At 46.3% G+C, this 71,817-nt stretch overlaps 1 protein-coding gene and 1 long non-coding RNA gene across 7 annotated transcripts; both read left to right on the top strand.

Moving 5' to 3' along the window:
• Positions 1-16,501: 16,501 nt before the first annotated feature.
• Positions 16,502-24,825, top strand: LOC127914461 (uncharacterized). Of its 2 annotated transcripts, none has more exons than XR_008088476.1 (3): positions 16,502-16,581; positions 17,657-17,758; positions 24,433-24,825. It is a non-coding gene; the product is annotated as an uncharacterized LOC127914461 (long non-coding RNA). The 2 variants fall into 2 exon arrangements; XR_008088475.1 differs by lacking the exon at positions 16,502-16,581 and adding an exon at positions 16,849-17,009.
• A 9,229-nt stretch (positions 24,826-34,054) lies between these two features.
• On the top strand, positions 34,055-70,020 carry LOC118364977 (axin-2-like). 5 transcript variants are annotated; one of them, XM_052490622.1, is made up of 10 exons: positions 34,055-34,114; positions 51,743-52,673; positions 55,568-55,708; positions 58,612-58,714; positions 62,038-62,178; positions 62,865-63,280; positions 63,616-64,035; positions 64,271-64,366; positions 65,657-65,824; positions 69,824-70,020. In XM_052490622.1, exons 2-10 carry the CDS (start codon positions 51,850-51,852, stop codon positions 69,948-69,950), a joined length of 2,436 nt encoding a protein of 811 aa, XP_052346582.1. In that variant the 5' UTR covers positions 34,055-34,114; positions 51,743-51,849; the 3' UTR covers positions 69,951-70,020. The 5 variants fall into 5 exon arrangements, with proteins under 5 accessions (XP_052346582.1, XP_052346580.1, XP_052346583.1 ...); XM_052490620.1 differs by lacking the exon at positions 34,055-34,114 and adding an exon at positions 49,685-50,256; XM_052490623.1 differs by lacking the exon at positions 34,055-34,114 and adding an exon at positions 50,598-50,819 and having other exon boundaries at positions 63,619-64,035.
• Positions 70,021-71,817: the final 1,797 nt, after the last annotated feature.

The raw sequence follows: 71,817 nt of genomic DNA, 5'->3' as shown, positions 1-71,817 counted from the left end.
CCAGTTTGTGTGTGTGTGTGTGTGTGTGTGTGTGTGTGTGTGTGTGTGTGTGTGTGTGTGTGTGTGTGTGTGTGTGTGTGTGTGTGTGTGTGTGTGTGTGTGTGTTCGTGTGTGTGCGTGTGCGTGTGTGTGTGTGTGAACTCCTGTACCACCAGATAAAGCCACTGTCTGTCTAAATCTCCTATTACTCAGTCCCTACACGTCTCCTAGTCTCTCTTTCCTCAAGAGGTAATTACAATCCAAGGAGAGACAGGGCTTATCGCAATACTGCTGCCCCCATCCTAGAATGTGTCTGGCAAGGGGCTGCTGAAGTCGTGGACCCCCCCCACCCATCTCTCTCCACTGTCCACTGTGTGTTACTCCAGCAGTTTTTTTGTTACTCTGTCTGTCTGTCTGTCTGTCTGTCTGTCTCTCTGTCTCAATCTTTTACACCAGTCACCCAACAGGTGAAATAATAACATTTAGAATAGTTCGGTTCACACAGTTCCAACCCATAATACGTCCCAAATGGCACCCTATTCCCTTTATAGTGCAGTAATGTTGACCACAGCCCAACTGTATGTTCCGGATGACTGAGATGGAACCCACACGTCAATGAAAAGGTGTTGATTTGGTCTTCGCCATGCCTCAATAAGCACTTGTGCGACAACACTGTCAGGCTCATTGAGGTGAACGTGTGGAGCTTTTAAGATGAGCACGAACCACACACTACCTCTCCTTCCTGTTCCTCTCCTCACACACACACACGCACACAACTCCCCCCACACACACACACACACACAACCCCCCCCCCCACACACACACACACACACAACCCCCCCACACACACACACACACAACCCCCCAAAAACACACACACACACACACACAGCCCCCACACACACACACACACAACCCCCCCCCTCACACACACACACACACACAACCCTCACATCCCAGTGTTCCATTAAAACCAGTTGTACCAGTGGTTTATGGTCAGAGCGGAGGGTAATGTAAGCTGACACCCTGATGCCTTGATTACTGAGACGTTGCTGCAATCTGCAAACCAGATGAGCCCCAGCCTCTCGCTCCTCTTCTCATCATCCTCACATTCTACTCCCACCAGACCTGTGGGTTCCGTCTATCAATCTCAACTGCTGCTGCAGAGAGAGAGAGAGGAAAGGGGGGACGAGTTTGAAGGAGGGAGCTGGTGCAGCCACTGCAGAGAGAAGGAAAGAGAGAGGGAGGGAGGAAGGGAGAGAGAGATGGGGAGGGGTGGTGGGGTATTAAAATTTTATAGTTGATATTTTTTAAACAGATATGGACACCCTCTGTGCTTGGCTGACAGCACTGGCACATGAACACACACACACGAGCACATGCACACACACACACGAGCACACACATGCACACACAGACACACACACACACCCTCCCTATGCTCTGCATGGCAATCGCCATGGTAACAGAATGCACAGAACAGAACACAATCGGGCCAGGGTCATTTTACGTTTCAAAGGGATGGAAAGAACAACAGGGATGACAAAGGGAGGAAGAGAGGAGAGGCAGGAAGAGAGAGAGAGAGAGAGAGAGAGAGAGAGAGAGAGAGAGAGAGAGAGGGAGGCTAAGCGTGAGCAGATTGAGGTGTGTGTCTGTCCAAGGTTGTTGCCTAGAACCGTCTGAATAGGGGGGGAGGAGGGAAAGAGAGGAGAGGGTAGGGCTTGACAGGCAGGACCTACACCATATCAGAATATATCAGAATGGGAAACGACCTTGGTTAGAGTGAAACAACTAAATCCGTATATGTATTTGTATACGTCTGTGTATAAAAATAGAAACATTCAAAGCAATCTACGGTCAGGGCCTAAACCCATAGGGGAGGGTCTGGGTGGGCATCTGTCCGCGGTGGTGGCTCTGGCACGGGACGTGGACCCCACTCCACCATGGTCTTGGCCCACTTAAGTGGCGCCTTAGGAGCGGCGACCTTCGCCGCCGACCTCGGACTGGGGACCCTTGCAGCGGGCCCCGAATAGACGGGAGACTCCGGCAGCGCCTGACAGGCAGGAGACTCCGGCAGCACCGGAGCAAAGGGCGACTCTGGCAGCTCCTGACTGACGGGCGGCTCTGGCAGCTCCTGACAGACGGGCGGCTCTGGCAGCTCCTGACAGACGGGCGGCTCTGGCAGCTCCTGACAGACGGGCGGCTCTGGCAGCTCCTGACAGACGGGCGGCTCTGGCAGCTCCTGACAGATGGGTGGCTCTGGCAGCTCCGGACAGGAAGGAGACTCTGGAAGCGCCAGACAGGAGGGAGAACCTGGAGGGAGGAGACGGAGAGACAGCCTGGTGCGTGCGGCTGCCACAGGAGGCCTGGTGCGTGGAGGAGGCACCGGATGGACCCGACCGTGGAGGCGCACCGAGCCTGCACAACCTGTCCTGGCTGGATACTCCCTGTAGCCCGGCAAGTGCGGCGAGTGGAACAGACCGCACTTGGCTGTGCTGGTGAACTGGGGACACCGTGCGTAGGGCTGGTGCCATATAACCAGGGCCGAGGAGACGCACTGGGGACACCGTGCACCTCACCGCATAACACGGTGCCTGCCCGGTCAACCTCTCCAAGCATGGGGAGTTGGCTCAGGTCTCCTACCTGACTTAGCCACACTCCCTGTGTGCCCCCCCCCAAGACATTTTTGGGGCTCCCTCTCGTGCCTGTTGCGCTGCCGTGCTAACTCCTCATATCGCTGCCGCTCGGCTTTAGCTGCCTCCAGCTCTTCCCTGGGGCGGCAATATTCCCCAGCTGTCCATTCCTCCAGATAGCTCCTCTCCTCCTTCTCACGCTGCTTGGTCCTCCTTTGGTGGGTGATTCCTTAACACTTTTCCTCCTCTTTCAGAGGAGGAGTAGGAAATATATCGGACCAATGCGCAGCGTGGTAAGTGTCCATGTTGTTTATTATAACCGGAACACTGAAACAAAAAGAAAAGTAGACCAAAACGCAACAGTTCTGTCAGGTTCTGTCAGGTACTCACACAAAACAGAAAACAATCACCCACAACTCAAAATGGGCAAACAGCCTACCTAAGTATAGCTCTCAATCAGAGACAACGATTAGACAGCTGCTTCTGATTGAGAACCATACCAGGCCAAACACATAGAAAACGAAAACCTAGACCTACAACATAGATTACCCACCCACATCACACCCTGACCAAACTAAAAATAGAAACATACAAAGCAATCTACGGTCAGGGCGTGACAGGTTTTGAGTTTGCAAGAAAGGCGTTAAATGAAAGATATTAAAACTTGAATAATGAGCGCTCAAACACACACACACACACACACACACACACACACACACACACACACACACACACACACACACACACACACACACACACACACACACACACACACACACACACACACACACACACACACACACACACACACACACACACACACACACACACACGTGTGCAAGCAAGCAGACACACACACACAGCCGACACTGAGCCCCTCTGCCAACAACAAGCCATAAAGTCCACATCTGGCCCACTTCTCACCACCACTTTATAGGACATGCCAGTATCTCAGGCTGTATCTTACTGTAACCTGTCTTTGGATGTGGGATGTAATCCATCAACAAAGTGAATGTAGTGCACCTTCATCAGTGTTTTTACTACATACCAGTATAGAAATAAATCCAGATGCTGACTGTGAATAAATAGAGTACGCTACTCTAAATAAATGCACGCACGCACGCACGCACGCACGCACGCACACACACACACACACACACACACACACACACACACACACACACACACACACACACACACACACACACACACACACACACACACACACACACACACACAAACACACACTTTTGCTTTACTATCCTTGTGAGGACATATTTTCCCCACAAGGATAGTGAAACTAACCCCCCCCTCATGACTCTTCATGTCATCTACAAGACCCTGCTAGGTAAAGTCCCCCCTTATCTCAGCTCGCTGGTCACCATAGCATCTCCCACCTGTAGCACACGCTCCAGCAGGTATATCTCTCTAGTCACCCCCAAAACCAATTCTTTCTTTGGCCTCCTCTCCTTCCAGTTCTCTGCTGCCAATGACTGGAACGAACTACAACAAACTCTGAAACTGGAAACACTTATCTCCCTCACTAGCTTTAAGCACCAACTGTCAGAGCATCTTACAGATTACTGCACCTGTACATAGCCCACCTATAATTTAGCCCAAACAACTACCTCTTTCCCAACTGTATTTAATTTATTTATTTATTTTGCTCCTTTGCACCCCATTATTTTATTTCTACTTTGCACATTCTTCCATTGCAAAACTGCCATTCCAGTGTTTTACTTGCTCTATTGTATTTACTTTGCCACCATGGCCTTTTTTGCCTTTACCTCCCTTCTCACCTAATTTGCTCACATCGTATATAGACTTGTTTATACTGTATTATTGACTGTATGTTTGTTTTACTCCATGTGTAACTCTGTGTCGTTGTATGTGTCGAACTGCTTTGCTTTATCTTGGCCAGGTCGCAATTGTAAATAAGAACTTGTTCTCAACTTGCCTACCTGGTTAAATAAAGGTGAAATAAATAAATAAATAAAAAACTAGGAAGACTAGGTTCAGCTGAGTTTGGACCAGACCAAATAGAGAAGGGGGGAGAAATCTAGAAACTTGCTCATAGCTAGCTTTGCACCATTTAAGCTGTGACAGAAAACCCCGTTGTTTTCGGAGAATGGTTGGAGCCAGAGAAGATAGGCCTGGGTAATAGGAGAAATGCAAGGCTGTTGTTCTGTCTGAGGTTCACTTTCTCCATACCGATATGCCTGAGAGATGATTGGATGATTTGTCTGTTTTGCTGCCAGGTTATCCCCCTTTCTTCTCCTCCTCCACCTCCTCCCCCTTTTTCCTCTCTCCTCACCCTGGTAACTTGTTAATTTCTGTCAGCTGTTTTTCTGTCATTTAGAGATACACCAAATCACATTATTTTTTTGTCATGGATTATGGAGAGGCAATACATTTCAGCGAAGAGAAAAAAAAATATCAAAGATGTTTCACAATCACCTACTAGTGGTGAAGGAGGGTGTGTGTGTGTGGGGGGTGCTCACGCTTGTGTGAACATGCATGTGAATGTTTATGTGGTACATGTGTGAGCGTGTGTCACTCATTTTAATGATGAAGACCGTGTATTAATTAAGGGAGAAAGAGGTCTATGCTGGCGGATAGAAAACGGCTGATATGCCCAGAGTCTTGGGCATGCCAGAGATGGTCAGACTGTCAGATATGATGTCTTCTACACCTATCAACTTCAGAGTTTCTCACTTCAAAAGAAACGTAATTGATTCGGCAAGACCCTTGGCCAGGTCCCAGGATTCACGACACCCAGTAAATGCTTCTGGAGGTCATCAAATAGACTGACCTGCAGGGGGTCCCAGCTTCTTAAGACATGGGGGGGGGGGGATACACACTCTCTTACATCCTCAGAGAGGAAGAGAGGGGGAGAAAAGGGGGATGGAAAACCGAGAAGATGGAGTTCCCCCCACAAATATGCTGTTGAAGGCATTTTTTCAGTTTGTTGCCTTTCCGAGCTTCGGAAGCTCCATGATACACACAGATACACATACACACATGCATCCCCCCTTCCCCATCCTCCACAAACACACACCAAAAAGACCGTCCACCCTCTGCTGAGGGATGTAGCACGGATCCATGCTCGACAGTGTTACAGTAGCAAAAGCCCCTCAAAAACCAGTCACCAGAAGCCGGAGGTGGCTATGATGAAGAGTGTGTGGCGGAGGATTTGAAGCTGTCACTTTGTGATTACCTCAACATACACAGGCTTGGATAGGGAGGGAGACGGAAGGGGAGGGGGGGCCAGAGTGACTGAAGCCAGCTAAGAGGAAAGCTGTGGTAGAAAATTGGAAGTGACAGACCAAATAACACCGCGTGGGACGTAAAATCACTTCTTTTTTTCCCCTCTTCCTCCGTCTTTAAAAGAAATAAATCATGCGTTCCTGTTACTTCAAGGCTTTTCTCGGCGACGGAGGGAGAAGAGCTGAGCTCTATCTCTGAAACGAGAGAATATCCCTCGCTTTCATCTCGGGAAAGAATCTCTCACATCCCTTACCTTTGATGGGCTAGTCTTTGGTGTGTGTTCTTATCCTTTTACAGGAGGTGTGTGTGTGTGTGTGTGTGTGTGTGTGTGTGTGTGTGTGTGTGTGTGTGTGTGTGTGTGTGTGTGTGTGTGTGTGTGTGTGTGTGTGTGTGTGTGTGTGTGTGTGTGTGTGTGTGTGTGTGTGTGTGTGTGCATTAGGTCCTAGACGTGACACACTGTGACATTGACACGCCGTGATATCACTTCCTCGTCGAGGAGGACGGGGCTCGGAGAGTGTTGACGGTGCTGTAATGGATCGTCTGTAGCCAGACAAACTCTGCACAATGAGGAACTGGGCCTTGAATGCGCATTGACTTAGCAAGTCTCTCGTAATGGACCTTCTGTAGCCACACAAACTCCGTAGCCAGAAATGTATCTTCTGTCGCCAGGTTTAAAAAAAGCACGGTGGACGAGAGAAACAAAGCCCTTGGAGGCCCGAGACTCGCTCAGCCGACCGGCATTCGAGGGCCTCGTTGCTCTTCCTCGTTTGTCCCCGCCCTACGTGTTTTTCAAGAAGGAAGTGAGGGATTCGTGAGGACGCTCTAGCCTAACGGCGATGCCCACTTAGATTCATTGTGTAGGCGATTACATCACCATCCTGTGCTTAAGCTCTTGGCAGTGTTGTGAAGGTCCTGGGACAATGCTCCTGTAGGACATGAAAGCGTGTTGCGTGAATGGAACATCAATCCCAAAGAAACGGCCTGTTTCCTCGTCTGTGGCCATATTTCAAATTCAGGAACAATATGGCCCTGAGTGATCTGAGATGTGTTACTCAGAGCCCCATTATTTTCTATGTGTGTGCGGTGTTGTGTGAGTGTGTGTGCGTGTGCGTGTGTCGATTTACATGCGTGTGAGTGTGTGTGTGTGCTTTTATGCTACACTAACCTGCCCGCAGCTCTGTACCTCCAACGTGTTTTATATTCTCCTCCTCTCTCTCTCTCTCTCTCTCTCTCTCTCTCTCTCTCTCTCTCTCTCTCTCTCTCTCTCTCTCTCTCTCTCTCTCTCTCTCTACCAGTGCACCTCTACCGCTGCGTGCCTGGCCAGAATCTAGCTATAGATTGATTGTTAATTAAGGTTTGTAAGCGATGCATGGTACTGCTTCCAAATACTACCCCAGTGTTCTTTCACATTCACCAGTGTCCATGTTCCATTCCATTGATATTAGTGATGGTAGTGTCTGATAGCGCCCCGGTCTGCCTGCACAACTGAATGCATGTGGCTGGTGCAGGTATTCAGGTATCATGTGCATTCACATGCACACATACACACCTGAATCAATGATCAAAGATCAATGTACAAATACTCAAACAGAGCTGTACACAGCCACACGTACACACACACACACACACACACACACACACACACACACACACACACACACACACACACACACACACACACACACACACACACACACACACACACACACACACACACACACACACACGCACATTAAAACACAAATGCAGACGTATACAAACAGTACTGTTTTCGAGTGTATATACTCTTCACTCAACATCTCATCTAGCACCTCCCATGGCAAATTGGATTTTTAAACGGCTTCCTTTTGATCATTCCCCACTCCCTAATTGACTGACGTTTTTTTTTTCTCTCCCCTCTCTCCCTCACTAGAGAAGCTAATGAAACAGAGAAATGGTCTCTATAGCAACTCTAGCAGGGAATGCATAAAAGGACGAATGACAAGTGTTTAAAGGGCTTGAGGGGTTTTAAATGTTCAGTTTTGCTTTCTCTCGCTCATCGGCTGAGAAGGTCTCCGGAGAAACACAAATCAACAACAGCCACGGAAAAGAAAAAGGAGAGAGAGAGAGAGAGAGAGAGAGAGAGAGAGAGAGAGAGAGAGAGAGAGAGAGAGAGAGAGAGAGAGAGAGAGAGAGAGAGAGAGAGAGACATCCTTGGTGATCAATGTCTGAGCTATTGTCAGTTATTTTTCCTCACAAGGACGAGAGGGGAGAGAAGAGGAGACGAGTATGATGCATTGCAGTTGTGCACAATGCTTAGGCCTGTGCAAAAGGGCCATTTGCAGAAATGACAAATGCACTAGTCTTGTCTGTGAGGATATTGTGTCCTAGTGTAACCTACCGTACCTAGATATCTGTGATATGGAGTATTTTAGCTAACAGAATCTTGCTTCAGAGCTTTGCCTTAGGCCCCGTAATAGGAACTAGTGCTTGTCTATGAGTGTCTCTGTTGACATACAGTGGGGGAGAACAAGTATTTGATACACTGACGATTTTGCAGGTTTTCCTACTTACAAAGCATGTAGAGGTCTGTAATTTTTATCATAGGTACACTTCAACTGTGAGAGACGGAATCTAAAACAAAAATCCAGAAAATCACACTGTATGATTTTTAAGTAATTCATTTGCATTTTATTGCATGACATAAGTATTTGATCACCTACCAACCAGTAAGAATTCCGGCTCTCACAGACTTGTTCGTTTTTCTTTAAGAAACCCGCCTGTTCTCCACTCATTACCTGTATTAACTGCACCTGTTTGAACTCGTTCCCTGTATAAAAGACACCTATCCACACACTCAATCAAACAGACTCCAACCTCTCCACAATGGCCAAGACCAAAGAGCTGTGTAAGGACATCAGGGATAAAATTGTAGACCTGCACAAGGCTGGGATGGGCTACAGGACAATAGGCAAGCAGCTTGGTGAGAAGGCAACAACTGTTGGCGCAATTATTAGAAATTGGAAGTTCAAGATGACGGTCAATCACCCTCAGTCTGGGGCTCCATGCAAGATCTCACCTCGTAGGGCATCAATGATCATGAGGAAGGTGAGGGATCAGTCCAGAGTCAATGACCAGCACCTGGTCAATGATCTGAAGAAGCTGGGACCACAGTCTCAAAGAAAACCATTAGTAACACACTACGCCGTCATTTCTGCAAAGGGGACAGGACGACTGCACCGTATTGAGGGGAGGATGGATGGGGCCATGTATCGCAAGATCTTGGCCAACAACCTCATTCCCTCAGTAAGAGCATTGAAGATGGGTCGTGGCTGGGTCTTCCAGCATGACAACGACCCGAAACACACAGCCAGGGCAACTAAGGAGTGGCTCCGTAAGAAGCATCTCAAGGTCCTGAAGGGCCTAGCCAGTCTCCAGACCTGAACCCAATGGAAAATCTTTGGAGGGAGCTGAAAGTCCGCATTGCCCAGCGACAGCCCCGAAACCTGAAGGATCTGGAGAAGGTCTGTATGGAGGAGTGGGCCAAAATCCCTGCTGCAGTGTGTGCAAACACTGGTCAAGAACTACAGGAAACGTATGATCTTTGTAATTGCAAACAAAGGTTTCTGTACCAAATATTAAGTTCTGCTTTTCTGATGCATCAAATACTTACGTCATGCAATAATTGCAAATGAATTACTTAAAAATGTGATTACAATGTGATTTTCTGGATTTTTGCTTTAGATTCCGTCTCTCACAGTTGAAGTGCACCTGTGATAAAAATGACAGACCTCTACATGCTTTGTAAGTAGGAAAACCTGCCAAATCGGCAGTGTATCAAACACTTGTTCTCCCCACCGTATGTACTCATGTAGGTGTCATCATAGTACGCTTTGACGTACTGCAACAACCTGAAATGTCAACTCACAGGTGAGCATGTGTGAAAACTAACGGACCGATGTGGTCTCATGAACAGTGTCTTCTGCATTGACATACTTGAATATAATGAGTTTGTTTGCATCAGCTTCCCATACGAAACGTGCAGTACATTAATGGCTATCAGGAGCGTTGCTAAAACCAAGGCGACGGCTGCTGAATTCGTACCATTTACCACGTGGTATTTATATGTTCTTCATAGGTTGACAAATCTGTTTGGCTCACGGCAAACATTCGAATCCTCCCCACTGTTGTCGTGGCAATGTCCCTCACAATCTAGTGCAGTTGACACGCTTCAAGTCACAGTGGTTGTCTCAGTGCTGACTTGTTTGTTTTGTGTATATTGAATATGGATCAGAGGAGTGTGAGTGTGTACAGTATATATTCCCTCGTGCTTTTATTGACTGCAGAGAGAGAGAGAGAGAGAGAGAGAGAGAGAGAGAGAGAGAGAGAGAGAGAGAGAGAGAGAGAGAGAGAGAGAGAGAGAGAGAGAGAGAGAGAGAGAGAGAGAGAGAGAGAGAGAGAGAGAGAGAGAGAGAGAGAGAGAGGAGACATGAGACATTGGAGAACGAACTTGGTATAAACGGAGTCGTTTAAAAAGTGCTGACAAAACTCCAACACATAACTTGCACATCAATGTCCGTAATGACCCGTAATGACCTCCAGCAGGTCAGCCTCCCCATAGCCTCTATCACCAGAATCCTCCAACTAACACCAAGTCAAACTATCAAACCCTTTTTTATCTGTCTTCCCTCTGCTTTTCTCTTTACACAGAGCAGAACCTTGATGTTTTTCCAATAATTGGCAGCAAGAGATAGCTTTTTTTCTCTCTCTCTCCCCCTCTCTCTCTCTCTCTCTCTCTCTCTCTCTCTCTCTCTCTCTCTCTCTCTCTCTCTTCTCTTTCTCTGTTTTCTTCTCTTTCTCTTCCTTTGGAGAGATGAATAGTTGGCCGGGGATCAAAGGCGGATCCTTGCGCCAGTCCAGCCACCACAAAGGGGCGTCGGGGGGTGTGGCATGGGGCCAGGTGCTGTACAGCTACATGGACAGGACAGACACACAGGACAGCCAGACAGGATAGTCAGATAGACAGACAGACAGAAAGACAGACAGACAGACACTGGTGTGTATGGGGCAAGGGGTGGGCCCCACACAAAGGTCAATGGCAAAAAAGTGGCTGAGTCCGGTTTCACATTACTTATACTCTCTCTCTCTCTCTCTCTCTCTCTCTCTCTCTCTCTCTCTCTCTCTCTCTCTCTCTCTCTCTCTCTCTCTCTCTGTCTCTGTCTCTCTCTTTCTCTCCCTCTCTCTTTCTCTCTCTCTCTTTCTCCCTCTCTCTCTTTCTCTCTGTCTCTCTATCTCCCTTCAACTTTCTATCACTCTCTCTCTCTCTCTCTCTCTCTCTCTCAATCTGTCTTCTGTTTGTGCTCTAGCAGGTTGAAGGTGCATACTGAAGCATAGACTGGGCTGAGGCCCACGCAGCTATGGGTCAACATCTCTTCCCCATGGAGAAACCCTGTTTAAATGTTTGAGAACTTGACTAGAGTTCAGTGGAACAACAGCCCTTGTGTATATATATATATATATGCTGTAGCCCCAGTCAGATGTGTGTCAGGCTAGAACAAATAAATTGAGGTTGTGGAGACAAAAAAAGCGAGGTAGGTAAAACAAATGAACAAGCCCTCGTAGCCCAAACATATCCAAGACCCCTGTTAGTTTCAAACCCTTTGCATTTGACACGTTTGCGGAAATGTGGTAAGAAGAGGATGGGCAGGGGGCAGAGTAACTCTTACTTCCATAGCCTTGATCTGAGGCTACTATTCTAGCATCTACAACATCACTGACTGTCACGGCTTCAATAAGTAGTGAGTGCAGGAGTCAGGCGCAGAGAGCAGGGTAGTTCAAAAAGATGCGGATCTTTTAATATTCCAACAAAACCAGAGAGACGTTCACGCCACACACACACACAAGGGCGCGTAAAGTCCCAGTCCAAACAAACAGGACGAAACTGATCGGAAAAAAAGAAGCCACAAGAATAATCAAACACCACAAACAGAAAAACAAACCCGCACAAAAGCCGGCGGGCCTACTGGGTTTAAATATCCCACAACCAAACCTAAACACCAAAACAGGTGCAACAAATCAGACACAACTAAATGAAACAGAAAAGGGGATCGGAGGCAGCTAGTAGGCCGGCGATGACAACCGCCGAGCGCCGCCCGAACAGGAAGAGGCACCATCTTCGGCGGGATTCGTGACACTGACAGAATGTACACGTATTATCTAGTCTTCCAGAATGTACACGTATTATCTAGTCTTCCAGAATGTACACGTATTATATAGTCTTCCAGAATGTACACGTATTATATAGTCTTACAGAATGTACACGTATTATCTAGTCTTCCAGAATGTACACGTATTATATAGTCTTACAGAATGTACACGTATTATCTAGTCTTCCAGAATGTACACGTATTATCTAGTCTTCCAGAATGTACACGTATTATATAGTCTTACAGAATGTACACGTATCATCTAGTCTTCCAGAATGTACACGTATTATATAGTCTTCCAGAATGTACACGTATTATCTAGTCTTCCAGAATGTACACGTATTATCTAGTCTTCCAGAATGTACACGTATTATCTAGTCTTCCAGAATGTACACGTATTATCTAGTCTTACAGAATGTACACGTATTATCTAGTCTTACAGAATGTACACGTATTATATAGTCTTACAGAATGTACACGTATTATATAGTCTTCCAGAATGTACACGTATTATATAGTCTTCCAGAATGTACACGTATTATATAGTCTTCCAAAATGTACACGTATTATATAGTCTTCCAGAATGTACACGTATTATATAGTCTTCCAGAATGTACACGTATTATATAGTCTTACAGAATGTACACGTATTATCTAGTCTTCCAGAATGTACACGTATTATCTAGTCTTCCAGAATGTACACGTATTATATAGTCTTCCAGAATGTACACGTATTATATAGTCTTACAGAATGTACACGTATTATATAGTCTTCCAGAATGTACACGTATTATATATTCTTCCAGAATGTACACATATTATATAGTCTTCCAGAATGTACACGTATTATATAGTCTTCCAGAATGTACACGTATTATATAGTCTTCCAGAATGTACACGTATTATATAGTCTTCCAGAATGTACACGTATTATATAGTCTTACAGAATGTACACGTATTATCTAGTCTTCCAGAATGTACACGTATTATCTAGTCTTCCAGAATGTACACGTATTATATAGTCTTCCAGAATGTACACGTATTATATAGTCTTCCAGAATGTACACGTATAATGTACATGTATAATACATGTTGGCCAACATTTGATGAAAATAGTCTTAATTATGCCAGCTTTAAAACATAGTAATTCCCATTTTAAGGCCTTAAAGGCGCAGTGCACTCAAAAACGCGATTGCCCTGTGTTTTATATATATTTCCATACTATGAGGTTGGAAATAATACTGTGAAATTGTGAAGATCCATTTTAGTGTCATGAGCTGTTTGAAAAGGCCGCCTAAAATGTCAGCCTGTTTTGGTGGGATGGTGTTTTGGCCTACCATTGTGACATCACCAGTCGATACATTTGTTCATAGACAAATAAGAAAGATAGTTCCAAACCTCTCTGCCAATAACAGCTCGTTTTCTCCTCCTCACTCAAACTACTCCCAGACAGTCCTAGCTAAATTATTGCTTGAGAAATTGCTCTTTGCTAAGAGGCAATTTAAAAAAAATGTAAAACAATCAAAATAAAATAAAATAAAATTGTATTGGTCTCACACATGTGATTAGTTGTTGAGGGTGTAGCGAAATGCTTATGCTTCGAGCTCAGACATTGCAGTAATATCTAACAAGTAACATCTAACAAATTACACAACATATACCCAATCACACAAATCTACGTAGGAATGAATTAGGACTATATACATAAATGGACGAGCGATGTCAGAGCGGAACGGACTAAGATACCTTAGAATAGTATAGAATACAGTATATACATATAAGATGAGTAATGCCAGACATGTAAACATTAAGTGACTAAGATACCGTAGAATAGTATAGAATACAGTGTATACATATGAGATGAGTAACGCCACATATGTAAACATTATTAAAGTGACTAGTGTTCCATTCCTTAAAGTGGCCAGTGATTTATAGTCTATGCCTATAAGCAGCAGCCTCTAATGTGCTAGTGGTGGCTGTTTAACAGTCTGATGGCCTTGAGATAGAGGTTGTTTTTCAGTCTCTCGGTCCCCGCTTTTATGCACCTGTACTGACCTCGCCTTCTGGATGATAGCGAGGTGAACCGGCAGTGGCTCTGGTGGTTAATGTTCTTGATGATCTATTTGGCCATCCTGTGACATAGGGTGCTCTAGGTGTCCTGGAGGGCAGGTAGTTTTCCCCGGGAAATGCGTTGGGCAGACCGCACCACCCTCTGGAGAGACTTGCAGTTGGGGGCGGTGCAGTTGTCGTACCAGGCGGTGATACAGCCCGACAAGACGCTTTCAAATGTGCATCTGTAAAAGTTTGTGAGGGTTTTAGGTGACAAGCCTCATTTCGTTAGCCTCCTCACCTCACAGTAATTGTTACCCAGAAATGATTTGATATTGGGATAAAAACAGCTGCATTGGACCTTAAGTACAGACATAGTGTACAGAATATTTTGAAAACATTATGCTCTTTCCATGACATAGACTGACCAGGTGAATAGATGTGAAAGCTATGATCCCTTATTGATGACACGTGTAAATGAAGGGGAGGAGACAGGTTAAATACGTATTTTTAAGCCTTGATCAAATTGAGATATGGATTGTGTACGTGTGCCATTCAGAAAGTGAATGGGCAAGACAAAAGATGTAAGTGCCTTTTAAACGGGGTACGGTAGCAGGTGCCAGGCGCAGAAGTTTGTTTCCAGTGTGTACTGTATCAAAAATGGTCCCCGACCCAAAGAACATCCAGCCAGGGTATTGGAGTCAACATGGGCCAGCATCCCTGTGGAACGCTTTCAACACCTTATAGAGTCAATGCCCCAATGAATTGAAGCTGTTGTGGGGGGGAGGGGGGCGGGTGTTCTTACTGTTTTGTACACTCAGTGTATTTTCTTGTTCAAGACCGTGGTTCCTATTTCAACACAAGCACAACTTTTTACATTCCTCCATTGCTCAAAACACTTGGCATGTGACTCTCTCACCTGTAACACATTTGGTGTATTTGAAGTACGTTCAGAGCATATCTGGCCCTGTCTGATGACGAGTCCCCTGGTCCTCGTTGCTCCTCGTGCCATCTGTGGGAAAGACTTCCTTTATCCTCTTTCTCAAGGTGTTTCATAAACGTGAGAACTGTGAAGGCATTCATCCACCGCTGTGTTCGCGTTGCTCGCTCGGATATTTCTCCACGTCTTTCTTCGTATTTCCTTGTACTTGTGTGTGTTATTCTTGTATTGTTAGGTATTACTGCACTGTCGGAGCAAGCATTTCACTGCACCTGCGATAACATCTGCAAAATATGTGTACCCGACCAATAAAATGTGATTTGATTTGTCCACTGATCTGATTCCTCGGTACATTTGTTTTCTATGTGTACTCCTGTTCTGCATCGTAAACCCCCCACCCCGCTAAACATCAAGTCAGAATGTCTGAAATCGTTTAAATGTTTTCCTCTTCAGACTGTGGACTAAGCATCCATTTTAGGAGGAGAAAGAAAGGACGCCAGCTGTGTTTTTTTTCTCTCCACATCTTGCATGCGGTCATGCGTGAATCCTCGGCTCCAGCCATATGTTTAACATTATATGTACTCTATGTCAGAGCTGAGAGCAGTCGGCAGAGTTATGCTCCTTCTTCCCCGCTGATGGTGAATCACACTGGGCTTGATCCACGCCCTCTCCTTATGGCTTGTTGTCGCTCATTCCCCATTAAATGCTGAGCTGGCACTCATTGCATAGTGTATGCACAGCCAAGATAATAGCATGGAATAGGTATGCTGATCCAAAGTAAACTTGACGATATAGCCTTGGTTTTGGTGTCGTCACTTTCATTCTGAAGCGATACATGAGTCAGTATTATTGGCTGTAGTTGTTTTTATTGTGAAGCACTTGAATATTACAATGATGCACCTGCAGGTTAGCATCCAGTAGCAATGCTAATCCAAAGGTAAACTGTGCCAGCTAGCATTAAAAGGCCATGCTTAAAACTATGCATTCAGGTAGGTGTTATGGCATGCTGTACACAAAGTTTTGGATAGCATGCTAACTATGCTAATCCAATTAACTACACTAACAAACAGGTGTGGCATTCCATTTTAGCAGCAATCTATCTGTATGCTAACGTTGTGCGAGCACAAATGTGGCCTGTTGGCTTAGTGAACGCCTAGTGCGTTACCACTATAAAGTTGCAATGATTTAACAGTCTCATGATCTGAACCTATTTCTTTGATAAAACATTATCTTATGAGGTTACATCATAGACAGAATGGCTAACATCAAAAGGTGCAAAAAACCTATTGACCAGGTGCCAAATCTTATTTTTCTTTTACTCAAATGGAAGATAAGAAAATGAGTCAAAGCCCTTGGGCCTTTGCCTATATAGTTTGTGGCTCGATTTCCTCTCTCTCTCTCTCTCTCTTTTTATAGCTCTCTCCTCCCCCTCTGAATGGTTTAAGTTTTAAGAGGTATATTTGGTGAGGAAGTTAATTTTGACATAGTGTTAGCAGTTGGTGCATAGGTGAAACTCACTCCTGCTGGGGTAAGGCAAATATATTCAACTAAATAAAAGGAAGTTACAGACTTAATGTTGCCACTATGGAAAAAGTGTTAAGTTAAAACTCAGCTAATGGCTCAATCATAATAATATCGCTAATTAGCAATGAAAAATGCTAACACTATTAACACGAGGGGGTCTGAGTTGTAAGAAAATCATTCTAAGAGAAGTCTCATGTTGTTGCGTCATAATAATGGGCATTATTTTCACTTTTATGTGGTTCTCCTACAGAGAAAATAAGCCTGATCGTTGCCTTGGTGGTTGCTCCAACTGTTGACTCCCACCTCCCACACAACATATTATTCCCAGCAACACTGTTCACTCCAAAGTGTACACACAATAAATAATGATATGCCCAAAGCAGTTAGCAGTTAGCCGGCTCTCAGTTTCCTGGCTGGAGTTGAAAAGAAATGGTAATTTTTGACTTGAGGAGGATTTCAAAGGAATGGCGTCCACTTTTCATCTTCGCACATACCACGAGCTAGCTCTCTCGTCGACACATTCATGCTGGGTTTTGTACATTTTTCTATGATTTTTCTCTCCCTTCTCTGTTATAGCCCTAAAGACGCTAGATGTAAAGATGGAGGTATCTTCCTCTTTAGATGTTTGTTCTGATGGTCACTTTTTACATAAACATCTTCCCCCCGTGTGGGACCGATAGATTGATGTGTCGTTGTTACTGATGTGTCATTGTTTCCGCCAGGCATTTGAATAGATAATATTATGCATTTGCTTTGAATCTCTTCATGGGGTCAAAGTTCGTCTTGAGTGCAGTTTGCGGGAACAAAAATATTGTATTCTCTCTCCCTGCTATTGTTGTGTCAAGCTTTTCAACGAGTCAAACGGATATTTTATTAAAAATTTGTCAAAAGAAACATTGACTGACACATTTGATCCTCCCTTTTTGCTCCTGGAGTGTTTCAGTTTGTGTTTCAACAAGTTTTACGATTACAAGATCTCCAACTGCCTGACGTTCTTTACAAACGTTCCCCACCTAACTGCTGCTCATTGTAGTTCTGTATTGAAAACGTTATCATCCTAATTGTGTCTTTTGTCTTAGAGCTACCATGCTGTCCTGCAGTGACGATGTGGTGAACCTCAAGTCCCTTCACTACTATAGCAGGGGACAGAGGAAGATGGACGTTCAAACAACACAGACAAGGTGTGGACACAACACAACCAGTCAGTCAGTCACAATAGCAGTCTGGGAGAATAACGCAGGACTAATAACCTTTAGGGTATCTGACTGTTCCCCAGTCAGCCTATTTTTCACATACCGTGCCTATAGGCTTTAGCTCAGCAGGCTAACACAGTCTTCTGGCACACAGGACACCTGGGTTCGAACCCAGTCAGTAAACAATAGCAGTCTAGGTAATAATGCGGGTGTAAAAACAGGTTACCCAGTCAGCCTATAGGTCTGCCTATTCCATTCCATTGGACAAGCAGCCATGCTGTTGTGTCACCTTAACAAAGGTTGGGTGGAAAAAGTCCTGGCTGTAGTCTAGTGTCTTCATTATCTCTGGGTGACCCGTCACATAAACGCTCGGTGGGTTAATTGCAGTTGTTTTAAAAGTGAGCAAGGAAGGAAGCTGCATTCGAGGAGAGGGAGAGAGAAGACCTTAGGGACTTCTGTAGAAACCCATGTGAGAGAGTGATATTCATGCAAAATGTGTTGCACTTTCAAAACTTACTTAAAAGCCTTTTACTGTTGTAGTTATTCCCCCCTTCTCCCCCCTTGGAAATAATAATACACAAACTGAAGTGAAAACGGTTCAAAAATCCCCCCTTAAATACTGTATCAAATAAATACTGTGTTTTATAGAAGTGGATGTGAATCACTCTTACTTCTATGTCTTTCACGTGATCCTCTTAAAGGGGAATGATACCAACGCTGCGTTACATTTTTTTTATTCCAGCCTTTGTTGTGTGTAAAATACTGTTACCGCACAGTTCACTCCATGTGACCGCAATACTTACCTTGGTTCAAAGTTCACCTCTAAATTATGAAGTTAGTCTCTGATGTCTGTTTTCACCCTTTGCTGCTTTTTTAGCCCCCACCTATCTCCACTGTAGAAGTGGTTTTAGCTGGATGGGAGGGGGGTAAAGGAGGGAGGGAGGGAGGGAGAGGGGAAGACTATAACCTTCATGCTTTTTGCATAGCGGGTCATGCTTTGTTTAAATTTCCCAGATCAAAGAGCTCAATGCAAATTCCTCCAGCTCCAAACCACCATTTGATGTTCTGGGAGCCAAATTATTGTGGTGATTACCGTTAGCCGTACACAACGGTTAGCGCCGGGCCAAACAATCTCCTTGTTGTGTCTTGCAATTAGCGCTGTGACTTTTTAGGCCTAGCTAGCGTCTGAAGTACATCCACAATAAGACTGGCTGTTGGGGTTGATAAAGTGATTTGGCTTTGCAGTTCCTTTCATCCTAGCAAAGTCGGGATGTTGCAGGGCTCTTGCGGGTACCACATGCATATTCACACCTCCTCCTTATTCTTCTTCTGGTGACAACAGCACCACTGTGTTCTATAGTCTGAAGCTAGCGCTACGTGCTCTCAGTGTCTTAGAAATAGTATTACAGAACTAGAAAAGGCACATTTCTTTAAAGAAAATGTGTGTGCTGATTTCTAAACTGAACAAAAATATAAACGCAACATACAACCATTTCAAAGATTTTACTGAGTTACAGTTCGTATAAGGAAATCAGTCAGTCTAAATAAATTCATTAGGCCTTAATCCATGGATTTCACAAGACTGATAAGACTGGGAATACAGATATGCATCTGTTGGCCACAGATACCTTAATAAAAACGCATCTCCTTCGCATTGGATTGATCGGACTGTTGATTGTGGCCTGTGGAATGTTGTCCTACTTCTCTTCAATGGCTGTGCGAAGTCGCTGGATATTGGCAGGAACTTGAACACGCTGTCGTACACGTCGATCCAGAGCTTCCCAAACATGCTCAATGGGTGACATGTCTGGTGAGCATGCAGGCCGTGGAAGAACTGAGACATTTTCAGCTTCCAGGAATTGTGGACAGATCCTTGTGACATGGGGCCGTGCATTGTCATGCTGAAACATGGTGATGGCGGTGGATGAATGGCGCGAGTTCGCACACACGACGCCATACACGTGGTCTGCGATTGTGAGGCCGGTTGGATGTCCTGCTAAAACGATGTTGTAGGTGGCTTATGGTAGATAAACTAACCTTGCATTCTCTGGCAACAGCTGGTGGACATTCCTGCAGTCAGCATGCCAATTGCACGCTCCTTCAACACATCTGTGGCGTTGTGTTGTGTAAAAAAAACTGCATGTTTTAGAGTGACCTTTTATTGTCCCCAACACAAGGTGCACCTGTGTAATGATCATGCTGTTTAATCAGCTTCATTATATGCCACACCTGTTAGGTGGATAGATTATCTTGGCAAAAGAGAAAAGCTCACGAACAGGCATGTAAACAAATTTGTGCACAACATTTGAGAGAAATAAGCTTTTTGTGCATATGGGAAATCTTTTATTCAGCTCATGAAACATGGGACCATGACTTTACATGTTGCATTTATATTTTTGTTCAGTATGATCTGTTTAAAATACTCAACCTTATTTGGGGAACCTGTGGACATGTATACAATTGGTGCTCAACCACATGTTATATCCTAAGGCTTTATAGACACCTTTTGACATTATACATGATACATACAGGTACATACCTTTCACATACAGTATACCATTACACACAAAAGCAGTAATCCACCTGACATGTATTAACTCATACAGTCTCTAGCCACAAGATACCACAAGCTGGTAGAAAGCTACAGTAAAATATACATTGATATTTACACACAATATATTTTGGTACTGTTTCATGAGCACAGAGGTCATAAGTAGGGGCGGCCCTAGCCTTTTGGGAGCCTAAGCAAAAAATAAATGGTGGGGCTCCCCCACCTCAAGAGCAAAACATTTCTGTGTCCCTCCCCCCTCTTGAAGGCAGAGAGAAACACGTTTTAGAGTTCATTTCCTGCAATTCTACACATTTTGCCATGACTTATGCCATGGTAATATGATATCTGAGTTAGAATGACTATCAAAATCAATAGGGGCCTCCTGGAGGTCAAAGCCCCTGGGTATGTGCCCTTCATGCCTGGTCGATAATTCAATCATGATTACTGCAATTCTAGATAGCTGGCTAGACTAACAAACAAAGAAATGTTCGCTGACATGGGCTCATTGACCGACTGTCAGTGGCTGACATAACAAGAGAAAAACTGCGGTGCACCACCACATTTTGAAATTGCACCTTGTGTATTCTACAATTATAACTCTCAACAGTCAGTTGAGACCCCAACTGAGTTCCCAGTCGGCCTCTTATGTCCCTTTATGCCCAAGGCCGGGCCCTGATCTTAAGTCCTTCTGTAGCTCAGTTGGTAGAGCATGGCGCTTGTAACGCCAGGGTAGTGGGTTCGATCCCCGGGACCACCCATACGTAGAATGTATGCACACATGACTGTAAGTCGCTTTGGATAAAAGCGTCTGCTAAATGGCATATTATTATTATTATTATTATTATTATTATTATAAGTCACGGAGAGCCACAAAGACCGTATGTATGTATGTATGCCTTTGTGTTCAAACCTATTCAAACCAACACATCAGATCTGAATACACAAAGTCAATAATCAGTGCGTACTTCGCATTCTGACACGTTCGCCTACTCATCATCCGTTTGTGAAGTTTTTTTGGCGCCGACATTATTTTTGTTTGGGGTTATTGAAGGCAGCCGGTTGAAAGGATAACTTTGCCTGTGGGAAGGACGGGCACAGAGGATCAAGTTCAGCTGTATTTTTGATAACACTTTCCATTCCAGAGGCACTCGCCCAGCTCTGATGCCTCACTCTTTGATTGTCTCTTTAATGTTCGAAGCCTCTGATGCCTCCGACAGCGGAGCCGTTCAGGGGTGGAGGTGAATGAATGGCCAAGGATTTACAGCAACCGGAATGTGGATGGATTTCTTCCAAGGTGACAGACACATTGGAGGATGTTGGTTTTCAAGGCCTTGTATATGTAACAATGTTGGTCAGAAGAAAAGAAAAAAAACCGTCTGTATTCTGAATGTGTCACGTACAATTAGCACTGCGACATAGATATATGACATAGCTAATTGTACGTGACACATTCAGAAATACAGACGTTTTTTTTCTGAGTAGGGAGAACAAGTATTTGATACACTGCCGATTTTGCAGGTTTTCCTACTTACAAAGCATGTAGAGGTCTGTCATTTTTATCACAGGTGCACTTCAACTGTGAGAGACGGAATCTAAAACAAAAATCCATAAAATCACATTGTATGATTTTTAAGTAATTAATTAGCATTTTATTGCATGACATAAGTATTTGATACATCAGAAAAGCAGAACTTAATATTTGGTACAGAAACCTTTGTTTGCAATTACAGAGATCATACGTTTCCTGTAGGTCTTGACCAGGTTGCACACAATGCAGCAGGGATTTTGGCCCACTCCTCCATACAGACCTTCTCCAGATCCTTCAGGTTTCGGGGCTGTCGCTGGGCAATACGGACTTTCAGCTCCCTCCAAAGATTTTCTATTGGGTTCAGGTCTGGAGACTGGCTAGGCCCTTCCAGGACCTTGAGATGCTTCTTACGGAGCCACTCCTTAGTTGCCCTGGCTGTGTGTTTCGAGTCGTTGTCATGCTGGAAGACCCAGCTTTTGTTGGCCAAGATCTTGCGATACATGGCCCCATCCATCCTCCCCTCAATACGGTGCAGTCGTCCTGTCCCCTTTGCAGAAAAGCATCCCCAAAGAATGATGTGGCTGGCTTGAGCAGGGGGACCTTGCGTGCGCTGCAGGATTTTGATCCATGACGGTGTAGTGTGTTACTAATGGTTTTCTTTGAGACTGTGGTCCCAGCTCTCTTCAGGTCATTGACCAAGTGCTGCCGTGTAGTTCTGGGCTGATCCCTCACCTTCCTCATGATCATTGATGCCCCACGAGGTGAGATCTTGCATGGAGCCCCAGACTGAGGGTGATTGACCGTCATCTTGAACTTCTTCCATTTTCTAATAATTGCACCAAAAGTTGTTGCCTTCTCACCAAGCTGCTTGCCTATTGTCCTGTAGCCCATCCCAGCCTTGTGCAGGTCTACAATTTTATAGATAGAAATCCTGATCGAAATTCTGATTCCCATGTGCTTTTTGAGCCTGCTGTCGTAGTGTAGCGGCCTACACTTAATACAAGACAGCAAACTCAAGTTTTGAAACCTGGCTATTTTATTTCCGCCATTTTGAGTCTTCTCTGTTTCTCTGTGAGCGAGGCGTATTTGTGGCGACCTCAACAAAGAAGCGCCGGATTAGCGACAGAGAAAGGGCCTTGGAAACGCTCCTTTTTTTGTGTATTTCCGAGCAGAAATGTAACAGTATTAGATCGACTTTAATTACACAGGCTCGCGGATGGGCCTCTTTTCTCTCAGCGGTGAAAACGCTTAGCGTTTGTTGTCGTTTCAAGGCTCTCAAAAGGATGTGTTGGCATGTGCAGGGCCCTGGCAGAGGAGGCAGAAGGGGGAGCATTGAACTGTTATTGTTTGAAAAGCGTGTAAGCGGCCTTCACAACGGCACAGCCACATCCACGAAACGGGCAAGAAGAAAAACAGAGAAAACCCTCTTGACAGACGGCTTAACAGGCAAAACCGAATTTTGTCTTTTGCCGGCAAGACGTCAGATGCCTTGCCAATGAGAGGGAGCGAAAGCACACCACAAAATCTCTCTCCCGCGTCTTTCTCGCCCTCTCTCCTCTCCTCCGCTTGAAGTCGGTTTGGTGAATGCAAACATCAAAGGACGAAACGCTCCGAATGTACATTGTTGTTCCCAGTAACCACATGAAAAAGGGGAGAGGAGTGAGGAGACTGGGATCCCCCCTCTTCCCAACAGAAATAGGCAGCAACGGAGGATTGGGTTTGAAATGGGGAAAGATTGACTCTTTTATCTCTTCATTTCAAACGTCTTCCTCTTCTTTCTAACCACCTTCTTGATCTTAACGCCTGACCAGCTCTGATACAAGGCAGAGGCCTCCTGTATATTGTGTGTTAATCCTCCACAAACAGAGGAGCTGATGTGGGCAGAAAAAGCCACAGGGCTTATTAGGAAGAGGCTGATGATTAGCTTCAACTAGTCATGCTCCCGACTCATTGTCATTAAACAAGCTCTGCGATGGGATTTGAACTTAGGGGAACACTTCTAGCCCTCTACGGCTCTACAGGCCGCAGACGTTCCACCCGTGTTGTAAAAAGGGCGCCGCTGCTAACCTGACACAACAGCCCCAACTTGTGCTTCTACTTAACAGAGGGCTTTAGCAGAGCTCGCCTTATCTTTACACAAGGACCACCCAGGAGTGACAAATCACTTCTCACCTTCAGTCGTTGTGTGTGTGTGTGTGTGTGTGTGTGTGTGTGTGTGTGTGTGTGTGTGTGTGTGTGTGTGTGTGTGTGTGTGTGTGTGTGTGTGTGTGTGTGTGTGTGTGTGTGTGTGTGTGTGTGTGTGTGTGTACGCGTGTGTGGCCTAGGGTATGTGCAAGCTCATGTATGTGCGTGCCTAAACAACGGCAAGTGCGTATGACTGTGTGTCCCTAAGTAACTGCAAGCTTATGGAGTACGTGTGTGTCTGCATGTGTTTTATTTGTGTCACTGTCTACCTCCCACCATCTGGGACCTGTTTGGAGAGATTCTCTGTAAAACCCACAGTCACGCTGAGGAAGGATTACCACTGTGAAAGCAGCACCTGGAAGAAACTCTGCTCTCCTCTCTTCTCCTTGGCTCCTTCAGATGCTGAAAGAGGTTCTGGTTTCTCTGCTGGAGGCACAGGATTTGTGGCTGACCTACATGGGAGTCCTGGAGCGCTGTATCCTTCCATAAAAGCAACAAGCCAACATCTACCTAGCCAGCTTTTTTCCCCCTCTACCACCAAGATAGATTCAAGTGTGGAATAAACTATTGTTGTGTTGTACTGTACATTTCTTGAGCATTGAGTGACTTTTGAGATCGCTAGTGTTGTAATCCTACACAAGGCCCAGTTGTTTTCTTGACCACCTGACCTGACCAGGAAAAACACTGGGCCCTACAGATGTAGGATCTTAATTTGAGCCAGTTTGCTACAGCAGGACAATAATCCTGCAGCAACAGGAAATGTGAATTATTATGTGGATTCTAATTAATGGACATTTTGTCACGTTCTGACCTTTATTTTCTGTGTTTTGGAATGGTCAGGGCGTCAAGTCTGAAATGTTTGTGGAATGGTTCTCAATCAACTGTCAGTTGTCTCTGAAGCCTTAGGTGGCCTTTTCACTGTGTGTTTGTGGGTGACCTCCAATGCACAGATACTGTAATTTGAAGTTTTGAAATGCAACAGTATTGGTCCTCTGATCAAATTAAGATCCTCGGACATCTGGTAAAGGACAGCGACGACAGCAGCAGCAGCAGCAACAACAGCGGCCAGCATCACAGGAGGAATGGACATGGGAGATGTATTGGACGGCAAGGGTTGCTACACCTGGGAGGAGATCCTGGCGGGAAAGGATCGCCTTCCATGGGAACAGGTGGAGGCAGCTAGGAAAGCCACGGAGGCAGCGAAAGCTGAGCGGCGGCAATATGAGGAGCCAGCACGGCAGTGCCCTGAGGCAGCCCCAAATTTTTTTTCCGAGGTGTGGTCAGCCAGGTCAGATAGCCAGGAAAAACTACTGGTCAGGCCCTAATCATAGAGTATTTCCAAATGTGATTGTCCCAAGAAAGGGCGTATGGTGCCTGCTCAGCGGGTCTGGTACTGGCAGTCTTGGAGGTTATCCTGCGCCGGCTCCGTGCCTGGTCTGGGCGCTGGGAGGGTGCAGTGCGTCCTCTGCCTGCGCTCCGCCTGGCCTGGGGTGGCCTGTGGGGCTGGGCCTCCATGGGAGGGTGGTGGATAGGGTGAACACAGTGTGGCCTCGAGTAGTTGTCCAGCATCCAGCGCTGTGTGCTGTAAGAAGGTGCCTGAGTTATGCAGAGTTCCTCCCTGCACTCCAGCTCCACCACCAGGCTGTCTCTCTGTCTCCTCTCTGCAGGTGCTCCCGCCTGTCCGGCGCCGGCCGGAGCCTCCCGCCTGTCCGGCGCCGCTGCCGGAGCCTCCCGCCTGTCCGGCGCCGCTGCCGGAGCCTCCCGCCTGTCCGGCGCCGCTGCAAGCCTCCCGGCGGCGCCGCTATCGGAGCCTCCCGCCTGTCCGGCGCCGCTGCCGGAGCCTCCCGCCTCTGCTCCATGTCTGAAACATGTCCCGCCTGTCCGGCGCTGCTGCCGGAGCCTCCCGCCTGTCCGGCGCTCGGAGCGTCCCGCCTGTCCGGCGCCGCTGCTGATGTCCCTCCATGTGCCCCTCAGCCCAGAGGCGCCAGACATGCCCCTGTCCCTTTGTCCAGGGCCCCTGTCCTCTGTCCAGAGCCCCTGTCCCTCTGTCCAGAGCTTCTGCCCCTCTGTCCCGAGCTGCCCCTCTGTGAGAAAGCCACGGAGGCGGACAAAGACATGCATGTCACGTTCTGACCTTTATTTTCTGTGTTTTGTGTTTAGTTGGTATGGTCAGGGCGTGAGTTGGGTGTGTAGTCTATGTTTGTTTATCATTAGTTGTGAGAATCATACTTAGGTGGCCTGGGTTTCACTGTGTGTTTGTGGGTGATTGTTTCCTGTCTCTGTGTATGCACACTGTCTGCCTCTCCTCTTCACTCAGGGGAAATCATGTACCACAATGCACTACAAGTTTGAAATGCAACAGGGTGATCAAATTAAGATCCTACATCTGTAGTTATAGGTCATAACTCGATGCCCTGAGCTTTTCCCTGGTCAGGTCATATAGCCAGGAAAAACTCCAGGCCCTAATCATAGAGTATTTCCAAATGTGATTGTCCCAAGAAATCCTGCTCTACTGGATGGAGGAACCCTGGTTGGGGAGCTGTGTTCGTGTTGCCTGGCCTGGCCTGGGGTGTTGCCTCTGGGGCTGTGGCCTCTCCATGGTGGGTGGTGGATAGGGTGAACACAGTGTGGCCTAGCATCCAGCTGTGCCAAAAGGTGCCAGAGTTCCTGACCAACCCCTACGGCTGGCTTATCGGACGTCACCATGTCTCGGTTCACTATCTCTGATCCATGTCCACTGTCTCCACACTGTATCCACTTTATCATGTTCCATGTACCAGCACACTCCACTATATTGTACCACTATCTCCACACTGTCCCACTATCACGTACCACTGTCTCCACACTGTATCCACTATCATGTTCCACAGCCTCCACTATATTGTACCACTGTCTCCACACTGTCCCACTATCACGTACCACTGTCTCCAGACTGTATCCACTATCATGTCCCACTGTCTCCACACTGTCTCCACTATAATTTACCAGGGCCCTTAACCCTTCCACCACTTCCCCTCTGCCATCTCCCTCTACAATGTTCCCCTCCTCCCCCAGCCCTGCCCTGCTCCTATTGACCTCTGTGGTGCCTGGTGTTGTCGGGGGGGTGACGACATCATCTGTTACAATGAGTCCACTGCCTCCTCCAGTTCTACTGTTCGAGTCAATGTCACTGTGTACTGTTCGAGTCAATGTCACTGTGTACTGTTAGAGTCAATGTCACTGTGTACTGTTAGAGTCAATGGGCAGTGGTGTTCTCTGCTCCCTGACATTGGTATGGCACGCTACTACTGTCATAATGAAAGAGAGAGGAGCATTGTGTGGCTGAAGTCATTATAGTCCCAGTTCTTCTGAAGGGAAGCTTGACTGCTGATACTGTTAGCTCTCTGGATACTGTGTAGGAGGAAGGTGTGTTTTTGAGGCTTATATTAGATAGAATGTACAGAGTTCTAACTTCAAATGTACTGTTTTAATTGCATAATGTCTGTGCATTACAGAACAAATGTGTGTGTGTATTTTTTGTTTTACTGTCCTTGAGGGACCAGAAGTCCCCCAAGGACTAGTAAAACTAGGACAAGTGGGGACATTTTGCCAGTCCCCATAACGAAAAAGGCTTAGAATTAGGGTTAGGGGTTACTTTTAGGGTTAGGCTTAGAGTTTTGTGGTTAGGGTTAGGGTTAGGGTTAGGGTTAGGGTTAGGCTTAGAGGTTTGTGGTTAGGGTTAGGGTTAGGAAAATTGTTTTTGAATGGGAATCAATTGTTCGGTCCCCACATGGATAGTAAACCAAACGTGTGTGTGTGTGTGTGTGTGTGCGTGTGTGTGTGTGTGCGTGTGCGTGTGCGTGCAGGTGACTGCCCTTCTGTGTGGAGGTAGAGAGTTAAAAGTCAGTGTGTTTATGGAATTCAGTCTTTCCTGCGGGCCTATTTTTATGGCGCTGCCTTGTTTGTGTTGTCTTAATTAGTACGGGCCACGATTAGATCTTCACAGTAGCGAGAACAACCTCACGTAATTACGGCTTTACTCGTAGAGCAAAATAACCTTTGAAGATGGTAGACATAACAGATGAATCCTTGAAAAAGGGCAGGTGCCCTTAAATCTACGCAATCTAGGTCTATTTGCCTCTGCTGCTGCTCTTCAGGCTGATTCAGTTGAATACTCATATGGAACATGTTGTGCTATTTATCACAGACTACTTTGTGTCAAAGTTTAACAATGACTCTCTCCTCCTCACCAGTGTCATGATCAAAGATGCGATCAAGAGCCTCACATACAGTATATTGTTTGGTCATTGTGCTGCCGCACAATGAATTGTGAGCAAGGCCTCAAAAAAGCTTTATATAAGAGAGCTGCAAGAAAAGTTCTATATTATTGAAACAATGCTGCGATTGTTTGTGAGAATGCCGACAGGTGTGGTTCCCGTGGGGAAAGGTTCCCGTGGGGTTGCCATGGAAGCAAAGAAGGTGTTTGTGTGTGTGTGTGTGTGTGTGTGTGTGTGTGTGTGCTCAAACACACATGCATGTGGGGGTCTGGGTGAGGAAGTGTGTCAATTTGATGAGTGGGCATGTTTCTGAACTCAATTTTAATTGTAGTCTCACCCATTAATTTCTAATGACCGGTCATTTTTGACCGGGAACACCACAGGTGTACAAAAGTTAAATAAAACACCCAAAATTTAATGAAAATCATCCAAATTGTCACGCCTTGGTCTTAGTATTTTGTGTTTTCTTTAATTATTTGTTCAGGCCAGGGTGTGACATGGGGTTATTGTATTGTCGTATTGGGGTTTTTGTAGGCATTGGGATTGTGGTTGATTAGGGGTGTGTCTAGTATAGGCTTGGCTGCCTGAGGCGGTTCTCAATCAGAGTCAGGTGATTCTTGTTGTCTCTGATGGGGAACCGTATTTAGGTAGCCTGGGTTTCACTGTGTATTTCGTGGGTGATTGTTCCTGTCTCTGTGTAGTTTCACCAGATAGGCTGTAATTAGGTTTTCACGTTCCGTTTGTTGTTTTGCTTTTGTATTAAGTTATTTCATGTATCGCTCTTCATTCATTAAAGACATGAGTAACCACCACGCTGCATTTCGGTCCGACTCTCTTTCGACAAACGAAGAACGCCGTTACACAAATGTATTTTGTGTGTTCAGATGCCCTGTGTGGACAAAGTCATGGAACCTTATGACAATCAGATTAAATTAACTACATTTTTCAGAGAGGAAACCCAGACGACGCTGGGGAAATTGTGCGCCACCCTATGGGACGCCCAATCACAAGTGGATGTGATGTAGCCTGGATTCGAACCAGGTACTGCGGTGACACCTCTTGCACTTAGACTGCTGCCCAACTCGGGAGCCCACATCCTTGGAGACAATTCCTCAGGGATTTACCATCGGTGTCACACACACTTATTGAAGAGAAAATAATTCCCCCTCCCTTGTCAGGAAAGACTCCCGCTACTTTCATTCCATATGGAGAATTGTCCTAATTTCCCTTCCTTTACCTCAAATCGAACACTTTAGAAGTCAAACCTGCCTTTTTCCGTTGCGTTTACCTCATGTGATTTGAGCCCTTTTGTGCTCTTCTGTGGCGACGTAAACGTTGTGAGCGATGTGACTTCTTCATATCCAGGGGAGAGGTGTCTGGCGAGGTTTTGTTACGTTCCCCTGTTTCTGAGAGTGGGCATATTCTTCCCCGCGGGTCCATTAGCATACATCAAGCCCCTGTCGTCAAACCGCAAAGTTAATTTGAATCTTCGTTTCAGGGGGAACGGTGTCTTTCAACAGGAAGCTGTCAGACACGTCAACCGCACGGCACACGGTAGAGGAGGAGGAGAAGTTAAATCGAAGTACTCTCTCAAAGGCTATATTTAGATGACATGTCACTTTCTCTTTTCAAGAGAAGAAGCTCTTTCGAAGTCGTCAATACCGAGGGCTTTATCAGGAACCTAAAAAAAACGTAGAACAATTGGAAAAGATGAAGTGATCTTCCGTTTTATTTTGCTTGAAAGACAGAAAAGTGAGATTGTTCCTAAGTAGACAGGAACGTTTAAGGGCCTCGCGTTTTGAGCCGCCCATCAGTCAAGGAGAAACGAGCAGCACCTCCCGTTGGCGTCTGATCGTTAGGTGTCCTCAAAGTGTCTCAAAGTCTCTTTGTTATCGCTGAGCGCGTCGATTAAAGAGACGAATATCATTTATTCATCCTCGCCATTGAGGGAAAGAAAAAAGGATTCAAGAGTTTGTGTTTCGTTTCCGGCAAATTCAGAGGCACCTTGATGAAGTCAGCTTTCTTTGTCAAGCTGTGTGGTGAGACGAGGCTGAAAGCTGTGGCCCATTTGAAAATGTACATTTTGGGGGGCACTTTGAACTGTTTTTGGTAAGATAAGCGGTATTTAAACTTTTTTGTGGAACTTTGAATTGTAGGGCAGCAATACTGAGGAGAAAATACTACTAAAACACTGCTCCACTGTTTGTAGAGCAGGTGAAGCACGCTAATACGTAACAATAGAACAAGAGAAATGACCTTGTAAGACTCTTATGTGTAAGTGTGTATGTAGATAAATGTAAAAAATGGATTTCAGTGACGTGGACGTTGTGGAAGAGTCAGCGTACACTGGATGGGTCTGGTTATCCTTTCAGTGTGGGACAAAAACATATTCATTTAAACTCCCCTTGAAGTCTGATTCTTTAGCATCCTTGACAGTCTCAGTCCCATATGTTCCGACCGTTTACATTTCAAGATTACAATCCTGTTGTAAGGTTTCTTTTGGTGGTTGAAAAGTTATTTTCAAGCCGGGAAGTTTTGCCGTCTTCACTTTTCAACTGGCAAGATGAATATCGGTGGGACAAAGCAGAGAAGGGAAGGCTTTTGACTAGACTTCTAAGAGCCAGGAGCGAGTCCTCTCTTTCTTTTGCAGTTCCCCATAACTGGCTGCCTCGCCTAGCTGCTGAAGAGACACTATATCAAATGCAAAGTGAGAAGTCAAAGTCTTTCAAGTTACATCAGTAGATCCTTGTGGAAATGCTCCTCTGCTATGCTTAGGTTTTTCAGAGCTTTTTTCCATTTAAAAAGAGGAGATTGGTTCATTTTCTCCATGTTTTTGGATGGTGGCTTATGAGCAGTTATGAGCAGGAAATGTTATAATAAGCCTGTATGATCCGTTATAAGCAGAAATTAAGTAAGTTATAAGCAGGAGGTGTTATAATTAGTGGTTATGACCAGCTATAAGCAGAAAGAAAGTAAGTTATGAACAGAAAGTGTTATAACAATCAGTTATGATAAGTTATGAACAGGAAGTGTTATAACAATCAGTTATGATAAGTTATGAACAGGAAGTGTTATAACAATCAGTTATGATAAGTTATGAACAGGAAGTGTTATAACAATCAGTTATGATAAGTTATGAACAGGAAGTGTTATAACGATCAGTTATGATAAGTTATGAACAGGAAGTGTTATAACAATCAGTTATGATAAGTTATGAACAGGAAGTGTTATAACAATCAGTTATGATAAGTTATGAACAGGAAGTGTTATAACAATCAGTTATGATAAGTTATGAACAGGAAGTGTTATAACAATCAGTTATGATAAGTTATGAACAGGAAGTGTTATAACAATCAGTTATGATAAGTTATGAACAGGAAGTGTTATAACAATCAGTTATGATAAGTTATGAACAGGAAGTGTATGTTGTTTTTACTGTACTGCCATTAATGGACAGCACTCTTGTTTTAAAGAGGGATAAAGGCCTCTGTCTGTATCGTATTCACTAAAGTATAACCAAAGGACATTCACCTAAAAAACTCCCTTGAATTAAGTGCAGTGCCTGTCATCGGATAGCTAGGTGCCAACAGAGAAATGGCAGATGTTGTAATAAGGAGATAACACGATTTAGCAACAAACCAAAAAACTTCAAGAGAAAAACCACGATTAAGTGGATCTTTCTTGGGTGTGGTCACATTTTTGGGTTTGAAGTAGTTTGGTCAATGATAAGAAGCAAACCGTTCTTTCATAGAGACGCTAACTCGATTTGCCCCTGACACTTTCAAGTATCTCAGATCAGTTTAAAGACCGCCCAACCACATCAAGACTGCCTTTATGTCCCCTCAAATGCAGTAATGGTTTCTGTTGAGAACTTGATGTCGGAACATTCTGTGTCAGATATTTTAAGTCTAAACAGTCTGTGTTTTGTGTTCACCAAGGTCGGGTGGCCAGTGGTTAACACTCTCAATAGCACTTTCCTGGGTTAGAATCTGGAAACAGCATGTAACTAGACCTCACTGCAAATAATCACCCGGGGCTCTTTCGATGTTCTTAGCCCCGTTTGTTTACACATTGTAAATCGTGAACAGAAATGCTTGAACAGTGTGCGGCATGTATATTTCAAGGTTTGAACATTATATGGCATCTGAATTCCTGCCACATGACCGCAGGCTTTTGGTGCTTTTTCCTCTGAAGTCTTACTTAGATTCCTGAGGACAAAAAAAAAAAAGAGGAGGGATGTGTTCCGAGGTTTTGCAAAGAATGCATCACCGACTGTTTCCCAAGGGGAATTTCCTCAGAGCGCAATATATAGGCTCAGACATTGGCTTCTACACAAACTGTTCTGTCCACATAACTTTCTGACCCTTTTGAGAAAGTTTATGAATCCGTTTTGGCACCGTGCAGCCAAACAGGCACACCGGTTCCCAACACTGGTATTCACCCCGGAATTCTCTCCCTTTGATCTGATGTAGGTTTCTAGTTTCGTAACGTCTTCCTCTACTTCCTGTGTACCGTCCGATAGGCTAAAAGCCTCTTCAATAGGTGCAGCCCCGGTGATGTCATTATAGGTGACACCACCACCACCACACCTGAGAGTATACTTGGCCATTACATAATCTGTGTGTGTGTGTGTGTGTGTGTGTGTGTGTGTGTGTGTGTGTGTGTGTGTGTGTGTGTGTGTGCGCCCGTGCGTGCGTATGTGTCCCTCAGTGTCCTCCCCTGGTCTGCAGTATCACAGGGGGGGAACAAAAGAATCAAAAGCGTCCCATCACTCCATGCCCCCGGATAGTGTTACATGGTGTGTCGTGCCAAAACACAAGGGCATAGAACAGGAAGTGTATGAGAATCAAAGGACACCGAGGAGGGTAACAAACAAGGGGACTACCTTTGTACATTCTGACAGGAAGGTAGTGTGTAAGACAGGGGAGATTTGGGACTGGAAATATTCTAACCTGAAAAAAACAAAAAATGCCAATCCCCCCAAAAACTTGGCATTTCGTCAATGACCTTCTTCCACTCCACATCAACACACACAAAACAAGTGACATCCTCTCTGTCGAGAGGCCAGGAAGATTTATATTGGGGAGAAAAGCAAGTAGGGTGACATTTGAACCTTGGAGGAGGATGGAGGCTTTGAAAGGAAATATGATAAGGTATGCCTGTGGAATGTCTTTGAGAGTTGGCGCCTGGATCTGTTACTCATTTTGCATCCCAAACAGCACACTATTCCCTATATAGTGCATTACTTTTGACCAGGGCCCATAGGGTTATGGTCAAAAGTAGTGCACTATGTAGGGAATAGGGTGCCATTTGGGACACATCCCTCCGGGTTCCTAAATGTAGTTGTTGAACTCTGACTGCACTGGGCTGTGCATCCTTGATAATTAAGTGTTTGGTTGAAGCATTTAAACAAAATATTTATGAAAACCTCAAAGTATGTCACACATTATCGGGTTTTTGTGACACTGACACATGACTAATTGGTTCAAAGAGTGGAACTGCAAACTTGCAGGGCCAGTAGAGCCAATTCACAGTAAAAGTCCAGTTCACAGTAAAAACAATGTCTCTTTCCCTGTCTATGTCTTCAGTCTTTAGATCATGTCAACATCTAAAAGATTTTAGGCACTTAATACTGACCTTTACATTTTTGGAGTGAGTGAAGACATTTTGTGGCTGTAAACATAGAGTGTATCGTACTACCCAGATATTACTATACTATGTACATATTGAGTAATACAATTACTAACTTCTGCATCTGGTTGCAGGTGGACTGTATCTAGAGGAGACTTTTGGAGAAGAGACTGCGGACCAACATACTGCCAGTGGTGAGTACCTGTTTACAAGTGATGCATCAAATCATCACAGATACAATTGGTGATAATGGCTAAAAAAGGCCAGTGACCAAGTCCCCATAGGACACCAATCCTGACATCTAACACACATTTTCAAACACTGGCTCTTGCACTGGATTACATGGACACACACACACACACTCAACACACACGTCAACACACACGCTCTAGAGTCCGAAGCCAGGCCAATCACTTCCCAGAAAGACACAATACAAAGAGAGGGGTGACCTTACATGACCACACACACACACACACACAGTCTTGTATAACTAACCTTGTGGGGACACACAATTCAGACCAGATCCTATTTTCTCTAACCCTAACCCTAAACCTAATCCTAGCTCCTAACCCTAACCCTAAAAGCAACCCTAGCTCCTAACCCTAACCCTAAAAGCAACCCTAGCTCCTAACCCTAACCCTAAAAGCAACCCTAGCTCCTGACCCTAACCCTAAAAGCAACCCTAGCTCCTAACCCTAAGCCTAATTCTATCCCTAACACTCATTCTAACATGCTGACCACACCACTCATGTCGTGTGTGCTCGAGTTGCAAAATAAAATAAATGTACACATACATGTTATTCAATCATTGCATCCACACCGCTCGTGTGTGTCAATGAGTGTCCGCGTAGCCAGGCGCTAAAATAGAACTTGGTTCTATTTGTGATGCTTGACACGCTGCAAGTCCTGCCTCTCCCATTTCCTCATTGGTTTGTAGGAGCATATACCCACGTGGGTGATTGAAAGATGAACTGAGGTCCACACTCCAGGGGAGTGGAGGGATGGAGGGATATCTTCAACCACCAACTTACCATCCTGAGACAAGGCTGAGTATAGCCCACAAAGATCTCCGCTACGGCACAAGCGAATGGGGGGCGCCAACCCAGACAGGAAGATCACATCAGTGACTCAACCCACTCAAGTGAAGCACCCCTCCTAGGGACGGCATGGAAGAGCACCAGTAAGCCAGTGACTCAGCCCCTGTAATAGGGTTAGAGGCAGAGAATCCCAGTGAAGAGAGGGGGACCGGCCAGGCAGAGACAGCAATGGCGGTCCTTTGCTCCAGAGCCTTTCCTTTAGAGATGAAAGTACTTTGGTGTGAAACGTGCAAATCGATCCCAGAACAACAGCAAAGGACCTTGTGAAGATGCTGGAGGAAACAGATACAAAGTATCTATATCCACAGTAAAACGAGTCCTATATCGACATAACGTGAAAGGCTGCTCAGCAAGGAAGAAGCCACTGCTCCAAAACCGCCATAAAAAAGCTAGACTACGGTTTGCAACTGCACATGGGGACAAAGATCGTACTTTTTGGAGAAATGTCCTCTGGTCTGATGAAACAAAAATATAACTGTTTTGCCACAATGACCATCGTTATGTTTGGTGGAAAAAGGGGGATGCTTGCAAGCCGAAGAACACCATCCCAACCGTGAAGCAGCATCTTGTTGTGGGGGTGCTTTGCTGCAGGAGGGCCTGGTGCATTTCACAAAATAGATGGCATCATGAGGTAGGAAAATTATGTGGATATATTGAAGCAACATCTCAAGACATCAGTCAGGAAGTTAAAGCTTGGTCGTAAATGGGTCTTCCAAATGGACAATGACCCCAAGCATACTTCCAAAGTTGTGGCAAAATGGCTTAAGGACAACACAGTCAAGGTATTGGAGTGGCCATCACAAAGCCCTGACCTCAATCCTATAGAAGATTTGTGGGCAGAACTGAAAAAGCGTGTGCAAGCGAGGAGGCCTACAAACCTGACTCAGTTACACCAGCTCTGTCAGGAGGAATTGGCCAAAATTCACCCAACATATTGTGGGAAGCTGGTGGAAGGCTACCCGAAACATTTGACCCAAGTTAAACAATTTAAAATGACAATGCTACCAAATACTAATTGAATGTATGTAAACTTCTCACCCACTGGGAATGTGATGAAAGAAATAAAAGATGAAATAAATCATTCTCTCTACTATTATTCTGACATTTCACATTCTTAAAATAAAGTGGTGATCCTAACTGACCTAAGTAAGACAGGTCATTTTTTACTAGGATTAAATGTCAGGAATTGTGAAAAACTGAGTTTAAATGTATTTGGCTAAAGTGTATGTAAACTTCCGACTTCAACTGTACATGTTTAATGCTTTTATACCGGTTCCCAAATGAATATAGTTGGTTCAGAGTTCGTTTTGATATTTCAACCTGCGTATCCTGATTGCATCTGGTGTGGGTGGACAAAATCAACAGGCGGTAGATCACACACCCGCGGAAGCACGAGCATGAGCAGCCTGGTGAGCATGTAAACCCCCTACATAGTATAAAGGGGGTGAACAAATTACAGTATTGACTTATTTGAACCCAGAGTGAGTATTTTCAACATTATGAGTTAATGAGCTCTAGTGTCTGAATTAAATCGGAGTGTACAATTATGCAGTCATTGCAGTGTAAATTCAACTAAATTCAGTGGAATTTTAACACCATTTTGAGTCAAATTAACTCTGAAAAGGTGACACTACCTGTATAGTAACTTTAACACTATGTAGACTGGGGCCAAATGTTATCTGAAAGTGTTGAATAAAACTCAATAGGAGTTAAATTAACACTTTTATTTTCACTGTGTAGAAATAGTATATGACCTTGTGGGTACGAACAAATTGTCCCCAGTTGTTCAGATTTATGTTTGTTTACTATTCTTAAGTCCACACTAGTATAGTTAAACGTCAGCAGTCTTCACACACACACGCACGCACACGCACGCACGCACGCACACACACACACACACACACACACACACACACACACACACACACACACACACACTGGTTCCACAACACTACAGCTGCCGCGGGGCGCTAAAGTGAGTTGGCCCATTGTGATTGAAGGTCCAGCTGGTGGCCACCCTTTTGATCTTCTCCCTTTCATGAGAAAGACAAACAGCATCTCGTCGTCACTCACGCTGGCTGATTGATACATACACACACACACACACTAATGGACGTCCTTTCTCACTGTAATCACTCAGCTAATGACCCGATTGAACTCTGAATGGAGCCTGACGAGGATGGTGAGAACAGAAGGCGGAGTCAGAGGGAGAAAGGGCCCAGCGACGGATCAGAAGGGAGAATTTAGGGGGGACGGGATAGGGGGAGGGAGATCAGGAGGAATGACCATGAACTTGGTTGGGAAAATGTTAGCCTGGATTTAAAACAAAGGATTCCGTTTCACATTTTCTTTTGTTTCACTGTTTGAAATAAGTATTTATCTTGCCATGGTTGCACAGGGTAGAGGTTAGCCTGAGTCTTGGGCCCAAATCAGTGTATCCTCGTGGTCCATTCCATCAACAAAGTGTTTCCCTTTATCACAACCAAAGAGTAGTTCTACCGACTGGCCAATAGCTCTACCTATAGCCCATCATGATTTATGAGGTAATCGCCACCCTGGTGTTTGAAATAGAGACTCAAAACTATTGGCTTTAAAAAAAAAAGTAATTGTGGGTAGTTTTCCCCTTTAGGCGAACAAGATAGGAAGACTGACAACAATGCTAGTGGAACAAGAGGGAGAGGAATGCTCAGCCGGATCCGAGCTTCCTGGGTATCCGCCTCCCTGGAGGCCATTGTGGGGCCTCTTGTTCCCTTGTGCCTCGTGCATTTCCAATGCATTTGTATGCATTTGGGCTTGAGTTTGTCCGGGATGTTAGAAATAAGGTCTCTGAAAGGGTTATCCCACTGTCCCCATAGGACAACCCTTTTAGGTTCCATGTAGAACCCTCTGTGGAAAAGGTTCTATATGGAACCCAAACTTGTTCTACCTGGAACCAAAGGGGTTCTACCTGGAACCAAAAAAAGGGTTCTTCAAAGGGTTCTCCTATGTGGACAGCCAAAGAGCCCTTTTAGGTTCTAGATAGCACCCTTTTTTTAAGAGTGTATGTATTTTTTAACCTTATATTACTGTCGTGTAAAATTGGGGGCAGGTGTGCGCGCGTGTGTGTGTGTGTGTGTGTGTGTGTGTGTATGTATGCATGTGTGTGTGTGTATATATCCGTATATGTTAGTGTGTGTGTGCGTGCGTGCGCCCGTGCGTATGTATGTGTGTGTGTGCGCGAGCGTGTTTCAGAGAAAGATTCGTAGAAAGAGGTCTCTGTTACTGTAATCCCCCCAGTAGCAGAGAGCTGTTAGCCCCATAAACCACAACGTTTGTATGAAATACCAGCGGGAGCAGAAAGGTCAGAGGAGGAAATTAGCAGCTGTCTTTTCCTCTCCTTTCATGTTAGCCGCGGGGCTAATCGCCACCGAGCCATCAGCTCATTTCCACTTGAAAACAAACTCAGCAATGATACCGGGGAGGAGCTGTTTGCTCACATTTAATGGCACCGGATTTGATTCTGAAGGGAGGGGAGGGAACGATCCCCATGTTCTCACTCTCCTGTTCTGTCGCTCCCTCGTTCTCTGTCTTTATTTCCCCCTCTCTCTCTTTCTGTCTCTCTCCTTGTTCTCTCTCTCTTTCTGTCTCTCTCCTTGTTCTCTCTCTCTTTCTGTCTCTCTCCTTGTTCTCTCTCTCTTTCCGTCTCTCTCCTTGTTCTCTCTCTCTTTCTGTCTCTCTCCTTGTTCTCTCTCTCTTTCTGTCTCTCTCCTTGTTCTCTCTCTCTTTCTGTCTCTCTCCTTGTTCTCTCTCTCTTTCTGTCTCTCTCCTTGTTCTCTCTCTCTTTCCGTCTCTCTCCTTGTTCTCTCTCTCTTTCTGTCTCTCTCCTTGTTCTCTCTCTCTTTCTGTCTCTCTCCTTGTTCTCTCTCTCTTTCCGTCTCTCTCCTTGTTCTCTCTCTCTTTCTGTCTCTCTCCTTGTTCTCTCTCTCTTTCTGTCTCTCTCCTTGTTCTCTCTCTCTTTCCGTCTCTCTCCTTGTTCTCTCTCTCTTTCTGTCTCTCTCCTTGTTCTCTCTCTTTCCGTCTCTCTCCTTGTTCTCTCTCTCTTTCTGTCTCTCTCCTTGTTCTCTCTCTCTTTCTGTCTCTCTCCTTGTTCTCTCTCTCTTTCTGTCTCTCTCCTTGTTCTCTCTCTCTTTCTGTCTCTCTCCTTGTTCTCTCTCTCTTTCTGTCTCCTTGTTCTCTCTCTCTGTCTCTCTCCTTGTTCTCTCTCTCTTTCAGTCTCTCTCCTTGTTCTCTCTCTCTTTCTGTCTCTCTCCTTGTTCTCTCTCTCTTTCTGTCTCTCTCCTTGTTCTCTCTCTCTTTCCGTCTCTCTCCTTGTTCTCTCTCTCTTTCTGTCTCTCTCCTTGTTCTCTCTCTCTTTCCGTCTCTCTCCTTGTTCTCTCTCTCTTTTCGTCTCTCTCCTTGTTCTCTCTCTCTTTCCGTCTCTCTCCTTGTTCTCTCTCTCTTTCTGTCTCTCCTTGTTCTCTCTCTCTTTCTGTATCTCTCCTTGTTCTCTCTCTCTCTTTCTGTATCTCTCATTGTTCTCTCTCTCTCTTTCTGTATCTCTCCTTGTTCTCTCTCTCCTTCATTCTATCTTTTCCTTTGTTCTCTCTCTATCACCCCATCGCAGGTGCGGGAGGGTAAACATGGGAGCATGCTCCTTTCAAACTGCTCTGTTGACACATCCCAATTCCGTTGGGGACTAACTGTGATTAGTTGTGCTTTGCCTTGGAGGTCTACCAAGTTGAAAGAGGCCACTAGAACGAGTACGGCATGAGTGTTATTGCAACCCGGCCTTTTGAACGCTGTTGACCTCAACAATCAGGAAGCATAATGTACATTTGTTTCTCCATTTTATTCTCTGTTCCTCTGCCACCACAGAGATGGTGTACTATCGTCAGACTTCTGTACCAAAAATCCTTATTTGCCAAGAGAGATACGGTAGCCACAATAGAGCATGGATCTAATCATCATGAGGTTTACAGTCCTCGTCAAAAGCGAAATGTGTTTTTTCCCCCCCCCCACATCTAATAGCACGATACGAAAGGAATTTGAATGTTTTCCCAGCATGCTTTTCTTTACCCTCTCTCTCTCTCTCTCTCTCTCTCTCTCTCTCTCTCTCTCTCTCTCTCTCTGTGGGAATGTTTTCCCTATCTCCTGTCCTACAAGCACAGAAAGAAGCACCGCACCAATGCCTTTGTTGATATTCCTTGCCTATCTGTGCGCACTGTTTTTGACCCCCCCCCCCTATTCACACCTGTGGAAAAGGCTGACACAAAGCAGGGAAGGCAGCAACATCCCACAACATTGGTCTCAGAAGCAAAGCAAAGCTCCCATATTCTCTCTTGTCTTGGACTTTTACCTCAGAAGAAGAGATACTGACGAGATGATAAATCATTTGCAGCTGGCCCTGGTCGAGGTCACAGAAGCCTGCTCTGGCTCTCTCTTCTGTGTCTGTAGCTCCCACAATTCCACTGGATCCACCGAACGTGTATCTACTGTTTAGAAAACACGATAACCTTGTGGGGACAGAATTATTTATATACAGTACGCAGTATAGCAGATGTTTAAATGGAAATCAACTTTGAAAAAAAAAAACTAAATTAAACCGAAGTATTAGGGCAATAGGGTAAGTTAAGGGTATGCTTTAAGTTTGGAGTAAGTTCAAGTTGAGGCTAAGTATATCCTATTACCAAGTTAAGAACGGAATAGGGCGTATGTGTATAAAAAAAATGGTCACTGAGATATTTAATAGGTTTACGATTAATACACAGTGTTGTGTTTGACTTTGTCGGAGGAGTCACCAACCCAGTGTAGACATTTGATAGGTGTATGACTATTACACGCTGGTGTACTTGACTTTAATTACTTTTCCGGGACATTCGACACTGCGTATAGACACTGTAAATTCGGTGGTCTGGTTAAGGTTTGATGTGGTTACTTCCCGGGTAACTTCCCAGCGCAGGACGGCCAACTGTAAACATTGTACTTCTACAGGTGTCGGGGTGTGAGTGTGATTACGTCACCTCATTGTTTTAGCTCCCTCTGTTTTTACTCTTGGACCCGAAAAACCTGGATCTAAATACAATTTGAAATCTTTCAAATACATTGTGCGTTTGCTCGTCCGCCTGGAGTGGCAGGATGGGTGGGGTTTGCACTTTTGAGACTATTCTATCGGTTACTTTGTACCAGGCACGCTCAGTCCAGCACAGATCAAGTATCTGAAATGATTTCCAATAGTATTTGAACCCAGGTCTGTGGAGAACCAATGCTTGTGCAGTGGAGTTAAGAATGTACCGTAGCTTGAAATGTAGCCGATGGCGCTGTCCAACTGGATCCTTTTGTATGGCTCAACCTTTGGTACCTTGTCACAGGAGGGCGGTCACGTGTGTTGCGAAGAAGACTGGTAACTGGTTCGAGCCCGGTATGGGGACAGGGGCAGTGGAGGAAGCTAAACTGTTAGCAGCACACTGACGTCCGTTTCACTCGTCACGGCGCCAACCGTCATTGGACACTCATTTGATCAATAGGGGCAATTTATTTGCCTGATCGCCTCATTGACTTCCTGTCAGGACTTAGCCTCAGAACCACAAGACGTGGTTAAACATGGTACTTTGTCACGTTAGCAGAGCGGGCAGAACCCAAATGCTGTTTCTGCTCTTTATGTCCAATCCACTTTTCGTTTCCCTTTCAAGCGGGTCACTTTTCCGTCTCATTTGTCCGATTGTTATAGAAAATTAGTCACTGATTGGTTTGTTTGCGCATAAGTTAACCATGTAGCACCTTTCCACGCTACGTGACCAGCAACCTAACAAGTACTGTTCTAGAGCTGAGGCCTGTGGGCAGCAGCATCCATACCGGGACTGCATGCTTATTAATACAACAGGGGTGATATTGCTGTAATAGATGGACAGTGGATTTGCAGACACCCTTTTTCACACAATATGCCCTCTTTAGTATATCAGGATTAAAGGACACACTTTTTTAAGTTCCTGCTCTAAAAGACACCTCTATGTTTTCGAAGGGACACATGAAGGACACACAGGTGAGACTGCATGGACAGAGAGAAGAAAGAGAATGAGAGAGATGGAGAGATAAAGAGCTAGAGGAGAGAGGGAGAGGAAAGAGACCGAGAACGAAACGAATGCCTATGATGACCCCGTACCAGACCAGCCTCCCTTGGCGCTCCCGCTCCGCCACATCAGAGAGTTTTGGCTATTCAAAGTAGATCAGCATCGGGCCAATAATCTCAGTGATCTTTCCAGGGGCATCTGCTGAATGCTGAAAAGGATGGACCTTTCTCCAGTTCAATTCCATCACCCCCACCAGGAGAGAGGAGGAGGATAAAATGGATGCCATATTGTAGGCACACACACAAAGGTTTCCTTGGCCAAACGGATTAGGCTGAACATCAGACATTGTTTCTATACATTATTAAACTTTTAAGCCACTGCAGAACAGGATTAAAACCCCCAAAAAGAGAGTGGGAGAGAAAGCAATTATTTATCTTTGGTGCCAAAAACCCACCCACATGTCCTACCCACGTATGTACCTGCACAAGGACAACCAGTTTTAATACAACCATCATCAGGTTTCTTTCTGTCATGCCAGACATTGTTTACACGTCCACATGTCGCCCACTCTCAACTTATTTGGAAATTAAAGTTTGTTTTCTCAAATTGGCCCTTGTGAAAGAGAATCCTCTTAACAAACCTTAAGGAGGGTATGAATGGCGGGCTTCTCTAAAAGTTAAGGGTGTTATGCACCATGTCCAACTTCAAAGACCGTCTTAACGCCACACTCTAATTGTATCTTCGTCGAGTTAGCTGCCTTGACCGCCATCTGATTCTGCTGACAACTTCTCTCCTTCGCTCTTCGATCTCTTCCCCCTCCTTCCTTCTCTCTTTTCGTTTATCTGTCATCATGGATGGAAACTCGTGTCTGTTTTTTTTTCTTCTTCATTCACTCTCCCTCACTTTACCCCAAAAGACTGCCACCAAGAGTCCTTTATCTCTCTTATTCTACATCCTTCAGTATCTCCCTCCTTCCGTCTTTGTCATTATGGTTAACCAACCCCCTCTTCTTTTTTTCTCTCTCTTTCACTGTCCTTCACCTTTACTTCTTCCTTCCATCTATTCCTCTTTCTCACTTTCCACCTATCCATCAGGATGCCTGTCTGTCTGTCTGTCTGTCTGTCTGTCTGTCTGTCTGTCTGTCTGTCTGTCTGTCTGTCTGTCTGTCAACTCGGGCACGAGCCATAACATATTTATCTTCCATAGGTGTTGACATCACCCCCCCCCCCCCCCAAAAAAAAAACAGTTTAGGTGTTTCTTTCTCTTTTTCACTCTTGTGGCCCGATATAAACAGACGTTCACGCTCTTCTACATATGGGCTTTCATTTTCCATTGTCCTCCAGATATTACTCCTCGGTCAGGCTCGAGATAAAGGGATAATCACTTCAAAGGGAGCCAGCAGAGAGTAACCCCCCCCCAGCTGAAGTGGACAATGAGCTAATTGAGAAGGGAACCGATCACAGAGCCTGTTCAAAGGGAAGCCTGGGCCACGCCCCCTTCTGATACACTTCATTTTATTAGTGTTTACGGGGAGGCTTCAGCCACAGTTATCACTCCTCCAACTGCCACACTCTTTAAACTAGCAGTATCGGGGTTATTTATAATGATACCCCCCCCTCTCTGTTTTCGTCTGTTCTTTTGGGGCAAGGGTGTATGGGGTGCGGGAATAAGAAGGATGACATGAATTTATTGTTGTGCAATTTGTTGTTGCAACTGTTCATGAACATGCAATGTCGGTTAACACGTGGCAAGAAGTTTTCACATTTTATTGCAGCTCGAAGAAACATATAGTCTACAGCTTGACTTGTACCACCTGTAACCTTAGAGTATGCCTGAATAGTAAACAGTGGTGGAAAGAGTGTTCAATTGGCATATTTGATTCAAAGTAAAGATACCTTTCCCGAAAATGACTCACGTAAAAGTGAGTCACCCAGTAAAATACCACTTGAGTAAAAGTCTAAAAGTATTTGTTTTTAAATTGACTTCAGTTTCGATGGTAAATGTAATTGCTCAAATATACTTAAATATCAAAAGTACAAGTAAAAGTGTAAATAATTTCTTATTCCTAATATTAAGCCAACCAGGCGGCACAATTCTCTTGTTTTGACTTATTTATGGATAGCCAGAGGCACACTCCAACACTCAGACATCATTTACAAACAAAGCATGAGTGTTAAGTCTGTGAGATCAGAGGCAGTAGGGATGACCAGGGATGTTCTCTTGATACGTGTGTGAATTGGACCATTTTCCTGTCCTGCTAAGCATTCAAAATGTAACGAGTACTTTTGGGTGTCCGGGAAAATGGAGTAAAAGTTGTCAAAAATATGAATAGTAAAGTAAAGTACAGATACTCAACTACTTAAGTAGTACTTTAAAGTATGTTTTACTTAACCTCTTAGTTAAGTACTTTCACCAGTGCTTAGTAAACCTCTGTTGGTTGTTAGCTACTGTTTTCCATACAGACAGTATGAGCTCTTTCTGTAGGCCTAAATACTCATTTCCTATTTTGAGTACCACCTGTATTTACACCGGTGAAGAACTTTCCTTATGTTGTTCAATTCAACACCTAATTAGAGGCATTATTTCCAGTCTGTGGTGGTGCAGCAGTTGCTTTTAATTTGACACCGTAGCACGGGGCCTCAATTAGCCCCTGGGTCACTCTGTTTTATTGGGGCTTAATAGCAAGACGGTGGTGGTCTCATCCCGTATTGTGCTTTTAAAGCATTGGGGTCTTCCTGTGAAGTGGTTAGGGCCCCTACAAAGGGGTCAGGGTAGGGTCAACATTAAAAAAAAGGGCCACTGCCCCTTTCACAGCACCCTCCTTGGCTGCCACAGTTAGATAGTAGTGTGGGGCTGTGGGCACTGAGTGGTCAACTGGTGCGGTCACATGGTCCTACAATGCAGTATGTCGAGTCCTATTAGTGTTCAATCATTCCAATATTTTGGTTCACACATGCTTAAGTTAATAAATTGTTATTTTTGAAACAATGGCCCCATTGAGAAGTATTGAGAGAAGAAACAGACTAAAGAATGATACTCGTAAAATGTGCTTGAGCATCTTGGTTTTTCAGTTCTAGCAAGTTCTGTCTGTAGGGCCAACTACAGTCAGGTCCAACATTATTGGCACCCTTCATGAAGATGAGAAAAAAGATTTGATAAAATAAAGAATAGAAATACTGAGCTACGTTGCTACATTTGCTACACCCGCAATAACATTTGCTAAGTATATGTACTGTATGTGACCAACTAAATTTGATTTGATTTGATATTGTATGCAAAAAACAATGGGAAATCATATTATTATATACTAACATAATTACAAAGAGAAATAGATCTAAAAAAGACCCCTTGACTTTTCCACATTTTGTTAAGTAACAGCCTTATTCTAAAATTGATCAAATTATTATTTTCACAATACCCCATAATGACAAATCGAAAACTGCTTTTTAGACATTTTTGCAAAAATACCTTATTTACATAAGTATTCAGACCCTTTGCTATGAGACTCGAAATTGAGCTCAGGTTCATCCTGTTTCCATTGATCATCCTTGAGATGTTTCTACAACTTGATTGAAGTCCACCTGTGGTTAATTCAATTGGACATCATTTGGAAAGGCACACACCTGTCTATATAAGCTCCCACAGTTGACAGGATTGTGTCGAGGCACAGATCTGGGAAAGGGTCAAAACAATGTCTGCAGCATTGAAGGTCCCCAAGAACAGTGGCCTCCATCATTATTAAATGGAACAAGTTTGGAACCACCAAGACTCATCCTAGAGCTGGTCGCCAAAACAAACTGAGCAGTCAAGGGAGAAGGGCCTTGGTCAGGGAGGTGACCAAGAGCCCGATAGTCCCTCTGTCAGAGCTTCAGAGTTCCGCTGTGGAGATGGGAGAACCTTCCAGAATGACTACCATCTCTGCAGCACTCCACTAATCAGGCCTTTGTGGTAGAGTGTCTAGACGGAAGCCACTCCTCAGTAAACGTCACATGAAAGCCCACTTGCAGTTTACCAAAAGGCACATAAAGGACTCCCAGACCATGAGAAACAAGATTCTCTGGTCTGATGAAACCAAGATTGAAGTCTTTGGCCTGAATGCCAAGCGTCACATCTGGAGGAAACCTGGCACCATCCCTACGGTGAAGCATAGTGGTGGCAGCATCATGTTGTGGGGATGTTTTTCAGCAGCAGGGACTGGGAGACTAGTCAGGATCGAGGGAAAGATGAACGGAGCAAAGTAAAGAGATCCTTGATGAAATCCTACTCCAGAGCTCTCAGGACCTCAGTCTGGTGTGAAGGTTCACCTCCCAACAGGACAACGACCCTAAGCACACAGCCAAGACAATGCATGAGTGGCTTCGGGACAAGTCTCTGAATGTCCCTGAGTAGCCCAGCCAGAGCCCGGACTTGAACCTGATCGAACATCTTTGGAGAGACCTGAAAATAGCTGTGCATCAATGCTCCCCATCCAACTTGACAGAGCTTGATAGGATCTGCAGAGAAGAATGGGAGTAACTCCCCAAATACAGGTGTACCAAGCTTGTAGCATCATACCCAAGACTAAAGGCTGTAATCGCTGCAAAAGGTGCTTCAACAAAGTACTGAGTAAAGGGTCTGAAAACTTACAGTATGTAAATGTCCTATTTCAGTCATTACGGGGTATTGTGTGTAAGTTGATGAGGGAAACAAACTATTGAATCAATTTTAGAATAAGGCTGAAACATAACAAAATGTAAAAAAGTCAAAGGGTCCGAATACTTTCCAAATTCACTGTAGGTTTCAAAACGATTGGCACCCCTGTTCTCAATACTCCCGCACTCTTCCCTTGTGAGGATAACGACATTTAGACTTTTCTAAAAATGTTTTATGAGATTGTAGAACACATTGGGGGAGGGATCTTAGACCATTACTTGATACAGAATCTTTCCAGATCTTTGATATCCTTCGCCTGAGCTTATGGACGGCCCTCTTCAATGGGGTTTTCAATGGGGTTCAAATCCAGAGACTGAGATGGCAAAATGCAACATGTTGATATTGTGTTCAATTAACCATTTATTTGTGGGTTTTGTGTGATGTGCTAAATGTCCTGGTACTTGGTAAAGTGCATGATGCTCTTGAACTTAAGAGCACCAAGACCAGTGGAAGCCAAATAGTTCCATAATATCAAATATAATATATGCCATTTAGCAGACGCTTTTATCCAAAGCGACTTACAGTCATGTGTGCATACATTCTATGTATGGGTGGTCCCGGGGATCGAACCCACTACCCTGGCGTTACAAGCGCCATGCTCTACCAACTGAGCTACAGAAGGATCAAAGATCCACCACCATATTTTACAGTAGGCATGAGGTACAGTATCAGCATTTGCTTCCGTTTTTCGAAGCCAGACCCACTGGTATGTGTGGCCTCATACCTCCTGTCAAATATGGTGGTGGATATTTGATGGTATGGGTCTATTTGGCTTCCGTTGATCCTGGGGCCCTTGTTAAGGTCAATGGCATCATGAACTTAGCAAAAATCTCTTTATCTGTGCAATTGTATAAGTACAAAACAATATGTACAGTAGCATACAATTTAGCTCAGTATTGGAATTATCTATGTTATAGTCTTTTTTTGTTGCTCATCTTTATATCTACATGCAGTAAGAACACAGTCGATCATCAAATTCATTACATGCAACTTGGGACAATTTCTCCATGTCAGCAGAAAATTCCACAGCAATCTTTATTCAGAGAGGCATGGTATATAATTGAATTTGACTGAAGTTAAGCATCTTATCCTACAAAGTCAAGTATCCCACTTAAAGAATATACTCCTATTCAGAAAAAAACCCTCTCTATCTCAACCCTCCTTTCATTACTGCCGCTGGAGAAGCCACTGGCCGATAACGATGCGGCTAACATATTTCAAATATCACATTGACTTAAATTTAGACTCACAGATCACTGAGTTGGTGCTTTTTCACTTCACAGTGTCTGCCAACGACCTAATTTTGCGCGTTCCATCGCCCAGACAAGACTGTAGGCACATCCCATTTAGAAGTGATGGAAACCATTGTGTTTTGGGCCTGGGTTGTTGGTTTTACAGAGCTCCCTCGGCATAAACAGTGGCAGTAGATGACCTCCTATGACATTCATCCAGACCAAGCAATGTGGCTATTGTTGTTGGGTTTGAGGAAATATGATAGGCAAAACACTTTCTGGTCATTTCTGGACAATATTTCTGTAATTGTATTCATTTAGGGAACCCATTTAGAGGACCCTGATTGGCTCAGGAGCACCCCTAGAGGCTACAGTTCCGTACAGCTCCTTTATTAACACAGTGGCTGTACTGACTGTGCTACTAAACTTGCACAGATACTAAACCTGCACAGAGCTGAAGGTTTAGTATCAACGGTGGAAAATAGTATGGGGGGCAGGCTGTGGGGGGCAGACTGTGGGGGGCAGACTGCCCAAAAGGTAAGCGCTTCAATTCAAAATGTCCACATGCGAAATTAAATTATGCTGCAGAGGACAAATTGCTGTGGAAATGCTTGGACATTACATCCTGACTCAACATAGAAAAAGTGACCCTCATCTACAGTGCTTTAGCCTCAAGCATCTGTTGTGGGCTATGGAACTAAATACATTTTAGAATGTCTATGCATTCCTGTGTATAGGAGTGACTGGACTAAGTTGAGATGTGATTGTGATAGGAGAAGTAGGGGTTATAATAATAATAATAATAATAATAATAATTAGATTATTATAGATATTGCTATTGGAGCCTGACACTGGCAGCTGTCCCAACGTATGCAAATGAGGTGTACTATTAGAACCTATAACCTGTAGAATGCATGATTGTACAGACTAATGAGCGTCAATGGACGAGTTATATTTGAGTAGTAGTATGTTAGTTCTCCTCTCCTGCGCCATGATTCAAGTGTTGCGTGGCTGAATTCTCTTGTATAATTATATTTTTTTCCTTCAACATCAAAGGGACAATATAGTCTTTGAAGTACCATGGGATAGGATCACTGTCTAACCCTTCCTTTAAGATGCCTTCACATTGACATTAGTGAAAGTCATCTGAATTAAAAGCCCAGGAAACGTGTCGTGTCTGTCTTCCAAAGCCAATTTCAGCTAATGTCATAGTAGGCTATGGATTCTCCGTGTGTGGGAATGTATTCTGGTTCCTGAATAGATAGGCTAATACAAACAGAATATGTTGAGTTATTTGTCAGTATCATCACAGTGTCTCAATGAAAATATTGAAATATGCTCGACAACTACCTTGTGATTATTTGATATATTATGATTATTATTTGATATAATATGATATATTATATTATATTCCTTTGGCATTTTGATGGCAAAAAAATATATATTTAAAAAAAAAATGCTTTTGAGAAATCCAAGTGAAATGCAGGCAACTTTGTTTACATAAACGGTTTACAGGAATGTACATTATTATTGTCTACCGTGCAGAAACCAGGAGGTTAAAATGCCAAATATTTCGGAAAGGAGGCATGTCTCTTTAAAGTGTATGTAGCAACAGAAGGAGTGCAGGCATAATGCTATTGGGGCGGTAGATCACTTACTTCAGACGTTCCAAAGCCTCGGGGAGTTGGTTCGAGATTGCCAGTCTTTGATAAGGTCCTTACAACCTCACAACTTTGTCGTTCCAGAAAACCTACTGACAGCTTTCTAAATACCACCGACTTTTATTCAATCGTGTGTTTCGGGATCTATATATTGACTCAAGCGTCTGGCGATGTCATTCAGTGAATTTGATTTGCTTCTATGTTTTTTTTTTTTTTGTTATCGGAAAGATGTTTAGATGTTTTTTTATGTATCTTCCGGGACCAGGCCGGCGGTTCTTTACTTTGATGTCCACTGTTAAACCGTCAGCCGGTTCGTTTTGAAATAGCCTAGAGGAGATCTGCTGCTTGCTATGACTGCTTGAAACAGTACCTGGGGAAGGGGAAACGAGCTTTCATTTCAGGGTTGCATTTTATGTTCATCTTCTTTCTGAGATAAAAAAAAAAAATCAGAGCGGAGTAGACTAACACCAGCAATCTGGTTGCGTTATTGTAATACTTTCTGGGGTTGTTACTTGGTTTCTGTGTGAACCGTTTCTGAGCAGACGGGAAAGGACTCGTGTGCATCGATGGTAAGTTGCAAGAATGCTGTTCTGCAACCTTAACCAAGGGCCCCCCTCTCTTGGTCGCTTTGATGTGTTGCTGCAATGCTTTGAAGTTGAGAAATGTAGGCTACACTTGTTGTTTGTGGGCGAGAAAATACCGTAGAATGGCTAAGTAAGGCCACTCTGAGACCGGGGATCAATGCTTTCGTGATTGTGACGGCTGTAGAAGAGACTAATATTGGTTGATGTAGTCGACCGTAGTCTGAAAGAAGGGGAAAAGTGAGATGTAAATTCTGCAAGGTCCCCCCTTCTCCCGCCTCCTCGAAATGTCGACCCCCCCTCTCTGATCTACATAGAAGCAGTGCCTGCGTACTTTGGGGTCAGTTGTTGAATGGGACAGGGTACATTAGACTATTCCTATTGCATCAAGGACACATGTGGCGAAGTAAATCTAGTCCACTGTCGGATTACCACCGTTTCCATCGAACTTTTTGTTGGATATATATATACCACTAAAGAGGACGGGGCAAAAGCAAATGGGAATAGCTTTTTCTTCACTTTCTGCTGGACTCGGGTTTCGTTTTACAATGGTATGTGATGTGGCGAGCTGTTTTCTTTTCGTATAGCACGATGTTCATTTCTGAGTAGTTGGGACACATTGGTTGTTTATGCAAAAATCCTGCAAACAGACTAAGCGCTAGTAGAGATGTTACAATGTAACGTTGTTTTTATTGCGCAAAATAGTTTAGTGTAGCGTGGGTTTATGGCACATTTGGCACAATATTGACAGTTCTACTTGAAAGTGACGTAAAGTACTTAATAAAAAAACGAATAAGTATATCTCTTGTCTAGTCGCCTAGTAATATTTTATTGTGCAGGGTAATCATGTCGCGTTGTTCAGACACGTTGCCAAGTGCTCGCTGCCGCGATTATGGGTTGTAGCCTACATGTCAGCTGACATTTAGTAGGCTTGCTGCAAATGATTTCAGGAATTATGAGCTACTGTTGATCGTGGTCATTGTACAGGGGGCTCTTACCCTCATCATTATAGGAACCGTAGGCCATTGTGGCGCATAGGATGTGTTTTCACTGTCTTAGATGGCTGGCTGTGTGATGTGCAACACTGGATGTATGAGGACAAGTGGTTCGTGGGAACGCAATCCTGATGCATAATGCAGGTAACAGTATCGGAAGCACATTTAGACTGATAATTCATTTCAAATGAAAGCGGTTTCAGGTGATCGTTTTGATATGCGTAAAATATATTTCTGGTGAGGAGTGTTGGCGATGTGAAACGATTGTTGTCAACGGTCGTTTGACGTGACAAATCGATGCAGACTGTGAATATAGGTTGCTAAACCCCCATTTAGATTATAAATAGATTGATGAGACTAAACCTTTCATTTTTCTTTCTTTGCAAACCGGCGGGGATCTGAAAGGGACTGTTTACTTCATGTCTCCCTTTGAAGTTAGCTGGATCTGGCTTTGATTCGATCAACACTTTCTGTTTCAGAGTGAAAAGGAGCAGAGAAGCTCCCCCGCGGATTTAAGAGAGTGAGGAGGATTACAGTGGAGCTCATAGCAGGCACAACGGTACACACGGCAACCGGAGCTGGAGCCATGAGCAGAGCGCTTACAGACCATATCAGTAGTAGCTTCCGAGAAGATGCTCCCCGTCCCCCGGTGCCGGGGGAGGAGGGAGAGGCGTCATGTCATACTCCCAGCAAACATGCCAAAATGAGAGCCCAAAATAAGGCTAAAGCTGTCACCGTCGCGTCTCCCTGCTCCACGCCGAGGAGGAACGAGGATGGACTCGGGGAACCTGAGGGTAGCGCGTCGCCGGATTCACCCCTCGCCCGGTGGACCAAGTCGTTGCATTTTCTCCTTGGTGACCAAGACGGTGCTCATCTGTTCAGGACCTTTCTGGAGCGGGAGAAATGCGTGGACACTTTGGACTTTTGGTTCGCCTGCAACGGTTTTAGGCAAATGGACCTCAATGATACCAAAACGCTGCGAGTTGCCAAAGCTATTTTCAAGCGGTACATTGAAAACAACAGCATTGTTGCCAAGCAGTTGAAACCTGCCACTAAAACCTACATAAGGGATAGTATTAAGAAGCAACAGATAGACTCTGCGATGTTTGACCAAGCACAAACGGAAATTCAGTCAACCATGGAGGAGAATGCGTACCAGATGTTTTTAACTTCCGACATATACCTTGAATATGTGCACACTGGGTGCGAGAACACGGCTTATGCCAACCATAGCGGTCTCGGGAGCCTCAAGTTGATGTGCGGATTTCTGCCACCTCTCATTGAGGAAGAGGAGTGGAGATGTGACTTGAAGGCGAAAACGTTAGCCTCTGTGGTTGGACTATCTGCCAATGCGCTACGGGCCACTGCTTCCATTCGGACTGCGGCGGAAGTGCTGGAGAATGGGTACAGGTAAGAAAATGCCTTACTTTAATTGATTATGTTGACTGTCTATCGAGTCATTTAATTGTTAGTTTTTTATTATGACTGTTTATCAACATGCTTATGTCGAATAGAGATCCTAAGGTTACTTAAGTGTATCGTGTTAGTGGATTAATTAGTTATTGGGCGTGTTGTCTGGTAGGTAATAGCATATGACTTGCATATAATTCCGTTATTAACGTGTTGTAAAGAGCAGATATGCATTTGAACTAGTTATTGCCCAGCTATGGTAATACAACGCCCCCCTCATGAGATAAAATATGCTTCATGGATAGGATAAAACAAATGGAAGTTTGAAACATGTCTGTTTCTCCTCTCTGCCCTGCTGTTAGTCAGGGGGTGCAAAACATCAACAGACCTGGCCTTTCCTGTCAACTAAATGGTGTATTGCAGTCAGCCCTTTGTTGGCTTGCTCAAGTTTCCTGTGCTTTGAAATTTCTCCTCCAGTAGAGGCATGAATTCAGACACTAAGCCTGCCTGGCTGGCTGTTGCAGCTAGTACATGAAACTAGTGATTCCATTGTGAAGTTATGCAATATTTCTACATTTTTTTCCCCCAGCCTATTATTAAGTAGTCCTATTATTACAGACTAGAATGTAACACAGACACACACACACACACACACACACACACACACACACACACACACACACACACACACACACACACACACACACACACACACACACACACACACAGAGAGAGCAAGAGAGTGAGTGAGTAATGCCCAGAAGAGATATTGGCCTCTTTGGTCCCGAGATCAAAGACATTGTTTCTGGAAAGCATTTTTGGGTTAGTTTCTTTTAAGATCTCGTCCCACATATTGTCCAACAGCTGCAAACTCTTCTTCAAGTCAGGAACATTGTGAGAGTGTGGATTTGTATGCATGAGTGTGCATCAAAGAGAGCCATACCAACACTTTTTTTTCCCTCTCTGAACTGTTCCCCTAGTTTGTCCATACAATAAAAACAACATCTGGACACAATTATCACAGAGTGGTTAGAGAGGGTCCTGTTCCTTTCGGTGTCCATAGGAGAGGAGAGAACAAAAAAGTAGATTTTTGAAAAAGGGGAAGTTTTCAAGGAAACACATTTGTCCTCTTAAACGAACCAGCAATGCTGTGAAGCAAGAGACGGAGAAATGTTTGTTGAGAGGAGGAGAAAAGTGTATGATAGTTTCACGACAAGTTTTAAATGACTCGCACTTTAATCCATATTCGACTTTCATGCTAAAATGGTGTGCCAGGTCATATGGGCAGAGTTTTGCAGTGGGTTATGGGTTGACCGTCAGGAATATTAGCTCCTATGGCATGATACCTCTACACGCCACAGCTAGCTATCAGGCTTTTGGGGACAAGTGTTGCTGTGGCAGATATGATGTTCAGACGGGGGGCCATGTTGAGTTGGGAACTGATAGGGGGGGACTCGGGGGTTGTTGACATGAGGGCACCTCCTCAGCTTCCTGGTGTGATCCGCACATTCTTGTGTTTCGCTGAAGAAAAGGGATAGCCCCCACCCTTCCCTCTCCTCTCTTCCCCACCTTTCTCCTCTCATCTCTTCTTTCCCCTGCCCCTCACCAACTGTTTAGGTCAACACATTTCCATCTGAAACATGTGGAACTAATTTCGCTACTGCACTCAGATTCAATTCCCCCCCCCTTTCAGAAACGTAGCCACTCTCCTCCAAAAATAACGTGAAAAAACATAGCCGGGCGCAATGTCCATCCCCCTGTTCTCCCTTTGGCTTGTGGTATCTTTTGCTCGTCCTTTCTACCCACTGCGTTTATCTCGTCTTTTAGAGGAATCCCTCTGACAGAGCCTAAGCATGTGCTTTGGAGGGAGACAGAAGCGGGGGAATCATGAAAGAAAGGCAAAAGAGGGGAGGGGAACCGAGAGCCCAGCTGCGCTAAATACCTGACTCTTTGCGCGAACCTCCAAAGGTCAGGCTTGAGCTGGGGCCTACGGCTTTAGTCATCCTCCCGGCAGTAGGCATTCTCATAAAGAAAGAGGCCCTCCTTCCCCCTTCCCTCTCTCTCTCTCTCTCTCTTTATTTTGCGCACTCTCTCCCCCTCAAACTCAAGTTCTCCCCTCCTTCCTCCCGGTCCACCCCCTTCACTAGTGGAACAGGAATGCAACACAGCAGGAGAGAGTAGAAAGAGAGAGAGGGGGAGAGAGAGAGACTTTAGAAGGATGGGAGGGGGGTTCGGTTGTAGGAGAAGAAGGAGGGGGTATACAGAGGGGCCTGGATTTAAGGAGAGAAGACATGAGAGGGAGGGAGGGAGGGAGGGAGGGGGAAAAAAACACTCTAAGAAAAGAGTACACTGCTTCAGAGAGTGGAAAAGTGCGGGAGTAGGGGCCTTGCCCAAACAAAAGGGTAGAGAGATAGTAGGAGAGCGAGGGGAAGTGGCTCTGTTGTCCATTCACATACAGCTGAGCTGCTCACTTCACTCACCCCCTCCCTCCCCACTCCCCCCCTGCCTGCACGATGGGGGAGGGGACATGAAAGGGAGAGAGAGAATTTTAAAAAAGAAAGAGAAAAACAGCTCCTCAGAGACGGTTGTCACATTCCTGAGGCCCCAAAGTCTTGCGAAAGTGACTCTAATTATTCAAATCTGTTGGAACTCGGACTCTAAACACTTCAAAACAAACTTCAAACTTTTCCTCCAAAGCAAAGACTCTTGCTAAAACATGTACACAAGTCAACACACAAACTCCATTTACACGGCTAATACAGGTTCACCAATGTAAGTCTCTGCACGGCACCGACGCTTTTGTTTGAGGGTTTCCGTAAAGAAATGCTGGAATATGTCGTGTGAAAAGGACTGTGTCAAGGGCTCAAGGACAGTTGCTGTTGTGTTTCGAGCAGGTCACACAGACGCGGAGACGCGGCCAGTCCCTACTTTGTCAACTCGGGCTATGTGTTCGCCCCCGCCACCAGTGCCAACGACAGCGAGATCTCCAGCGACGCCATGACGGACGACTCCATGTCCATGACCGACAGTAGTGTGTAAGTGTTCTCTCAGCATTCCCTTCCGGGGTTTTCTCTCTGGCGTTTCTCACCGTTTGACCTGGGTCTGGGGGTCAATTCCATGTCAACTCCATGTCCATTCTGAAAATCATTTCACATTCAAAAGCTGGCTCCAGGCCTGCCTTTCAGAAGCATGTCTGAACGTCTATATATTCTGATTATTTAGCCATTCATTGAATACCCTTCACGGATACGTATACGCGGGAAAAACAATTGGGCTAAATGTTAAGTTTATCTGGGATGCAGGCGCTTGTGTTGTGAAACGGAATGGGATGTTTAGGTTTGAATGATTCTTTCAGATTGAGTTCAGGTAATTCTATTAATGTATAAAGTGCCTCTAGGCCTCGGGGGAAGGGGGGGGGGGGGTGTGTCTGTGAAAGTCATTATGTTGAATAAATCTTTTGATGTCTATTCTGTTACAGGCAGAACTTCTTGATGGGGGGGTGTTGCCTCAATTTTCCTCAAAGTAGAAATGTATCCATCCCACCCACCATTCTGCCATAACAGCCTTGTTTTTTTAAAGAAGGGAAAGAGAGGGGGGAAGAGAGAGAGAGAGTGAGGGGAAATGGCCATTTGGACCTTAAGACAAACTCATTGAAACATTTTGGCAGCAAATGAAAGGGAGCTTACTCACATGGTGGCGCAGCTTCCTGCTCTGCTACTGGCCCTCTCTCTCTCTCTGTCTCTCTCTCTGTCTCTCTCTCTCTCTCTGTCTCTCTCTGTCTCTCTGTCTCTCTCTCTCTCTCTCCTGTAGCGCCACTGCGATCATGTGTCAGCGAGGCTTTCATGGAAGTTACTCATTCCTGAACCCCAGGATAGGGTCAGGAGGGACTCCCACTGCCCAGATTAGGACACCCCCAAAAATCCACCCCCAAAAATCCACCCCCATCCCCCACACTCTCTCCCCAACCTTCCTCCAACCCCAACCGTCGCCCTATTTCCCTCCACTCCCCTCTCTCCGTCCCTCTCCTCCTGCACTCGGAGCCAATAGCAGGGGAACGGTGAGGGTTTGGCGTTGCAAGGGAGTGAGAAAATAAAGTGCACGGAGGATAAAAGGCTTAACCGAATCGCTTTCAGCCTATTGTTAGCCGAGGGGAGCTTAGGGGGATAAGAGGGGTGGCTGTCTGCTTTGAGAATGACTTGCACAACTGAATAGGAGATCCCCATAAAGTAAGGGCCCGTGAAAGAGTGCACGGTCTGTTTTCTTCTTCTTTGCGCCGTGCATCGCCACCACAACCGTCACAAATTGTATCGGCCATCGCGTAGGGCTGGCTCGCTGGTGACGGGAGCTGGGGTTGATTAAAAACGCAACAGGTGTTTGTTTGGTACGTTGTTTCGTTGTGGGGAAGTATCGGTTTTGATACTTGTAAGAAGTGCGCCGCTCGTCAATGTGCATTATTAGCAGTGCTATCTGGGCTCCATCTGGTAACGCCAGTGTAAGTAGAACCCCGAGGCATACAAACCCAGAGTCATTTGACCAAACGATGTATTCATCGGGAAAAAATAGATCCCACTTGAATTCAGTCACGTCTTTTTCCTGCAAACGTCTTCGGGTTAATGATAAAAACATCTTACGTTACAAAGTGTAGCGCCTCGCAATGGCCTGCCCTGCACAGAGTTCTTTGAGCCTTTGACAATCTCATGTCCGCCTGCTCACTCTCGCTCTCTCTCTCTCTCTCTCTCTCTCTCTCTCTCTCTCTCTCTCTCTCTCTCTCTCTCGCTCTCGCTCTCTCTCTACCCCTCACCGATTTGTAATAAAAACCACAGCTTCTTCCTCCTCATTGGGGGGAACAATTTGATTAGTGTGTCCTTTTATAGTTTGTTGTAAGGCACACTGCAAATTGTAATCTCATTTCCTGATAAGGAACAAGAGAGGGGGGGGGGGGGCAAAAAAATTCTCTCTCTTTTTGCTTATATCTTATTTATGGATTTACTTGGACGCTAGGGAATGCTGCTGCGCTAACTTCAAACATTACCTTATCTTACAAACCAGCCTTTTGATGTTGCCGAGATCAGAGGCTTGCTGGCGGAATACTTGCCAAATGAAGATGGCAGCGGGTGCATATGTGCATGAGTGTGAGATTTCAAAGAGGCAGTGGAAAAACTAGCATTTGGGCTAGGTCAGACACTTCTGAGCAACCAAAAAGGCCAAGATAATTGGCCAGGCTTAAATGGCAGCGGACTGGAAAAGCACACATTGGAGGGCGAGAGAGAAAAATCTGTATTTTCTTCCCCCTTGCCACTGCCTAAAGGATGAACTGTCCAGAGGCACTTTTTTTCCAGCTACATTATGGCCATTTTTTTCCTTGATGTCAAACCTGCATGTCTCACACTGCTTTAAAGCAAGATCGCTAGCCCAGCGAGTAGCAGCGTTCTAGGCTTCTCCTCTTAGCCAGCGTTCTCAAGGTAGACCCGGCTTCCATTTTGATCAGGCCCTTCCAACGTTGACAAGGACTGATGGGAACTTATCAGTGGGACACTTTTGAACCCCAGTGCTGGGATTTTTAGCATATCTCCCCCCCCCCCTCCATTGTCCCGGTGTGTTTTTGTTGCCTTGGCTTCAAGGCCCTTCAAGGGCTCCTCTGGTCTTTGATTTGGGCTGTGATGTGCCCACCCTGGGGAAAGGGGGGCAGTCAGGGTGGTGCTGTGTTGTTCACTTCAGAGATGATCAGCCTCCCCTCAGGGTTCTGTCCTCAGGGTTCTGTCCACATCGCTAGGCTAATGTCTTTCACCTCGCTAGTACATTGAGGTTATTACTTGGTTCTAAGCAAAGAGAAAGGAAATTGAAATGTTTATATGGAGATGGATATGCAGGGGACATTTTGAGTGACATGCGACTGTGTGTTATTGACCCTGTTCCCTACCTGTGTCCCTCCTGGCAGAGATGGGATCCCTCCATACAAGCTGGGCACCAAGAAGCAGATCCAGCGGGAGATGCACCGCAGCGTCAAGATCAACGGCCTGGTCCCGCTACCCCACTTTCCCGTGAGTCCTGTTTACTTACTTCCTGTTTCTTGATGTCTCTGCTGTCTTTATACACAGTGTCTTTATATCTTTAAAACCCCACAAACTTTTCTCAATCCCCTTTTTACAACCGGTTCCCTTTCTCCCCGGTGGGCACTGTGTTTTCTTCTCCTTCTTTTTATGATGTTGTGATAGAATACTATATTCTTTCTCTCTCTCCCCCCCCCCCCATACCTGCTCATTTTCCTATAAAAAGTCAGGGTAAAATAAAGGGGTGATTTGCATATCACTTATTTTCTCTCCTGCTCAACTCCTCCCTTCCTCCCATCCAACAGCTGACATTTGTATAGCTGTCATATATAGACAGACCCCTGTTGCTTTACTTCCTCGTTTTTCACCTCCATAACTTAGTCAAGAATGTTGTAAATGCATCATGTAAAAAAAAAACTAACAATAAAATACAAAAAAATCATTGATAATAATGATGATGGTGGTGGTGGTGATATTGAGGATGATTATCATTAGAGGTCAGGGGTCACAGAACCGAGCCTTGTGATGCTCCCTAAATCAGCCAGCTTACTACTCAGCCCTGTGCTTTGATCATGGCGATGAATGAATGGGACCCAGGTTGCCTGGCCTCTTTATTGACAACCTCCAACAGAGCCCTCCCCACACACACACACACACACACACTCCCATTTTGTGAAAGAAGCCCCCTACCCCCAACCCAACCCCCGTATGGCTCTCACCACCCCCACTGCCTGTAGTGTCATGTGCAGGCAGGGGTCTCTAAATGCTTGGTACTTCACGGCACAGCTCCAGGGTTTTGGAGTGGTTAGATTGACACTCAGTGCTGGGGCACCCGTGTCTGAAAACAACCAATGCAAATAGTTTTGTCCTCTTCCCTGTGTGTTTGTGTACCGTCTTGGTGCGTAGGGAAGGCTTTGTGTGGGTGTGTTGTGTTGTGTAGGGAGGGTTGTAGCCAAGTAGAAGGGGCCCTTGTTGTCTGCTCTTCTCTCCTCGCTCCCTCCCTTCCCCACTTGCTCTCCTTTTAATGTCTCCCTCCTGATTTGGAGATGGCTCGGGCTCCCAAGATGCACCAGCCCCAGGCTGGGGGTCTTCTGTCTTCCCTTCATCGTCTTTACAAAGAGATGAGAGGAACAACAACAACAAAAAGAGAGAGTCAAATCCAGAAAAGCCAGTGAGCCACATAATAATACAGAACGGAAGATGAGAGGAGCCGGCACATATAGTTAGAGAAAAATAGGATAATGTGTCTACAGTACCTCAGAGGTGCCCTGCGTGCAGTCAGGAAATAAATGACCACTTCCCCCTCAGATCTCCCCGGTATTTGACTTCTCTATCCTCCCCTCCCTCCCTCCCTCCCACCGCTCCCACCCTCCCACCGCTCCCTCCCACCCACCCTCCCACCGCTCCCTCCCACCGCTCCCTCCCACCCACCCTCCCACCGCTCCCTCCCACCGCTCCCTCCCTCCCACCCTCCCTCGCTCCCTCCCACCGCTCCCTCCCACCCACCCTCCCACCGCTCCCTCCCTCCCCGCTCCACCCTCCCTCCCACCCTCCCTCGCTCCCTCCCTCCCTCCCAACGCTCCACCGCTCCCTCCCTCCCTCCCACCGCTCCCACCCTCCCTCCCACCGCTCCCACCCTCCCTCCCACCGCTCCCACCCTCCCTCCCACCGCTCCCACCCTCCCTCCCACCGCTCCCTCCCTCCCTCCCACCCTCCCTCCCACCGCTCCCACCCTCCCTCCCACCGCTCCCACCCTCCCTCCCACCGCTCCCTCCCACCCTCCCTCCCACCCTCCCACCGCTCCCTCCCACCCTCCCTCCCACCGCTCCCTCCCTCCCACCCTCCCACCGCTCCCACCCTCCCACTGCTCGCTCCCTCCCACCGCTCCCACCCTCCCTCCCACCCTCCCTCCCACCGCTCCCTCCCACCGCTCCCACCCTCCCTCCCACCGCTCCCTCCCACCCTCCCTCCCACCGCTCCCTCCCACCGCTCCCACCCTCCCTCCCACCCTCCCACCGCTCCCTCCCTCCCACCGCTCCCTCCCACCGCTCCCACCCTCCCTCCCACCCACCGCCCTCCCTCCCACCGCTCCCACCCTCCCTCCCACCCACCGCTCCCTCCCACCGCTCCCTCCCACCGCTCCCACCCTCCCTCCCACCGCTCCCTCCCACCGCTCCCACCCTCCCTCCCACCGCTCCCACCCTCCCTCCCACCCACCGCTCCCTCCCACCGCTCCCTCCCACCGCTCCCTCCCACCGCTCCCACCCTCCCTCCCACCGCTCCCTCCCACCGCTCCCACCGCTCCCTCCCACCGCTCCCTCCCACCGCTCCCTCCCACCGCTCCCTCCCACCGCTCCCACCCTCCCTCCCACTGCTCCCTCCCACCGCTCCCACCCTCCCTCCCACCGCTCCCTCCCACCGCTCCCTCCCACCGCTCCTCCCTCCCACCGCTCCCTCCCACCGCTCCCTCCCTCCCACCGCTCCCTCCCACCGCTCCCTCCCACCGCTCCCTCCCACCGCTCCCTCCCTCCCACTGCTCCCTCCCTCCCACCGCTCCCTCCCACCGCTCCCTCCCTCCCACCGCTCCCTCCCCCTCCCTCCCACCGCTCCCTCCCTCCCACCGCTCCCTCCCACCGCTCCCTCCCACCGCTCCCTCCCACCGCTCCCTCCCTCCCCCTCCCACCCTCCCACCCTCCCTCCCACCGCTCCCTCCCTCCCACCGCTCCCTCCCTCCCACCGCTCCCTCCCTCCCTCCTCCCCTCCCTCCCTCCATCCACTCCCTCCTCCCCTCCCTCCACTCCCTCCCTCCCCCTCCTTTTTTATTCTTCCTCTTTTTGTTTTAATATTGTCTCTCTCTCTTTTTTTTCTCTTCTCTTTTTTCTCTGCCTCCTCCTCCGACTGTCGATATCTGTCTTTTTTTATTTTATTCGGGGAGATTTAAAGCCGCGTGTCCGTCCCACCCCAAGGGCTGGAGTGTTTGATGTTTGACAAGGGCCCCTTTTGAAGTGTGCTGACTTCAGAGGCTGCCTCTGCTGATGGCTTGGTCGGAGTACAGAGGGCGCAGGCGGGGGCCCTCCTCGGAGCCAGGCCAACTGCTACCCCGCCAACGGGGCATGCGGTGCCAAGGACAGCGGGCATGGGGGGGGGGGGGTGTATCGGGCTAGGGGTTAGCCCAGGGGCAAGGGCATCAAATGAGGCCTATAGAGTTAGAGTAGAGGGCACTGGAGGAATCAGGGGGCAAACTAGGGACAACTAACTCAAACACACTCAAACACACACTCAAAAGTGTCCTTCCTCCCATCTCACCCCTGCAGAGGACACACAGGCTGCCTAAGGAGATGACGCCGGTGGAGCCCTCGGCCTTCGCCGCCCAGCTCATCTCCAGACTGGAGAAACTGAAGAGGGAGCAGGACACCATGAGCTCCCTGGAGGAGAGGCTACAGCAGATCCAGGAGGTAAGAACCCCCTCCTTCCCACTACATTGGTACAACCCACCTCACCTGCAATGAGCTTTGGAACGTTCCATTGCAACCTAGTTTAGGTGACTCTCCAGTCCTGAATCCTGTCTTTGCTACCTAGAAAGACAATGTAGCTAGGAGGAGCCATGTGAGAAGTTAGTGTTGGAGCTAGCTAGCTGACTTCATCCTTGATTCAAAGAGACTTTGCTTTGGAAAGAATTGAACTGACTAAGGCTCTGCCGTGCAGTTTAGCGACTTCTCCTCTGAAAGTCTCTTCTTCCGAGGAAGTTTCAAACTTATGTTTCTTGACACACTTGAAGTCTCTTCAAATGGTTAGCGCTTAGCGCTCAACTCTCCAGTGGCGTATTGCTGAGTGTGTGTCGTGCCGGTCTCTTTGTGTGTCTGGGCTTGCTGTGCATTATAGATGAAGAAAGAAGAAGCTAGCACAGAAACCGAGAGTCAATTCAAGTTACGCCATAGAGTTTCTCTCAGCTACTTCACAAGGCAGTGTTTGCGTTCTCCGCAAATGTCATTTGGTTTAGCAAGCGAGCAATGTTTTACATTTGTAATGTTATGGACTTGAGTAGGTTATATTGTCCCTGTTCTTCTATATTGCGTCCACGTTCTAAAGCATTACTTGTGTGTGTGTATGTGTGTGTGTGTGTGTGTGTGTGTTTGTGTAGGAGGAGGAGAGGGATGAGAGTGACCTCCCCAGTGCCGTCCCGCTCCACCACCCCCTGCTTCACCCCTCGTCCGGCGCCGACGAGGACGCCCAGGCCATCTTAGACGAGCACCTGTCCCGAGTGCTCAAGACGCCCGGGTGCCAGTCGCCCGGCGTGATCCGCCACTCGCCCCGCTCGTGCTCTCCCGACCGGCCCTCCGCCGCCTTGGTCCCCTTCCTGGGGCCCTCCTATCCGGGGGCCTCCAAGGGCCCGTTGGCTGGGAGCAGGCAGTCGACCAAGCACATCCACCACCACTACATTCACCACCACACCGCCACCGGCCCCAAGAGCAAGGAGCAGATCGAGGCCGAGGCGGCGCAGCGCATCCAGTGCCTCTGTCCCCCAGGGGGCGCCGACTACTCAGACTTCACCCCCGGGTCAGTTCACGTAAATTATCACCTGTACCGGGGTCCGTTCCCCATTCACATCAAGTACACTACATTTACTTTAGAGTTGCTCTGGGGTCATTTCACCTACACTTCACATACGACCACAGTTACCTTAGGGCTGTACTTGGGTCAGTGATGTCAACTGTTCACTTATCTCATGGATATGTCTCAGCATAGCGAGTTATGAGGGCTTTCCGCGAGTTTCATTTTAGACTGACGAGCGGCATTGTTCCCGTCACTAGTGCTTGTTGTAGATGTAGCCTCTCCTCCTGGAAGAGTCCCATGTAAACCCTCTCCTCTCTGTCTCCCTCCGGACACTGCAGCAGTTTGCCCAAGCGGCCAGGGAAGCCGTGCGAAGGCATACGCCTGAGCCAGGCCAACGGCGGCGACGGGGTCACGTCCCCGCCCCACCTGCCCCTGGACGCCACGGACCGCTCGCAGAACGTCTGGCAGTGGATCCTGGAGAGCGAGAGGCAGGGCAAGAACAAACCTCACGGCGGCACTCCGGGCCCGAAGAAGAGCCACCTCCCGGACCCCTCCACGCCCAAGACGCTTCCCGGCCGAACGCACTCTTCCTGGGGAGGCGTGGGCGGCGTGGGGGGTCACCTCCGTGGAGGTCACCATCCGGCCCACCCCTTCATCCAGGACCCGGCCATGCCCCCCCTGCCCCCGCCCAACACTCTGGCCCAGTTAGAAGAAGCCTGCAGAAGGTTAGAGGAGGTCTCCAAGCCCCCCAAACAGAGGTAGGCACACACACACTCATATAGCCCCTCTTTGTCCTAGCTTGCGATGCATAGTCAATTTACAATGAGCCAAATGACTCTCCAAATTAAGTGAGGATTTTTCTGGAAATGTTTGACTTCAGGCGACTGTTGAAGCCTACACCTGTTTTTCCAGTGTTTCCTCCCTCTGTGACCTGAACAATGATGCCGTCTATCTCATTCTATTGCATCTCTTGTCTTTCTCTGTGGCTGACAGGCATTCAACGTCCAGCCTTCAAAGAGACAGGAGTCACCCTCTGCCTTTCCCCAGTGGATACCCGCCTCTGATCAGCCCCGCACTTCAAACAGACGAGTGAGTTCCTCTCTCTCTCTCTCTCTCTCTCTCTCTCTCCTCTCTCTCTCTCTCTCTCTCTCTCTCTCTCCTACTCTCTCTCTCTCCTACTCTCTCTCTCTCTCCTACTCTCTCTCTCTTTCCTACTCTCTCTCTCTCTCTCCTCTCTCTCTCTCTCTCTCTCTCTCTCCTACTCTCTCTCTCTCTCTCTCTCCTACTCTCTCTCTCCCTCTCCTTCTCTCTCTCCTACTCTCTCTCTCTCCTTCTCTCTCTCTCTCTCCTACTCTCTCTCTCTCTCTCTCTCTCCTCCTCTCTCTCTCTCCTCACTCTCTCTCTCTCCTACTCTCTCTCTCTCTCTCTCTCCTCTCTCTCTCTCTCCCTCTCTCTCTCTCCTCTCTCTCTCTCTCTCTCTCCTACTCTCTCTCTCTCCTCTCTCACTCTCTCCTACTCTCTCTCTCTCCTACTCTCTCTCTCTCTCTCTCTCCTACTCTCTCTCTCTCTCTCTCTTCCCCCCCAGTTGCTCTCGCCGTCTCTCTTTCGCTCTGATTTCCCCTCGATAGGGAAATTGTGAGTCAGCATGTCTCTCCCCTTTGAAGTCCTCTGTTCTCCCTCCGCTTGTAATCATTTAAGATTAAACATGATGGGTGTCGTCTGACACAGTCCTCTCGTATACACACACACACACACACACACACCAGCGGATACACAGACGTACACATGGAAGTTAACGACCACTGGTTGTTATTTTGGCCCTCTCTTCGCTACTTCGGCCCTGTGTGTGTGTGTGTTTTAGGGGCATCTTGGTTGTGTTTGATGATAGGGCCGTAGCCACCTGACTACCAGGGTCTTTTTGAGATTTAATTGGCTGACCTTCAGCGGGCCAGCTGTCTAAGGCTAGCAGGAGCCCGCGTCTGAAGTATAGGACCCCGAAAAGGCCCCCTGGAAGTGAACGAGGAAGTGTGTGTGTGTGTGTGTGTGTGTGTGTGTGTGTGTGTGTGTGTGTGTGTGTGTGTGTGTGTGTGTGTGTGTGTGTGTGTGTGTGTGTGTGTGTGTGTGTGTGTGTGTGTGTGTGTGTGTGTGTGTGTGATGAAACGCACAGACACACACCCATAATCGGGTCAGGTTCACCTTACCTGAGCTAAATCCTCACTAAGTTCCGCGTATTCAGTTCTGCCTAACTTCCCAACCAACACATGGCCCGTGTTAAGAGTTTCGCCTAAATGACTCAAATATAATGTCAGCGTGAAGTCTTGGCTATGGCTACGGTTATGCTTTCTCTGTCTAATGTGTTGCTTGTCTCTCTGTTTCCAGGTGGAAAGAGCCAAAGAAGTCGATTAGCGGCGCGAGCGTGTCTGGCTGTGACCTGGTGGTCACCTACTTCTTCTGTGGCGAGGAGATCCCCTACCGCAGCATGATGAAGACACACAGTCTCACCCTGGGACACTTTAAGGAGCAGCTTAGCAAAAAAGGCAATTACAGGTGAATGCCTAGACTAACACACCCACACACACCTGTAATACACCTTTACGGGTAAACACACACACACACACACACATCTTTCCTGCACAACACACCTTTAATGTACAACTATAGGTGAACACACCCCTTTCAAACACACATTTCATGCATGGCACACATTCTCTTTCTGAAGAGCAAGTGTGTGTGTGTGTGTGTGTGTGTTGTCTATGTACATGTGTGTTTGTGTAGGGACTAAATGTGTGTGAAAAGCTGGAGTTCACAGCTTTGTATGTGGAGTAGTGGGAAAGAAGAGTAGAACTCTGGCTGGGTGGGGGGGTGGGGTTGATCCACTGTACAGGAGGAAAGGAAAGGGGGGTGGGGGTGATCCACTGTACAGAGAGGAAAGGAAAGGGGGGTGATCCACTGTACAGAGAGGAAAGGGGGGGTTGATCCACTGTACAGGGAGGAAAGGAAAGGGGGGGGGGGGTTGATCCACTGTACAGAGAGGAAAGGAAAGGGGGGCTGATCCACTGTACAGAGAGGAAAGGAAAGGGGGGTTGATCCACTGTACAGAGAGGAAAGGGGGTTGGAAAGGAAAGGAAAGGGGGGGGTTGATCCACATTACAGAGAGGAAAGGGGGTTGATCCACTGTACAGAGAGGAAAGGAAAGGGGGGTTGATCCACTGTACAGAGAGGAAAGGAAAGGGGGGGGTTGATCCACTGTACAGAGAGGAAAGGAAAGGGGGGGTGATCCACTGTACAGAGAGGAAAGGGGGGGTTGATCCACTGTACAGAGAGGAAAGGAAAGGGGGGTTGATCCACTTACAGAGTGGAAAGGAAAGGGGGGTTGATCCACTGTACAGAGAGGAAAGGAAAGGGGGGTTGATCCACTGTACAGAGAGGAAAGGAAAGGGGGGTTGATCCACTGTACAGAGAGGAAAGGAAAGGGGGGTTGATCCACTGTACAGAGAGGAAAGGAAAGGGGGTTGATCCACATTACAGAGAGGAAAGGAAAGGGGGGGGTTGATCCACTGTACAGAGAGGAAAGGAAAGGGGGGTTGATCCACTGTACAGAGAGGTAAGGAAAGGGGGGTTGATCCACTGTACAGAGAGGAAAGGAAAGGGGGGTTGATCCACTGTACAGAGAGGAAAGGAAAGGGGGGTTGATCCATTGTACAGAGAGGAAAGGAAGGGGGGGGGTTGATCCACTGTACAGAGAGGAAAGGAAAGGGGGGTTGATCCACTGTACAGAGAGGAAAGGAAAGGGGGGGGTTGATCCACTGTACAGAGAGGAAAGGAAAGGGGGGTTGATCCACTGTACAGAGAGGAAAGGAAAGGGGGGTTGATCCACTGTACAGAGAGGAAAGGAAAGGGGGGTTGATCCACTGTACAGAGGAAAGGAAAGGGGGGTTGATCCACTGTACAGAGAGGAAAGGAAAGGGGGGTTGATCCACTGTACAGAGAGGAAAGGAAAGGGGGGTTGATCCACTGTACAGAGAGGAAAGGAAAGGGGGGTTGATCCACTGTACAGAGAGGAAAGGAAAGGGGGAGGGAATTTACTGGAGTGATATTTGGTTCACATCTGCTATTGATTTCCATAGTAAGGCACTCTTAATAAGGATGGCTTTGAAGTCCAGGCCTTTTATTCTGTGCACAGACTCAACACGCCACTGCGAGGCCCCCAAATTCCTCCGCCTCCCAAGGATTACATCAGGCAGAATCACGGGCACCTTTTTTTTCCTTCTTAGATTCAGTTGTGTGTTGATTTAACATTTTGAAGAAGGGTTTGCAAGAGTTGTCGAAATGACCGGTGTTTTGTTTCGTTGTTGAACGTGGCTATGACTTCATCAAGTTAAGAATTCGAGAGGGACGGAATCGTTTCGCACAATGTCTCATTCAAGGAACCTACACCAAAGAGACCAACTATTCCCGAGACATCAGTATCTCGATTCTAAAAAATAAAAAAAAAACATCCACATCTGCCTGTCAGTCCGAGCTGAATCCATCCAAACAACTCATCACACCCCTCACTATACCGTAACTCTTCCGCGGGAAAGAAAGGGCGATTTTTGAAGCCGATGGCTCTAACGGCTCAGAATGTGTGGAGTTGGTTCATTTCAACATGGCAGGAGAGCAGTACTCGGCCACGCTGCCAGACCATATCGGTGCCAGACCATATCGGTGCCAGACCATATCGGTGCCAGATGTTACACAGAGAGAAATCCTTTGCCACATATAACACGATCCAATGGAAATACTCCTTTTCTCTCCCTCCCTATTCTCCATCTTCACTTCTCTCGCTCTCTCTTTCTCCCCCCCCCCCCCCCGTTCTCTCGCCCGCTCTTTGAAAAGAAGCGCCAATGCCTTTTGAACTGTCTGTTGGTGTAGATGGAGCCCATTCCTTTAAAGAGGTTAGGGGTTGTGATTGAAATGGCAGGAGAAACGATCATCTATTTCGATTTGATAAAACGCCGCGAAGACGCACTTCACTCAGGCCTCTCTGCATCATATAGTTTCCGTATCTGTAGTTTCAGCGTTCAGGCTTTCAGAAAGGTTGTGGGGGGCCTTTCCTTTCACTTACAGCCTTCAACCACGTTGAAAATGCATCATGCCAACGAAACAAAAACACAGCGACACCCAACCATCCAAACCACACCCGAGCAGCTGTACGACGCTTCCTCAACCCTCCCCCGCCATTAACCCGCCGTTTGCCAACCCTCTCTTTTAAGTACCACTAAAAACACGAAAAAGTGGAGGGGGGGGGAAACGTGTTATTTTCTCCACGCGCTACTCGTGTTGTTTGTCTGACTTGCAGGTCGGCCGTCGCTCATAAAGACAAGGGGGGTTCCAGGGCACAGGCATACATGGGTACAGTGAGGCATTTTCCATTACAAAGCTTATCATTAAATCTGCCCCGCTGGTCATCACTGCCTGTAAGCTAGGGGAGAAGAAATCATTAGGAAAACTAGTCAGTAGACTTCATAGACCTGAGCCGAATCAACCCTGGGACTTTGGGGGGGAGGGAGGGGGTGGTGAGGGGGAGGTGACTCCTTGACCTCCCAGGAGACTGTCTGGATTGGTGTCCTCCTCCTCGTCGTCGCGGGGTGTCGGCCTTCGGGGCCCGGCCTGCGTCCAATTTATCACACCCACGGAGGGGGTCCGGGAGACCTGCTCCCCTCTTGTCCTCTCTTCCTCTCTCGCTCCTCTCTTTCCCTCTCCCTCTTTTCTCTGCTGGTGATCGGGAAAGCTGCTCAGAGTTTCTGTGTGTGTGCGTGTGTTTTATTGCCTCTCTCTCTGTCTTTCTCTCTGTGTGTGTCTCCATAGTTGTCTCTAGCAGTGTGTTAGTAGGTGTGTGTGGGGCGTGCAGTGACAGGCAGACTCTCAGGCACCTGAAATGTCAGCCCTAGTGAAAGGAAGGCCCTTCGTTTGACAGTAGGGCACAATTAAAAGGCCAGGCTAGACAAGGGGAGCTCAGTGCTGGGGGGGGCTTAAGACAGGAGAGGAAGGGGGGCTTAAGACAGGTCCTAATTAGCCCTTCAACTTTAATGAGACCTTCCAAGACAGATAGGCATCTGTACAATGGCCGGCAGTCAAGTTCCTTTAGCTCCCTCTCTCTCTTTGGTCTCCGCTGCTGCTGCTAATTCTTTGAAATAATCACTGTAGAGCCCAACCCAACCTGGCAACCCAAACTAGTTGGAGTGGTTGGGGTTGCCAGGTTGGGTTGAGTTCTGTTTGTTGGTGGTGGTGCGTAATGTCGTCAATCTTTTGTTCTTTGAAGTGAGAGGGATGGCGCTGAACTGTGTGACCTAAGGCAGTTTGGTTACGGGTTTGAGTCATCGTGTGTGTGTGGAGTTGGATGTGTAGGTGTCGAGAAACTGTTCTCATGATACAAATACTATTTTTAGCACTCGCTCATCCATAGTGGCAAGTTAAAGAGGAAGACACCATGCTAGTTGTTTTTTTACTCTCTCAACACATTTTCTGAACATGCCCCTCTCTCTCTCTCTTGTTTCTCTCCAGGTACTACTTCAAGAAGGCCAGCGACGAGTTTGAGTGCGGGGCCGTGTTCGAGGAGGTATGGGAGGACGGCGCCCTTCTGCCCATGTACGAGGGCAAGGTCCTGGGTAAGGTGGAGAGGATGGACTGATGCCACCCTTATGCCCACCCTTACCCAACCCTACCTTACCCCATCAACCAAATACCCAACCTCCAGGGCACAGACTGTCGCGAGGAACTGGAGTGATTGACTTAATATGGGGGGGAAACGCTCCAGACTTTCTTTCCTACTATTCAGCTAAATAAGAGTTAATATATCCAGCACAAGAGGAGTGTGATTGAAGGAACACGAGCCAATGAAGTATGCCGAACCCAGAAGAGGTCCCCCCCTGACTGTCTTAACCAATCAGCCTTAGAAACACAAGGGAACGACACTACAGACAGAGAGAGACGGCGACTGGAGGCCTCTAGGCTCCCTGAATTTAACCACTGAAGATGCAGATGACTGTTTGTCCAATACGAGAGACCAATGTTGCGATTAAATAGTGGTAACGTTGTGAGAACGTTGCGTCGCTCCCTGGTCGCCTGCAATGGACTGGCGACAGCGCCAGAGGCCCCGCAAATGCCACCACCTGCTCTTATAACGTTGTGCGAATGTTGTGCAAACGTTGTTACAACATGAAACGTCTATACGTGTGCGTATACATACATGGAAATATGTGTGTATATACATGTATTACATTATATTGATGCGTTCTAGTCATGATTTGAAAGTTTGTGTATTTATTGAAAAAAAGATCCTCTCCCTCCCTCACCTTCAACTTGTCTACCCACCACCCAACCCAACCCAACCCAACCAACCAACCAACCCAACCCAACCAACCAACCCAACCCTGTCCCCTCATGTCCAGTTGATGGACAAGCTGCTTCGAGTATTGGGAGAATACTGTGGTGATTTTAAAAAAAATGTACCTTTTAATGTCACAAAGGTCATGACACTAGTCTAGTGCCCCCCTTTACCCCTGTCCAACCTCACTGTACCAGGGGTCTGCTGAGACTGAACCTTCCACTGTCGTAGTAAACCAACCAACCAACCCAGTCTTAATATATGCTGCTGCTGATATGTGTTCTCTACCGTTTGTGAGCCAGAGTAAAGAGTCGTTGGTTGTCTCTCACTCCAGCACCGAGCTCTATCCTTCTTTTTTTTTTTAGGTTGTTGTGCCTTTGTTTGTGGACCAGGCACCACACAGGGAAAGAGAGATGGGAAAGAGACGCGAATTAGGATGAGATGAACAGAGAGGACCTGGAGAAGAGAAGTGTTTACAGCGAGCACACCAAAATAACCTTGTCGCGCTTCTATTGAAATGAACCACCTCTCCGAGGAAGCGGTGGCTTAATATCGGCACGTTTTCAAAACTGCTTCCGTTCCATATTTATTAGCATTGGAGAGAAAGAAGGAGAGAAAAGAAAAAAAAAAACGTTTCAAGAAATGTTGCTCCAATAGCTTTTGAATGTTGTGAAAAGAACATCTTCAAAGACTGAGTTCCTTGTATACATTTGTAATTATGCATTTTTTTTTTTTTTTTTTTTTTAAGTATGGATAAAAGGACACAAACACTATTGCTAGTGTTTTTTATGAGTACAGCACCTGTGCCTACATGGATGCCATACCATGTACTACCCTGATTCAGGGTGTTAATAATTATTCCCTTGGTTTTCAGAAGGGGTTTTTATGTTGAAGATATTATTTTTTTAATGCATTTAATAGTATCCTGTAATCATGTCGTTTGTTTTTACGCCTCGGCTTTTGTGTTGTTGTTTTTGTTCTATCTAAACTGTAAATTATACATTAAATACAGAGTTTCATTTAAAGATTTACATGGACCTATAATTATTGTAATTATTAAGAGATTGTAGCCTTTATTAAAAGTTTTACTATTTTTCAAATGAAAACGGCCGCTTTTGTTTGTCTGCTCATTTCTGTTGCTCGGTTGCAAAACGAGAACGGGGGATGCTTG

The sequence above is a fragment of the Oncorhynchus keta genome, chromosome 32 (genome assembly GCF_023373465.1).
Source record: "Oncorhynchus keta strain PuntledgeMale-10-30-2019 chromosome 32, Oket_V2, whole genome shotgun sequence".
NCBI lineage: Eukaryota > Metazoa > Chordata > Actinopteri > Salmoniformes > Salmonidae > Oncorhynchus > Oncorhynchus keta.
This window is presented reverse-complemented; position numbering and strand designations above follow the sequence as displayed.

What these genes read in the sequence shown, in the direction of transcription:
- LOC118364977 (XM_052490622.1), top strand. Translation starts at nt 51,850, where the DNA reads ATGAGCAGAGCGCTTACAGACCATATCAGTAGTAGCTTCCGAGAAGAT. An exon ending in GTGCTGGAGAATGGGTACAG is followed by an intron (nt 52,674 to 55,567) that starts GTAAGAAAATGC and finishes TGTTTCGAGCAG; the next exon opens with GTCACACAGACGCGGAGACG. An exon ending in TCCATGACCGACAGTAGTGT is followed by an intron (nt 55,709 to 58,611) that starts GTAAGTGTTCTC and finishes CCCTCCTGGCAG; the next exon opens with AGATGGGATCCCTCCATACA.